At 44.2% G+C, this 72,089-nt stretch overlaps 2 protein-coding genes across 2 annotated transcripts; one reads left to right on the top strand and one right to left on the bottom strand.

Annotated features, from left to right (window-relative positions):
* Window positions 1–28,586: 28,586 nt before the first annotated feature.
* On the top strand, window positions 28,587–47,635 carry LOC139326242 (vomeronasal type-2 receptor 26-like; the record flags this gene model as incomplete). The annotated part of the gene is made up of 4 exons (XM_070956399.1): window positions 28,587–28,810; window positions 29,639–29,927; window positions 45,602–45,728; window positions 46,770–47,635. Coding segments are annotated over exons 1-4 (1,506 nt in total), but the record flags the coding sequence as incomplete, so codon positions are not given.
* A 1,045-nt stretch (window positions 47,636–48,680) lies between these two features.
* Window positions 48,681–55,608, bottom strand: LOC139326226 (vomeronasal type-2 receptor 26-like; the record flags this gene model as incomplete). The annotated part of the gene is made up of 2 exons (XM_070956381.1): window positions 48,681–49,546; window positions 55,491–55,608. Coding segments are annotated over 2 exons (984 nt in total), but the record flags the coding sequence as incomplete, so codon positions are not given.
* Window positions 55,609–72,089: the final 16,481 nt, after the last annotated feature.

Here is a 72,089-nt window from a genome sequence, read left to right as displayed (position 1 = left end):
TTAAATTTAAAAATTTAAAAAGATTAAAAATTATTTGAGTATCTCTTTGAAGACAGTTTTTATCCACTTAGTTATCATACCATCCGCCCCTCAGTTTTCTAATCACATCACACAATTGTTTGTGAGTCCATTACTGAAATCCAGTGATATCACCAGAGTTCCCATCATCTATTTAGGAAGTACAATGATGTGTGAGAGTGACTTTTGGGATGAGGAGAAGAGAGGCTGCCTAGGGAAGGATCAGAGAAGAGGGGAGAATCCAGGGGTGAAATTCACTTACCTTCCCTACCGGTTCGCAAATGTGTGTGCATTACCACAGAGCCCTCATCAGAGCCTCCCCAGACTCCAGGATTGGCCCATGTCCCTCCCCAACCTCCTCACTGTCCGAATCTGCTGCCAGCTCCACTGGCCACTGGTGGGCCACAACAGCTATACGGATTCTTCCTTCGACTTCTGTCAATCCTGTCTCCAGGCGCAGAAGTGCATTTGAGACACAACGTGGCATCTGGAGAATTGATCTGGTGAATTTGGATTGAACTACTTCTAATGATGTAAAACATGAAGCTGACGGTCCCAGCAACGTCCCATAAAGGAGCTGTGCTAGCGACTTGGGCACAAAAAGCTTAAGAGCAGCAGGGACATAGTAGCCTCCCTTTGTGCGGAAACAATGAAGAATGGTGCTCGCTGATCTTTGGCCCAGGGCAGCTGCATGTTTCTTGAACCCTTGGCCTGAATGGCCACCCTCAGGGATTTGAAGGGGCTTCCCTGCTCTATTTTGTGGCCATTTAGATACCATGAATAAAGTTTTGGCCTTTTTGATCTTTGTTTTCTCATCATTTATGCCCAGTTTATTGTAATTGCAGTGCTGGAGAAGGGCTTGCAAGGCTCTTTTAAGGCCTACTGGTGTCCTGGAGAGGATCACAGAGGCATCTGCATAGAGCAGGAGGGCGATGCTTCGGTCACCTATTTTTTTTGGGGGGGGTTGATTTGGTTTGTTTAGCCATTTGACCATGCCAGTTGTGTAAAAGTTGAAAAGCAGGGGGGCCAAAATGCCCCCGTTTAACCCCCTTTTGAGTTTTAACTGACTTTGAGAGGGACCCCTGCATATCACACCTCACCTTGAGGGATGTTTTAGTATGTAGGGCAGGTAAGAGATGAAGAAGCCTGTGGTCAATTGAGGCAGCTTCCAGCTTCTCCCATAGCTTAGTCCTGGGAACCGTATCAAAGGCTGCCTTGAGATCTATAAAGCAGGCGTAGAATGATGCAGGTCTATTTGATACGTATTTTTCCATCAGTTGATGAAGAACTAAGCACTGATCGGTAGTGCCTCTCCCCTCTCTAAACTCGGCTCCCTCTTCAGCGATCAAATTCTCCAGAGCCAGCCACTCTACATCTGGAGGTGCTTTCCATCAGGATGACCAGGGAGAAGATTAGCCTGACAACTTTCTTCTTGATCAACCCATGCTTTCTGGGAATCAACCTCTTGTTTTCAAAGAGTTTATGAATCATCTTTTTTCCCCTCTGTTCATTTTATTTGTCATCTGCTCTAGAATGTTCCCTATAATTGACGAATTGTATCAATGATATTTTCTCTATGCTTTTTCAGTATATGATGGACAAATTTTTCTCAAACTTTCTCATTCACTTATGAAGATAATGGCCGTATTTGTATCCTATTTACCCATATTTGGAGATGAGACAATTGTAGAACAAAGATTCAATGTGGGATAAGAAACAAAGTTCTCTGTTTTTCAAATTCCTGGATGTTCCCATTCTAGTTTCATCCCTTTCTGGAGAAGAATGAATTTTGGAATATTTCTGACTTTAAACTGTATTTGGACCAAAATGGAGAGATAACAGCAGAACTGGGCATTTGGGGCTTCTTGGTTCTCCCCAAGGAGGATCCCAGGAGAGAGACTCTGGTGTATTTTGAAAGACAGAGACTTTCTATCGACCAAGATGCTCTTTCACTGCTAAAGTTGCTCAATAAGGTGGGAGAAATTTTGGTGTCATTTTTCTGTTTTCCAAAGCCTGAGGTCCCATTTCAAGTGGGGAAAGCAGGGGTGAAATGCTACCGGTTCACTCTGATTTAGGCAAACTGGTAGTAAAAAATACTTTTAAAAGGTTAAAAAAGGTTCCAACGATCGCACAGCACAGCTGTGATCATCGGAACCTTTCTTTAAGAAACTTTTTAAAGCATTTTCTTTACTACCTACTCGCCCGAACCGGTAGTAAAAAAAAATGCTTTAAAAAAGTAAAAAAAAAATGTTGGCCAAGCCCACCCAGTCACATGACCCCACCAAACCACGACCACCAAGCCACGCCCACAGAACCGGTAAGAACAAATTTTACATTTCACCACTGGGGCAAAGCCTGGAGTCTCCAGGGTGGTTGGCCTCCCATGCCAGGTGGTGTCATCTCATGGAAGCTCTTCAAGAGACGGGACCTAAGTGGAGTGGCTTTGCCATGTTTTACGGAAACCTTTCAAGATCTTACTGGTCAGAGGTTTCTTCATCACAGTTTAATTTCATATTAAAAAGTCTAATGGAATAAAAGTTTCCTAAATCTTTTACAGTAAACTTTGTTCTCAGTTTTAAGATGAATATATCATCATATTTAAATCTTTTTTATATTTATATTTATATTTATTGAATTTATATACCGCCCTTCTCCCCGAAGGGACTCAGGGTGGTGAACAGCCGAAAATTAAAATAATATACAATATAAAAGTTAAGATAACTAAAAATAAATTAAATTAATCGGCCTCCCAATTTAAAACCCCAAGCTATACAATTAAAAACTAACCCATAAAACCTATTCAGGCCAGGCCGGCTTGCTGAAATAAAAATGTCTTCAGGGCCTTACGGAAAGTGCGGAGGTAGTTCGTTCCAGATTCCATCCCTCTAGAGACTTTATTAAATGGAAAAGTACTTTATTGTAATGTTTAATTCCAAAAGCAAAAGGGAAGAACTAAAGGAAGAATCTGCCAGTTGTTTTACCTCTTGCATCTGTTTAGGAGTAGTCAGAGGTTTCATATTTACCTCAATGAAGACCAGAGGCTACTTGTCTCCATCCATTTCTACCTCCATTTTCCATGGACGGAGAGTCTTAACATATTTTCTTTGGCATTCCTTTTCTTCTGCTCAGTCCCTGCCTCAGTCCAAATGTGTGGAAAGTTGTCATCCTGGATTTGTCAAGAGGGCTCGAGAAGGAGAGCCAGTTTGCTGCTATGACTGCCTTCCTTGTCCGGAGGGGACCTTCTCCACTCAGGAAGGTGGGTCACACTGAGGAAAATGGGAGGCTTTGTCCAAACTGGGTCCAAATTAAAAAATAGATTGAAGCTCACCTGTTTTTTTTATTTTTAACCTGCACAATTTCTTATATAAACGGATGTAAATCAAGAAGACTTGGAAGGAGGGGCTGGGAAAGAGATGGGAGGAGGGGGTGGCAGACTGGGAAAGCTTTACTAACAGCAGAGGAAATATCTCTTCTGCTTTTTAGTTTGGATGTGTGCTGCTAAGTTTACCTTTCTAGGAACATCTGAGATCTTTGAAACTTGATGAATTATTTTAGGTCCACCTTCTGAAAGACTTTTCAATCCACTGTATATTGAATCCTCCCCTTGAGGATCACTGAGAAGATGTCATTGGTCCATAATCTGATGCTGTGGATAGTTGTGGTGGGAACTCATTACACAAATATTCTGCCAGTCATGTAGATTAATCAATCAATCAAACAAACAAACAAACAAACAAACAATCAGAATCCAGCTGGAAGGAACCTTGGAGGTCTTTTAGTCCTACCCTGTGCTCAAGCAGGAGACCTTATGCCATTTCTAAGGAGAGACTGTTTAATGAAATTGTTAAGAAATACTTCTTGGTAAATGCCTGTGGTATCAGCTGTTATCCAAAGAAGGTATTTTCTGGAAGATAAAAGGACAGAATGTTAAAGATCTATTGCTTTTTTTGCTTTCTCAGATACCGAAAAATGCACCAAGTGTCCAGATGATAAATACCCAAATGAGGCCAGAGTCCAATGTATCCCCAAAGTTATAACCTTCCTGTCTTATGAAGAACATCTGGGCATCATCCTGGTATCTTTTGCCCTACTCTTCTTCCTAACTACAGGCCTTGTTTTAGTCACCTTCACTAAATACAGAGAAACTCCCTTTGTCAAAGCCAACAACCGGGACCTCTCCTACATCCTCCTGGTCTCCCTCCTGCTTTGCTTCTTGTCTCCTTCTCTCTTCATTGGTCAACCAAGGAAAGCCACCTGCCTTCTCCGACAAACAGTTTTCAGCCTCATCTTCTCAGTGGCCATTTCTTCTCTCTTGGCCAAAACCATCACGGTGGTGCTGGCCTTCCTGGCCACAAAACCAGGAAACCGAGTGAAGAGATGGTTGGGGAAGAGCTTGGCCAACTCCATCATCCTTTGTTGTTCTGCAGTCCAAATTATCATCTCCTTCACCTGGTTGGGAGTTTCTCCCCCCTTCCCTGACTCTGACCTCCACTCCCAGCCTGGAGAGATCATCCTGCAATGCAACGAAGGGGCCGTTGTCATGTTCTACGTCACCCTCAGCTACATGGGCTTCCTGGCTGCCATCTGCTTCACGGTGGCTTTCCTGGCCAGGAACCTGCCTGGGGCCTTCAATGAAGCCAAGCTGATCACCTTCAGCATGCTGGTCTTCTGCAGTGTCTGGGTGACTTTTGTGCCCACCTACCTGAGCACCAAAGGGAAATTCATGGTGGCTGTGCAGGTCTTCTCCATCCTGGCCTCCAGTGCTGGTCTGCTGGGCTGCATCTTCATCCCCAAGTGCTACATTATCCTTCTGAGGCCAGACCTCAACACAAAAGAGCAGCTCACATGCAGAATAAATGTAAAAATATGAGATATAACACAAATATGATATTGAAAGAATTGTTAAAATTTCTTTTGTTTGAAAGGAGATATTCTTTCCATTTAGATAGTATGCAGGAATCAAATAAAAGGATATCTATATCAGGGGTGGGTTCTATTTACCTTTACTATCGTTTCGCATTGTGCTTGCTCTTCTGTGTATGCGCTTATCGCTTTTGATGACGTCTGGATCAGTGGGCGGAGCCTTACCCTGGTTTTACTACTGGTTCTATAGAACTGGTCCAAACGGGGGGCAACCCACCACTGATCTATATGTTTCATAATTGGAAATTATTGAATGACTGGAATTCTTGCATCTCCCTTTCCTTTCAGCTCAATAAATCTTGCTAAAGAGAACTTTGTAGAAGTCATTTAGAGGAATTTGCTTTTCAGAAACAGCTACTGAATGTGACACCTTATAGAAAATAATTCGGGCACTTCTTCCTAGAGCTAAAAGTGTGTGTGTGAGAGAGACTGAGGAGGAAAAGAGGCCAGGAGGAAGCTGTGGGAACCAGCCTGGTTGCCTGATCCTCTCCGTGAAAATGCCGGAATGATGTGAAATGCCATGTTTGACTGGCTCTCAGCTGGGGAGGGAAATCTTCATCACTCTTATATAATTCTTTCTTGATTTCCTCATAAAAACCTCCTTTGCAGAAAGAGTTCAGCAGAACAGCCCTCTGGGATTTCAGTTTGGGATTGTTTTTATTTTGGTGTGTACTTTACAAAATAAAAAAACTAAAGTGTGTAACGAAATTTCCACTGTATATATTTTTTTTCATCAACCAGAGAAATAAAATAGCAGTTTTCAGACTCTTTAATTTTCCACTTTACAATTTGTACGTAAAGCATTTTCTCTGCTCCTCTTCCAAGCTTGTATTGTCTGTGAAGGGCTGGAGAAGATGCCCAGAGAAAGGGGAGCTGGAGACTCTCCCCAGGAGGAGGTTGAGGGGATCCTGTCTAAAGGCAGCCGCATCACTGACCAGGTCACAAACCTTCAATGCTGCATAATATACATCCAGGTCCAAGAAGGGGGTGAATAGAGAGGGGGAGACTTCCAGGTTTCTAGGAAGAGGCACCCATGGAAGCTGTTCTGATCTCCAACCACACAGATTGCTGATCAATTGGGAATCAATGTTTAGCTTTCAGAATGGCTCCTAATTGTGAATAATTTGCAAAGTCCATTTTAAGGAGATAAGACCAAAGTCAGTCTAAGATTCAGAGTGACCACACAAATCCCTCTGGTTCTCCCACAAGCAGAAGGCAGAGAGACTTATGGCTTTGCCCAACATGGAACTGGTCTTTTCCCACAATTTCACTTTCCTCCATCACACCACACAATGTTGGACACTCGGCCATCTCACACTCTAGGAATCCCCAATTTTGGTCTCCCACATCAATCTGAGAAAATATTTTCCATGTTTCACACCCGCAATCAAAAAGCACTAAGGCGGGACTAAAACTCAAGAGTCTCCTGGGGATTGGCCCAAAGTCACTCAGGAAGATTTCATGCCTGTGGGAAGATTAGAACTCAGAGCCTCCTGGACCTTGGCCCAAACTCCCCCAACTGGCTTTCATGCCTAAGGCAGAGCTAGAACTCACAATCTCCCCATGATTGTCTCAAAGGCGCCCATTTGGCTTTTATTTTAAAGCTGCTTTGAAAACTGTAGTGAGGGGAGAAAAGTCCCTTGGCTGGCTTTGGTTCTCTGCACCCTCCCCGGGCACTCCTGGCCCCCCTTCTCCCCCCCCAGCACCCAAGGCTCCTCCTGCAGCTGCGCCTCCTTTCTCCCCTCCTCCCTCCCCTGAATAGACAGCTGTCACTCAAGCCTCCTGTCCCGCTCCCTCGCGCCCAGGTCGGGCAGGACCACCCCCAGCAAGGGTTTGCCTGAGGCCCTCCCCTCCCCTCCCCACCCCACCCTTCCCGCCGTCTCAGCCCCGCAGGAGCCACTTCGGGGCTGGCCGGGAGCCTCGTCAGTGAGCCAGTCAGAGCGCAGTGGGCGAGCGAGTGCCTGGACCGGCTTCTTCCCTCCTGGGCCATGTCGGGGCTCTGGCTCCAGAGGCTGCGGTGGCCCCACCGAGGAGAACGGCCAGAGGACCCGGGGGAGGCAAGCGTGGCCCCCGGATCTGGGAGCGGGAGAAGCCCGGGGGGGGGAGGGCAAGCAGGCGGCCTCTGGGGCTCTGAACCGAGGAGGGACCCCCGGGGGCTGCAGGGGGGAAGCCTCTCTGCCTCTCCCCACAGACGCTGCAAGGCAGGCGGGCAAGGCGGGCGCTGCGGAGGGGGGCGGCGGCGGGGAAGCCAGGCTTGGGAGGAGCGGATCGGCCCTCACCGGGCTCCCTGGAAGGTTTCGCTCCCTCTGAGGTTGCAGCCGTCGGGCGGGGAGGGAGGGAGGCCGCCCGGCTCCACGCAGAGGCAGGAGGGGCAAAGTTGGAGGCTCTTGGAAGGAGGGAAGCGGCTCTTTTTGGGGCTGTGGCTGTGTCAGAATCGCCCCTGTTAGATATCAAGTAACAGTTCAAATAAGCCAATCAGGAATTAGTCCTGAGAGCGGGAAATTTGGAGGCACGTGAGTGGCTGCAGCCGGGGACAGCTCCTTCTTATATACAGGGCTGCCCAGGCTAGAATAGCCATTGCTGTTTCTGGAGTTAAATAAAAGAGTTACAGTTACATTGTGTCGAGTCGTCCTTCAATCGCCCACGATTTAACATTGGCGACGAAGGTGGGATCTGAAGGAACAGGACTGCACATCAATCTCCAAGCAATCATCAGCCACCCATCCGATCCACTGCATAATACTGGTCAGATCATCGGCTATCGTGATGTCTGCAATCACACCGCCCGCTCCATTCAACCCAACCGGGGAAGATTGGGAAGCTTACATGGAGCGATTCTATATGTTCATGGAGGCGAACGATCTGCTGAGCTTATCAGAGCAGAGAAAGAGGGCCCTTTTTCTCACCCATTGCAGCCCGGCAGTGTTTAAAATGGCAAAGGCACTTGCCGCCCCAGCCGATCTGAAGACCATGACCTGGACAACGCTGCAAGAAATACTCAAGGCACACTACGCACCGCAAGCATCATCCCTGGTAAGAAGGCATGAGTTTTATCGGAGGGACCAAAGAGAGGGAGAGACGATCAGTGCGTTCATGGCGACTGTTAGGTTTAGCTTGCAGCTTACTCCTAACTTGTTGGTCAGGCAATATATCTGTTTCTTTAAGAAACAACTGAGCCACGTAATCAGGGTTTGCTGAACCCTGTAATTAGGCTACAGTGCATAAATAAGCAGCACAGAGAAGCGTTCCTTTTTCCTGGTTCTTCCTGCTTCTTCTGGATTGATACCTAATTGTATCCTGTTGCCTATTGTGTCTATTATATGGTACTGTATACCAAGAGTTACTAAAGTCTGTTTGCTTTGGTAAGGGAAGATACTTACTGGACTGATATTACTGTTTATGACCTTGGACTGTTTTACTTACACCGAGACTGCTTATTCTCTTTTTATCTATAAAGTATTATTCTCACACGAGCTGGACGTTTATCTCCTTCCCTGTGTGTTTCTGCTCTGCTCGTTGCACAAGCAACAAATACTTTTTACACACACCCTAACATTGGTTATGGGCCCAGAACGTTCCAGGGCTCTTTAATTTGTTTTTGTGGAAGTGAGAAGTGCAGGCAGTGGGTGTAGTAGTCAAGATGATGGCTTTTGAGCAAGGTACATGTTATTCTACCATAACCTGGTTGGATGGAACAAACTATGTTACCTGGTCCACAAAATGCTGTCTACTTTTGCGAAAAGAAGGACTGTGGGACATGGTTAATAATCCACCGGTCATAACTGCACTGAATGCTGCTGACGAAGAAGATGCCAAAAAGATAGCGAAGTTTCACAGGGACAATGAGCGTGCTTTATGCATCATTGGCCTGACACTGGGAGACCAGCAACTTGTCCATTTCCAGGGCGAAGAGTCTGCTGCGAGGTGCTGGACAAAGCTAAAGAAGCTCTACGTTCGTGACTCTGTGGGTGTCCATATCTACTTGACACGGCAATTATTTCGCTTACATCTTCAGAAAGGAGGAGACATGATGGCTCACCTGGACTCCATGACAGGGCTTTTCCAGGAGCTACATGAGAAATACCTTGTGTTTACTGAACTGCAGCAAGTTTATATTATTCTTTCATCATTGGATGACAGTTATGACTCTTTTGTTTCATCATTAGAAGTATTGTCTAGAGATGAACTAACATTGGCCAGTATAACTGGTAGGTTACTGGATGAGGCCAAACGTAGGCAAGAACGAGACCAGTTAAGGATGCATCAGCAACCAAAAGTGGAAGCTGTATATGAGAATGTCAATATTGTTAAACGCTGTTATGCATGTGGGGCTAAGGGGCACATTGCAAAATATTGTAAAAATAGGAAAGTGTCTGCTAGAAACTCTGCTAAACCCAGGAAAGGGTGTAATTTAGCAACCAGTTCATCTAATAATATAAAAGATGATTGGTGGGTGATTGATAGTGGTGCCTCTCAATCAATAACAAAAAACAGAAAACTGTTTCTAAATATGAAGAAAAGTACTAAAAAGGTCAAATTAGCTAATGGCTGGAATGTGACTGTAGCTGGGGAGGGACTTGTTCAATGTTCTATTAGTAAGCACCCTTTACCCATGCTTTATATCCCTAGTTTGAAATATAACCTTTTATCTGTAAAGTCATTACTACATTCTGGGTTTACAGTAACTTTTAAAAACAACAAATGTTTGCTGGAATGTGAAGGCACTGTAGTTACTGCAGAATTAGATAACGACTTATTTGTCATTAGGGATAAGTCATTACTGTTAGTTCAGTCAAAAGCTAAATTTGGAAATGTAAAGCCGCATGATGAATGTGTACATTTACTACATAGAAGACTTGGTCATCTGAATTTCAGGTTGTTGAATTTGACTGTTAAGCAGTCTAAAGGCATAAAATTAAGGGCTTGCAGCAAATACCTGAACTGTAATACTTGTAACCAGCATAAAAGTAAAGTTACACCTGCAAACCGCTGCAATGGGTTTAAAACAACTAAACCTTTGGAGGTAGTCTTTTTAGACTTAATAGGGCCAAAGAAACCCAGTTTAGGGGGAGCATGCTATATTTTAAGTATAGTTGATCACTTTACCAGATATGGTTTTTGCTACCTTATGAAGTCCAAAAGTGATACGTTCCAATGTATCACAAATTGGCTTCGTTTTGTTGAAAGGAAGCAGAGGTTTAAGGTGAAATGCATTGTTACTGACAATGGAACTGAGTTTACTAACCATCAGTTGGCTAAGTTTTTGAAGGATGCTGGGATACAGCATAAACGTTCTGCCCCTTTTCGGCCAGAACATAATGCATATATTGAACGAAGAGGCCAGACCCTACAAGCTATGACTAGGACTATGCTGGCTGATGCTTGTTTACCTGATAAATTGTGGGGAGAAGCAATACTATGTGCCAATCATATTTTAAATAATGTGGTGCACTCCTCTACAGGAAAAATTCCTTTTACTTTATGGCACGGGAGGAAGCCTGATTTAAGTTATATACATACTTTTGGTGCACCAGCCTGGGTGCATATACCGGTTAGTCAGAGAAGGAAGGACCAACAGAGAGCTAAGAAAATGATTTTTGTTGGCTATGAGGCTAACCATAGGTCCTATAGGTTCTGGGAAAAAGGAACAACAAAAGTTTTGTGTAGCACTAATGCTAAATTCCTAGAACATGAAGGCTGGGACAGGTTAGAAAAAGCAGACTATGGTTTTACAGATGTAGATGTTAAGATAGACCATATTCCTGATGATAGTTCATCTGAGATGGATGATAAACCATCTATTAAGGTGGAAGAACAGGAACAGGAATTAGGGTTAGGGGAGGATGAACCCAATATACCTGATGTTAGTCCTGTTATGCCTAGACGATCTTCCAGGGACCGGCATCCACCAGATCGCTATAAAGCCACAGTGGTTTGCCAAGTAGATATCGAACCATCCAGTTATCATGATATAAGATTATATCCAGAAAAGGAGCAAAAAGCCTGGCAAGAGGCAATGGATAGAGAAATTGATTCTTTGAAGAGGCTTAGTGTCTATGAAGTTGTTAGAATACCACCATATGAGAAACTTATAGGCTGTAGGTGGGTCTATAAGGTAAAGAAAAGTGTAGATGGGGTAGTAACCCATAAAGCTCGGCTTGTTGCACAAGGGTTCTCACAGACAGATAGAGACTATGATGAGGTTTTTGCTCCAAGTCTACGAGCGAGCACTTTGAGAACGATGCTAGTTTGGGCAGCTAGAAATAAATGCTCAATTACTCATATAGATGTCGAGACAGCTTACTTGAACGCTCCGTTGAGGCATACAATATATATGAAGAAACCTCCTGGTTATGATACACAGGATAGAACTGAGTGTTGGAAGCTACAAAAAAGCCTATATGGTTTAAGGCAATCAGGTTACGAGTGGAACCAATGTATAGTGCAGGAATTACATAACATTGGGTTCTATGAGGGCGTAGCAGATAAATGTCTGTTTAAAAAAGAACAGGATGGATGTGTTTCATTCTTGTTACTCTTTACAGACGACATTGCCATAGCGCAAGGTGCCATTAAACACACCAATTGTTGTGAAAGATTTGGATTAAGAATCTGAAATGTAACTGATACCACTGTACAATGTATGATTTGGATGTGTATTTTTGTTTCTGTATCTATTGTGTATATTGTCCTGCCCAATGGGGAGAATGTTAGGTTCAGCTTGCAGCTTACTCCTAACTTGTTGGTCAGGCAATATCTGTTTCTTTAAGAAACAACTGAGCCATGTAATCAGGGTTTGCTGAACCCTGTAATTAGGCTACAGTGCATAAATAAGCAGCACAGAGAAGCGTTCCTTCTTCCTGGTTCTTCCTGCTTCTTCCGGATTGATACCTGATTGTATCCTGTTGCTTACTGAGTCTACTATATGGTACTGTATACCAATAGTTACTAAAGTCTGTTTGCTTTGGTAAGGGAAGATACTTACTGGACTGATATTACTGTTTATGACCTTGGACTGTTTTACTTACACCGAGACTGTTATCTATAAAGTATTATTCTCACAAGAGCTGGACGTTTATCTCCTTCCCTGTGTGTTTCTGCTCTGCTCGTTGCACAAGCAACAAATACTTTTTACACACACCCTAACAGAAACAACCCACATGGCTATCATAAACATCCCTCCACGTTAAGAGGATCTCAGGGCTCTTTGGCACCAGGATATAGGTTGTAAAATATCTGTTGACACAGGCATTGCTAGTAAATTGAATCCAAGTCTCCCCCTTCTCCCAATTGATTGGCAGTATCACTTTTAGGGATCTGACAGGTGGTTTAAATTGATTGGTTCACACTACAGAAATTCAAGAGATCTCAGCAGCTGAGCTGTCAGACAGCTCCCTTCAAAAGAGGGAGCTGCGGGACAGTCACTCACTCACTTCTTCTACCAGTCTACCAAATAAACGAGCTGTTGTCTTAGCTGAGAGTCCTGCCTCTTCACTCGACCCACACTTAACACTTTCCACACTCCGTGCATGGATCTGGTTTCCTCCTGAGGGGATCCTTTGATGGGAAGGGAGGGATGTCCTCTTCCTCTTCCAACCCTTCAAGGGTTGAAATGGTTTCTCCTCTTGGCTCTCTGGCTGCTTTTCCTCTGGCCTTTTGAGGTCCTCATTGAGATGGAGGGGACTCTCCTCCCGGGTTACGTCCAGTTCCTTGCAAGATTTGGCTCCTCCACTCCTAGACACAAATAAAGAAACTCCCATTAAAATACAAGAACAAGAGATCCATCTACCTACTTTGTGTGTCTTCTTTTACCACCACCAATATATTTTTCCCTGAGGTTTTTTTCCTTCTGACTCCGTCCCAGACAATTTAAGGCCTCCTTGCTCGGCCTTTCCTGTCGGTCACAAGAGAAACTGATTTGTCTCTATTCCTAAGTGGGTCCCACTTCCGTTAGACTCAGAGAATGAGGGAGTGGCATGAAAGACCGGACTAAAGAGGAAAAAGTCATCTCTAAGAAACCATAAACCTTTTTTTACATCTCCTGCAGAGGGGAGTGAAATGTGGCCTGAAGGAGCTTTTCCTCCAGGAGCCCCTCCTGCTTCTAAAAAGCCCCCTCCTCCCTGAGCTGGTGGCCTCAGCCTTGTTTCTGCTCCTCCACAAGGGGAAACTTTGCTTCTTGGAGCACCCACAACTTTCCTTTCCTCTCTTTGGGAAGACAAAGGGGTCCCGGGAAGAGAGACCAGGGTCCTTCTCCAGGTGCCTGAAGGTCCCAGCACTTTGGATGGGGGACAAAACCTTCAGCTGAACCTGGCAGGAGTGAAGGGGGCTCCTGAGTTGTTTTCTCCTTTTGGTTCTGGGATTTATCTTTTTTTTTTTTTTAAATACTTTATTGAATTTTCCAATTTTTAAAAAGACAATATACAATCACAGTCTTAATCCGAGGTGCAATGTTACACATTTCATTAGATCAAACAATAAATGAAATCCATCCATAGCTATACAATATACAGTTCTATACAGTTCTCTACATTTCTATACAATTAAGTCCATTTCGGGTGTCTAACAGATCGTAGCCTATTATCATATTTTTATTCTATTCTTTAACCAGTTATACCAAATTCCCCATACTTCGTAGTACTTAAAGTTCTCTTCGTTTTTTAGCTCGCTCGTCAATTTGGCCATCTCTGCGCACTCTAGAATTTTATTTATTAATGTTTCTTCAGAGGGGGTAGAGTTGGATTTCCAGAGTTTCGCAAAGGCTAATCTAGCCGCAGTAATAATTTGAATTGCCAGTTGGGTTTTATTGTTGTCGAGACCATCTTCAATCATACCTAAGAGGAAGTATTCCGGGGCCAGGGCTATCTCTTGTCCCATTATTTCCGAGAGCCAGAGTCGGATCTTTAACCAAAACTTTTTGGTCTCAGGGCAAGTCCACCACAGATGATAAAAGGTGCCGACCATCTTTCCACATTTCCAACATAAAGCAGAAGAATTTGGAAATATTTTGGCCAGCCTGTCCGGGGCTAGGTACCACCTATGCAACATTTTGTAGTGATTTTCCCTGAATGTTACGGATTTCGTTATTTTAAGATTTCTGTTCCAAGCTATCTCCCAATCATTGAAATTAAGGCCATATCCTAAATTTTTCTCCCAAATGCTTAGCTGATTTTTAGCTATCTTCTCGGCTCTATCCTCATTTAATATAAAGTTATAGATTTTCGATAGCATTTTCTTATCTGGTCCCCAAATAATTTTGTCAAAATATCCATATTTCATTTCAATACCACATTTATCTCTATCTTCTTGAAATCTAGACTTAATCTGAAGATATTTCCACCAATCCAGAATATACCCCTGGTCCCTCAGCACTTCCAAGGGTTTGAGCTTCCCTCCTTCATCCAAGATATCCTTATATGTACCCATTTTATAATTCCCTCTTCTATTTGGGGCCACTAGAGCATCCATAATCGACAACCAGCTAGGAACCTTGGTATATATCTTCTGTCTAATTTCCAGCCACGTACGAATCAATGTCTCTCTAATTTTATGTTTATGGAAATGAGTTTTCTTCCTATCCTTTATGTCCCAGAGGTAGGCGTGCCATCCTTCAAGGAGATCGTGTCCTTCTAGTGTCAAAAGTCTACCTTCTTGTAATTTGATCCACTCCTTTATCCAGATTATTTTTGCCGCCTTTTGATATAATTCCCAGTCAGGGAGCCCGAACCCTCCCAAATTTCTTTTCCCTTGAAGTGTCTTGAGAGAAATCCTCGATTTCTTACCCTCCCACAAAAAATTCCTGATATGTTTATTCAAATCCGAAAAAAAATTTTTATCTAGTGATATCGGTATATTTTGAAATAGAAATAAAAATTTCGGTAAAATATTCATTTTGATCGCCGCAATTTTACCGGTCAGGGACAATTTAAGCCTCCTCCACCTATCAAGGTCTTGATTAGTTTTCTGCAATAAAGGGATATAGTTATCATCTTTTAATGAAGAGAGTCTCGCCGTAATCCATATTCCCAGATATTTTATCTTCTTAACTACCTGGAGGCCTAATATATCTTCTAATTCTTTCGTTTGTAGATTTGTCATATTTTTCACAATTATTTTGGTTTTGTTCTTATTAAGTTTAAGGCCCGCGACTTCTCCATAATTCTGAACTTCCTGCATTAATTTTGAGCCAGTATCTAATGGGTCTTCTAATATGAAGGCAACATCGTCCGCGAAAGCCTGCGTTTTAAATATTTCCTTCCTAATCTTCAAGCCTTTGATACTTTCATTAGTTCTAATCCTTCTGAGTAAGACCTCTAATGCTAGGATGTAAAGTAAGGGGGATAGGGGACATCCCTGCCTGACTCCTCTTTGGATCTGAAATGTCTGGGTTCTGCCTCCGTTAACTAATATATTTGCCCTCTGATTTTGGTAAATATTCTCTATCATCCTCCTAAAGTTAGTCCCGAATCCCATTAGATCTATTTGGTTTATCATGAAGGTCCAATTCAGATTGTCGAATGCCTTTTGGGCATCGACAAACATTAAAGCCATCTGTTTTCCAGGGTGTTGTTCATAATATTCAATGGTATTTAAGACTGTTCTCAAATTGTCTCTAATCTGTCTCCCTGGGAGAAAACCATTTTGAACCTTATGTATCCATCGGTTTAAAATTTTCTTGAATCTCTCCGCTATTATAGTCATAAATATTTTGTAGTCTGCGTTAAGCAGTGAGATAGGTCTATAGTTGGAGATCTGTTTCGGGTCGGCACCTTCTTTCAGAATGATCGTCAGGTACGCTTCCCTCCAGGAGTCTGGGATTGTTATGCCAGCAATAGCATCATTTAGAATTTCTAGCAATTCCAGTTTCAGAGCATCATCAAATTTTTGATATAATTCTCCGGGGAGGCCATCCGGGCCTGGGGTTTTATTCTTCTTTATTTTGGATAAGGCGGTTCTTAACTCCCCTATGGTGATCTTTTCATTTAACATTTCCTTTTCTTCTTCCGGAATTTGAGGAAGGTTGGCTTCCAACAAATACTGTTCTACCTTGTTTATCTCAATTCCTTCATTTTTGTACAGACATTCATAAAATTTTCTTATGCTTTCTAATTTGTCTTCTTCTTTCGTCAACAGGGTGCCCTGAGGATCTTCTAAAGCTAGTATTTGGTTTTTTTCCTTCTCTTTTTTTAATTTATATGCCAGCCATCTCCCCGACTTGTTAGCGTTCTCGAAACAATAGTGCTTAGATCTTCTTATTTTTTGAGCTATCTCCTCCTGGTCCAATAGATTCAGTCTATGCCTCGTCATCAACCACTGTTGTTTCGTCACCTCATCTCCCGGTCGTTGCTGTAATTCAGCCTCAGTTTGTAATAATTTTTGAGTAAGTTCTTCTCTACTCTTTCTTTTTTCCTTATTTTTAAAGGCAGTATATGAGATGGCTACTCCTCTGACATAGGCCTTCATAGTGTCCCACACAATTTCTTTGGCTGTCCCTCAATTTCCATTTTCTAAGAAGAAGCGTTTGATTTCTTCATTCAATTTGAGTGTGAACTCTTTTTCATTTAGGAGATTGGTCCTTAAGCTCCATCTCTGTTGTATTTTCTTCATACCATGGGACCAACTGATTTCAAGGAGCTTATGATCTGCCCAAGTATTGATGCCCATGTTAACTTTCTTAATTTCTAATGCCAATTTTCTAGTAACCCAAACCATATCAATTCTGGACCAGGAGTTCTGTGGGATGGAGTAAAATGTATATTGTCTGTCCTGGGGGTGTAAGGTACGCCACATGTCAATTAAATTTATCTCATCCACCAAATCAAAAAAAACCTTTGGTAAGGGGGATCTTTTATTCTTTTTGGTTATATCGCACTTATAATCAAGCTTTGGATCTACAATTCCATTAAAATCCCCTAGCATACATATTTCAAGATGTGCCCAATTTGCCAACTGCTCCTGCAGTTTCCTATAGAATTTCCCTTGTTTTTTATTCGGTGCATTATTCGGTTCTGGGATTTATCATCTCTGAGGATGGATGGGGGGGGCACCAGCCCAGACCCCCCCCAGGGCCTGATCTGGGGGTCCTTCTGGAGCCACAACTCCTGCCTGAGGATCAGGGGGCAGCCGTAGTTAGGAGGGGCCATGGCAGAGTTTTGGGTTTTGCCCCAGTCGCTCCCTTTCCTGGGCCACCTGGCTCCCTTCACGGCCACTCATGCCCTGCTCGCCCCCAGGATGGACTACTGCAGAGCTCTCTCTGTGGGGCTGCCCTTGGAGAGCATCCGGGGACTCCGACTGAGGCAGAAGGCAGCTGCGAGGACAGTTGTGTCTCTGCTGAAACAGCGGTGGACAAAGAACAATGGGACCTCGATTTACAACGGTTCTTTTAGTGACGGTTCAAAGTTACGAGGACACTAAAAAAGGACTTATGACCCTTTTTCACGCTTACAATTATTGCAGTATCCCCAAGGTCACGGGATCAAAACTCAGATGCTTGGTAACTGTCTCAAATTTATGACGGTCGTAGTGTCTCGGACTCAGGTGATGGCATTTAGAGACCTTCTGGCAAGCAAAGTCAATGGGAAGCCAGATTTGCTTAACGACCGTGTTGCTAACTTAACAACTGCGGTGATTCACTTAACAACAGTGGCAAGAAAGGTTGTAAAATGGGGCAAAACTCATTTAATGACTGCCTTATTTAGCAACATAAAATTCTGGGCTCCATTGTGGTCATAAGTCGAGGACCGTCTATAGACTTATTTGGAAGCTTCCTTCCCAAATGGTGAAGTGACATTTGACACAAAGACACACAGTCGCGCACAAAGGGCCAGAGTGTGACTGTGACAGAAGGGGATGAATGGGGGCAGGTGGGAAGTCCTGGGACTTTGCTGCCTTCAGACGGAGCCCTTCCTCCCCTGGGATGAGCCCCGAGTTAGATTCCCCAGGGACCACACACACACACACACACACACACACACACACACAGTGTGTGGGTGTTGGGGGGGGCTGTGGAGGTTCCCTCTTGCCTGGGAGGGGTCTCCTCCCTGACAGCCTCTTCACCTGGAAGCCAAGAAAAGGGGGAGTCAAAGGTAGCAGTTAAGAAGGGCTGAATTCGAACTCTCTGCTGACATTTTGCCAGCTCTGAGCCAGCCGGGAGAAGGGAAACAATCCGGGCAAAGCAAAGGGGAAGAGAGATTTTTTCTTTCCAGCCTCCGTCCCAGAAAAGACCAGCAGGGAGGCATGGAAGATGCAGGAAAACGGATCAGCTCTTCTCCCCTGTTGGGAATCCTCCCCCTGCGGCTCCTCCTCCTCTTCCGGGCTGAGGAAGAAGCCTTCTGCTGGGGAAAGGTCTCTCCTCCCCCGTCCCAAATCCAGCTCTGGTCTCCAGGGACAGGATGGCCAGAGCTGCTCCAGGACCCCCAGGTGCCCCATCTGAGCTTCTGGGGTCTTCCTGCTTCAGCCACACAGGATGGTGGAGGCAGCCACTGTTTTCCCAGGGCCCCTCCGGATAACACAACACTTGAAGTGGGAATGTTGTAGACCAAAACTTGTGTGGTTCCTTCCTGCGGGTTGTTTGTCCTGAGGCTTGGCCAGAATTTTCCCTGAGGCCCAGGACCTTCCCCACCTCTGCTGCCCTGCAAACCCCCCTTTTCCATGGGGCTGACATGGAACCTCCTGGACCTGCCAAGAGGAAAGTGGTTTCTGGAGACCAAGAATTCCCTCGGCCTGTTCCAGGAGCTCTTTACCCCCTCCAGACAGGGAGAAGCTTTCCTTGTCACAGGAGATCCTTTCCTCTCTCCAACCAATCCCACTGATCACCTCCAGAGGAAAGAGTATTTTGGGGGTGCAATCCGATGGGATGCAGCTGCCCCTCTTCCCCCCAAATAACCAGCATTCCCCCCAACACAGTCCTGGCTAGGCTGTTTTCTCCTTTGGCTTTGCAAAGGGGGATTTTTCTGATTTCTCTTGATCTGAAAGGATTCGGGGCAGCCAGCAGCACATTCTGGGGCCTCTGCCCACCTGCTCCAGGCACAGAATTCGCCTCCATTCCTTTGGGCCAGCACCGGCGGTTCTTCCAGGGTCTCTGGTTGAGAAGAGCATCCAAAGTGCCTGGGATCTCTGGACCCTCCAGGCTGGCTCTTCAGGACCAGGCAAGCATCCCTCTCTGGGGTTCCAAGTGGGTCCCCTAAGTGGATGGAGGGAGTCTGCCCAGGGCTCCCTTCCTTGGAGTTGGGCAGAAACGTCCCTTCCCAACCTTCTCCCTCCCTTTTGGCCTCCCATTTGCGGAGGGGAGGGGGATCCAGCCAGGCTGAGTCTTGGATGGGATTAGCCCTCCAAACTCACAGTCCATCTGAGGCACCATAAAGGGCCAGGCAGGCAGACTGATTGACAGATGTAACAGTGGGGGGGGGGCTCAGATCCCACTCCCTCCCACGAGGGTCCCCCAACCTCCCCCACCCGAGTCTTGGAGAGGATTGACCCACCCAACTTTCTGCTGGAGTGCCATAAGGGCCCCAGACAGACACACAGACACAGACACAGAGGGAGGGGAAGGCTTGTCTCTCTCTCTCCCTCCCAGGAGGGGTTCCAAAACGCCCCCCTCCCAGCCTCCTTCAGGGAACCCCCAGCAACGCTGCCAGCAGCTCCTTTCCTGCAGGGAAATCCTGGATTGTCCGTGGGGGGGGGCAGTGGGGGGGGGGAAAGTGGCCAGCCACCCTTTGCTTGGCAGTGCTGGGGAGACCTCCGAAGGATGGTAGGGATTCCTTCTTGGGGCTCCCAAAGAGCGTCCAAACTTTCCTGGCATGGAGAGATAAAGAAGCCTAAAAGGAGAGAAATTCCTGCGTTGGCTGCGATTGTGGCTGGAAGGAGATAGGAAACCCCCCTCCTTGCAAGACCCCCTCCCCCCCACTGCAGCCTTCCCTCTGGTGGGACTCCCTTCCTGGGGATGCTCCTCCTGGCCCCTCCCTCCCTGCCAGGCCCCCTTGCAGCCTCTTGGCCCCGGAGGAAGGGCTGGGGGGCGTCTGGGTACAAAGGGCAGGGGTGAGGTGACCCCATGTCTTTCCATCAGGTGGGGAACTGAGAGAAGCAGAGATGGGCAAAAGGCAGAGGCACATGCTCAGTTCCCTTCTGAGGCTCGCAGGCTGCCAGGACTTTGATGCCTGCGGAGGGAGCCCCTGGTGGTCCCCGCCAGCCACAGCAGCTCCCCTTGTGAGAGATGCGCCTGTGTCTCCTTTGCACCACCATCCAAGTGGGGTTGAGATCTGATTGGTGGGGGGAGTGGATGACAGGACACAGAGGAGAGAAACGCTCAACACCAACTGACCACCTGTAGTTCGCGTACATAGGCTGCCTCATCTACGCCGGTCTGACTGAGGCACAGTGCAAGGGTTAAGGCCAGAGAGATGTTGAGTCCTAGAGCGGAAAGGAGTTCCAACTTCCTTGCAAAAGTTCCTCCTACGAGGAATTCTCCCCGCTCCCATTGGGAGCCACTGTGGGCAACGTTCTCTCGCACATGCTCTGTTTGTCCTCTGAAGCTGCCGAGGCCGCTTCTTCCAGGAGTTCTGCACACAAGGCTTGGAGGCTTCCCCTCCCGCAGGGAGGCAGGGCCAGGGGGACAGCCCCTCCCCTTTCCCTGCATTGAATTGCTCGGATGGGCACTGGTGGGGCTTGGCGTGCAGGTGGCGCCAGGGATTTTTTGGTGGGGGGACTGCAGGGGGGGCTACAAGAGGCCTTTCTGGGTCCCTGCGGGGGGGAGGGACTCTTGGCGGGCACTGCTAGAAGGGCCTAGGTGCCCCTCCCCATAGGAAAGGAGCGATGGATTCTCCCAGGGGGAGGGGGGAGAAGTCTGGTATTATGAGGGAATTATGGGTTCTGTGGTCCAGGATATCTGTTGGAGGGTGGAGTTCTGGGGTTGTTCTAGTGTTTCTTTCTCTTTCCCCCTCCCCCCCTCACACACACACAAACTATCACAAATCTCAGAGTAGAATATTGATAACTACCCAGCCCAGCAAAGTGACATCTCTCCTCCACATCTGGAGGAGCCCCAAAGGTCCCATTCCCAGCCAACTCCCCAGTGGAAGAGGGAGAAAGTTCTTACCCCACCACATCTGGAAGGCCCAGGACCCCCAACCCTTCTACATGATAAAGAGGGGCTTGCAGGTGGGCAGTGAAGGGGGACAATACAAGGGACTCAAGAAGAAACTTGCACCCTTTGGAAGAAAGCAGAGCTCTCATTTGGGAAGATGGAAAAGGGGGGTCTTTTGGGGGATGATCCTGGGTGGCAGAAAGAGGGCTCCCTTTGCCCTCAGCTCTTCTTTTCCCCAGAGTAGCCCCCTTTGATGGGAAGGGATCCAGGCAGCCCTGATCTTCAGTGGGGAGGGAAGTCCAGAGTCTGAAATTGTTCAGTGAAACTTTTTGCCTGAAGCCAAGTTCTCTGGCAGGAAAGTTTTCCATTCGGGGCCTTTGGGGCCAGGGGGAGAAGAGAGAAGCTGCCCCCGACTCCCTGGGTCTCTCCCCAAAGTCTCCCGGGAGGATTCGGCCAAACAGCAGAGAAGAAACTCGGAGGATAATAATTCTCCCTCTCAGGAGGGATCCCTGGATAATTCAAATAGTTCTTGAACTCCGAGATTGTTGGGCATTTCTCTGGAGGGAAGTGAGAGGGAAATAATCCCCATGTGGTTCATAATGGTAGAGCAGAGATGGAATTAAATCTGTCAGCTAGAATTGAGAGCTTTGGGATGTACAGCCTTGAAATTGGCCCCAGAGGGAATACACGGCACCTGTGGCTGAAGATAAAAAGAAATGTGACATTTGTTGGCATAGCAATTAGAGAAAAAACCTCGGGGGATAGTTAATGCCCGAGCATGTCACGGATCTGCTTGTTGAGTTGGAGCCAAACTTTACTTTACTTTGAAAGCTGATGCTCAATGACAAAAGGGCTGATGTAATAGTGTGGCCTGACTCCAAGAACTAAATGAAAAAATAGTGAAAAACTACTTATCATAACTTTGCATAGTTGGGAAAAAAACCCCATATGCAGAGTCAAACAGAGAGAGGGAGAAGTGAGAGAAAACCAAGTGAAAAGAGATGGAGAAATAAAGGAAGCAACTCACCCCTGGAAGGGAGGGAGGGAGGGATATGGAAAACTGCTATGCAAAATCCCCTTCAAACTTCCATTCTCTGAGACCAGGGAATGAGGCAGGGGAACATGGGAATGTCCCATGTTCCCCTGCCTCCCTTTCCCATGCCCAGGCCAGGCAAGGGGGCTCTTGCAGGGGTGCCAGACAGGACTCTGCCTGGATGAGTGGGAGCCCCTCTTGGGAGGAGGAAGCTGGGGAGCCTCGTGTTGGGGAAGGAAAGCAGAGCAAAATCTCCCTCCAGGTTCCATCTTCTGAGTCCTGGAAATGGGGGAGACCATATCCCATGTTCCACTGCTACTCCTTTCCATGTATGAGGCACTCGGGGGAAAGCAAAGCCCAGACCCAAAGAGAAGGCCCAGGATGGCCAGGAAGGAGGAGGGGATCTGGGGCAGCTCCCCACCCTCCACCCCCCATTCCTGGTGTTGGAAGGGAAAATCCATCTGGTTCAGTTCCAATCCGGAGAAAGACGCTGGAAATAAAATGGAGGCTCCTTGGGAAGAAGGTCCATTGATTGATGAAGTAGAACCACCAGGGCTCTGGACCAGCTGAACAACTAGCTGGACGAAGGCCAGGATTTTATGCAGGTCCTGAAATGCTGCTGGGGGGGGAGGAGGGGTTGGGCAATGCCTGAAATGCATTGAAATTGTGCCATGTAGTGAGCTCTGTGTCTTCTGCTAAATGGTGGTGGGTGAATTCTAAAGACCGAGTCTGCTTTCTGTCTTTAAAAACCTCTTTCTCCATTTCTCCTTCAGGGAAATATAATATTCTGCCTTTTTCATATTTCCCAAAATATTTCATTCTTCTAGGAGTGGGGGGGGGCTTCCCACACTGGGAAGAGACTAACCTGGTTTATGGGTCCCAGGGTTGAATGTTGGGGGGGACGCAGCTGGGGTTTCCCCAGCCTCCCTTGGGCTCCGTGTCTTTCCAGGAGAGGCTCCTGTGGGGGAGAAGCCATGCAGGGCTGGGTCTTCCAAGGGGGATCCGGGTTTGCCCAGAAGAGAGAGAGAAAAAAAAAATTGTGTCTGGCTTATTGAGCAACGTGTGAGTTAGCCAATTCTTGGTGCAGGGCTTTAACTCCTTATAGAAGGGAGGAATGTAGAGCTGCATTTTTCAAACTTGGAATTTTACGATGAATGGATTTTTAATTCCCAGAATCTCCTGGCCAGCATGATGAAGTCCCTGCATTGTTGGGTGGGGAATTCTGGGGGTTGAAGTCCATTCATCTTAAAGTTTGAAAAAGACCAATGCAGACCAACAACTCTCCACATGTTGCCTCCATTTTGGAAAACAACAAGCACGCCTGAAGAGACCACCAGTGATTGCATAATGCAGAAACCATGATTTGTTATGGCCATCAGAAGTGCCACAATTAATTGGACTGACTTATAATTCTAAGACCCTGATCCTGGTTTGGAAGCCATCCTGGTTGGTTCTTAGAACTCTCTAAGCCAACATTGAGCAAAGGACTTGGAAAAAGCCTCGTGAAAGCAGCAGCCTCCATTCTTCCTCCCAACGTCTGGCAGGAGAGAGAGAGAGAGAGAGAGAGAGAGAAGGGAACCCAGGGAGGGTCACAGCCACATTCTCCCTTCTTCAGTTTGATGGGATATCACTCCCAGCCTTTCTGCTCTGGGGAGCAGCCCCAGTATCCTGAGCCATGGCCTCATTGGGAATACTGGAAACCAGCATCCAAAGCCATCTCTGGGGCTCCAAGTGGGAGGAGGGGAATCAAAGTGTCAGGCCTGCCTCCGTTCAAAACCCGAGAAAGAAGCCCCCCTCCCTGAGTCCATTGAAGTAGAGAAGAGGTCCTTTTTCTGAGTTTGAGATGGTAGCGGCAAAAGCAAGGCAAGATCTGATTCAAAAGGCATGAAAGTTACAGGTTGAAAAGTTTCCCCAAATCCTTCCCCACCCCCACCAGGGACCCAGGCTGAAAGTCCAATCCCTGTCCCACATAGTGTCGTGTGGGGCACATCTTCAGGTGTTTTCGTCCACCTGGAGTCCTAGGACGGTTGGCCTTGACTGGGTGTAAACAACTCCCCAAGGAAGGACGGAAGGAGGGAGGGAGGGCGGGAAGGATGGAGGGAGGGAAGGAGAGAGGGAGGGAGGGGGGGAGGGACGGAAGGAAGGAAGGAGGGAGGGAAAGAGGGAGGGAGGGAGGGAAAGAGGGAAGGAGGGAAGGAGAGTGGGAAGGAGGGAGGGAGTGAGGGAAGGAAGGAGGGAGGAAGGGAGGGAGGGAAGGAAGGAGGGAGGGGGGAAGGAGGGAAGGAGGGAGGGAAAGAGGGAGGGAGGGAAGGAGGGAGGAAGGGAAGGAAGGAGGGAGGGAGGGAAGGAGGGAGGGAGGGAAAGAGGGAAGGAAAGAGGGAAGGAGGGAAGAAGGGAGGGAGGGAAGGAAGGAGGGAGGGAGGGAGAGAAGGAGGGAAGGAAAGAGGGAAGGAGGGAAGGAGGGAGGGAGGGAAAGAGGGAGGGAAGGAGGGGAGGACGGGGGAGGGAGGGAAGGAGGGAGGGAAGGAGAGTGGGAAGGAGGGAGGGAGGGAAGGAGGGAGGGAGAGAAGGAGGGAAGGAAAGAGGGAAGGAGGGAGGGAGGGAAGGAGGGGAGGGAGGGAAAGAGGGAGGGAAAGAGGGAAGGAGGGAAGGAGGGAAGGAGGGAAGGAAGGAGAGTGGGAAGGAGGAAGGGAAGGAGGGAGGGAGGGAAGGAAGGAGGAAGGGGGAAGGAGGGAAGGAGGGAGGGAAAGAGGGAGGGAAGGAAGGAGGGAGGGATTGAAAGAGGGAGGGAAAGAGGGAAGGAGGGAAGGAGGGAGGGAAGGAGAGTGGGAAGAAGGGAGGGAGGGAAGGAAGGAGGGAGGGAAGGAAGGAGGGAGGGAAGGAGAGTGGGAAGGAGGGAGGGAGGGAAGGAGGGAGGGAGAGAAGGAGGGAAGGAAAGAGGGAAGGAGGGAGGGAGGGAAGGAGGGAGGGAGGGAAAGAGGGAAGGAGGGAAGGAGGGAGGGAAGGAGGGAAGGAGGGAAGGAGGGAAGGAAGGAGAGTGGGAAGGAGGGAGGGAAGGAGGGAGGGAGGGAAGGAAGGAGGGAGGGGGGAAGGAGGGAAGGAGGGAGGGAAAGAGGGAGGGAGGGAAGGGGGGAAGGAGGGAAAGAGGGAGGGAAAGAGGGAAGGAGGGAAGGAGGGAGGGAAGGAGGGAAGGAGGGAAGGAAGGAGAGTGGGAAGGAGGGAGGGAAGGAGGGAGGGAGGGAAGGAAGGAGGGAGGGGGGAAGGAGGGAAGGAGGGAGGGAAAGAGGGAGGGAGGGAAGGGGGGAAGGAGGGAAAGAGGGAGGGAAAGAGGGAAGGAGGGAAGGAGGGAGGGAAGGAGAGTGGGAAGGAGGGAGGGAGGGAGGGAAGGAGGGAGGGAGGGAAGGAAGGAGGGAGGGAAGGAAGGAGGGAGGGGGGAAGGAGCGAAGGAGGGAGGGAAAGAGGGAGGGAGGGAAGGAGGGAGGGAGGGAAGGAAGGAGAGTGGGAAGGAGGGAGGGAAGGAGGGAGGGAGGGAAGGAAGGAGGGAGGGGGGAAGGAGGGAAGGAGGGAGGGAAAGAGGGAGGGAGGGAAGGGGGGAAGGAGGGAAAGAGGGAGGGAAAGAGGGAAGGAGGGAAGGAGGGAGGGAAGGAGAGTGGGAAGGAGGGAGGGAGGGAGGGAAGGAGGGAGGGAGGGAAGGAAGGAGGGAGGGAAGGAAGGAGGGAGGGGGGAAGGAGCGAAGGAGGGAGGGAAAGAGGGAGGGAGGGAAGGAGGGAGGGAGGGAAGGAAGGAGGGAGGGAGGGAAGGAGGGAGGGAAGGAGGGAGGGAGGGAAGGAGGGAGGGAAGGCAGGGGGGAAGGAAGGAAGGAAGGTATAAAGTGGGTGACAGGGTTTATCTTTCCACCAAATACTTACAGACTTCACAAAAATCAAAAAAAGCTTGGACCCAAGTATGTGGGTCCTTTCCTGGTCACTAGACTTATTAATCCAGTAACAGTTGAATTGGAGTTGCCAAAAACTTTGAGACGAATCCACCCGGTGTTTCATGTTAGCTTGTTGAAACCAGAACACTCGTCCCCTTTACGACCGGACCAAGATTCCCCTCCGGTCCCCATACTGATAGAAGGGGAACAACATTTTGAAGTCAAAGAAATTTTAGACTCTAGGAAGCACCACGGTAAGGTGCAATATTTGGTGGCTTGGAAACATTTTCCTCTGTCTCAAGCTGAGTGGGTGAACAAACGTGATGTCTGGGCACTAAAGAAAGTACAGTTGTTTCATACCAAATATCCTGATAAACCTTAATGCCTGTATTGCAATTTTTCTTTTCTTCCTTTTCTTTTCCCTGTTTAGGACTAACGTCTTTTCTCTGGAGGGGCCGAATGTCAGCCTCTGACTTTACTGCTTTGGCTGCCATAAGAAATGGGTGGGAGAGAATTGGAGAGCGTGTGGGGGGGGAAGCGTGCTGGAGGATTTTGAAGAAATGAAACCTAATCTCCGAAGTGGCTATCGGGTCAACTGTCATCGCGTTCCTGATTGATGACGATGCCAGACGTGCTTCCACCTGACCTCTGGGAGACCTTTGGATTGGGTGATTGATGATGGACAGTGGGAGGGGATGCTTTCTACATGCAACTTTCGCGCCTATTGCTTTAGTTTCAGCTTTCCTTTGGTTGTGTTCACTTCATTTTCTAGTAAAAGTACATTACTCTATAAAATATGGAGTTTGGCTCATTCTTTCCTGGACTTTGAAGGAAGCACACCTGACAAATAGGTTGACTCCATTTCACACATTTGGGTGCCTGGGAACCTTCCCCCACATGTCCATGTGTGAAGCAGGTCATTATGCTAACCTGGCATCTGATTTATGCATTCTGCCATGGCCCATTATGCCAACGTAGCAGTTCTCCTTCATGAACCTGGATTAAGGGTGTTGTATGAACTCCCCTAGATTCACCAGCAACCAGCTATGGGATGATGGCCAACGCAGTCAGGCCAGACTGCAGACAGGATGGAAAACGTTTTATAGGTTCTGCTTTTGGCTTTGGGGTTTTCCACAACCCACTGCAATACATTGTTTAGCACATTGTGTGAACCAATTCCAGGTTTGGCATTCAGGCAATAGAGTTGGGCTAATGGGGGAGAGGCAGAAATGAATCTTTGTGGCTGGAGGGGGTCCGTGATTTCCCACAATGTCCGGACAAAGCTTGGCAGAGGCTTGCAGAGATCTCTCCATGGGTGTTCAGAGCAGGGGTGAAATCTACTTACCTTCCCTACCAGTTCGGAAGCGAGCGCTCTGAGCACGCATGCATCACGTGTATGCTTGGTCCCTCTGCACATGCGCAAAGCCTCCTGCGCATGCACAGAGGGTCAAAAACAGGTTAAAACCAGGAAGTAACGACATCCGGGTGGGTGGGCAAAGCCTCGTGCTGCCGCCATTACCGCATCTCCGAACCACACGCCGCCACCGCTACCATTTCAGCCGAACCGGTCCGAACCAGTAGCATTTCACCCCTGGTTCAGAAGATTAACTGGTGACTTTGATGCTCTTTCTCCTGCTTGGAGCCTCACAGATTATTTGGATGCTGGTTTCCAGAATTCCCAGTTAGGCCAGGCCTAAGAATACTGGAGTTGCTGGGTTTGTATGAAGCCAAATTTAAAAGGGGAATGTGGTTATTACCCTCACTGGGTTGGCTTCAGCTCTCTCTCCTGCCAAGCGTTGGGAGAAATCATGGGCGCTGCTTGCTTTAAAGAGTCTTTTTCCAAGTCCAAGTTCCAGGTTTCCCATAATCCTCAGCCACAGTTATGCAGTTAGCAGAGACAGTTAGATTTGTTTAACTCTGCAAAGTTCAAAGAACTAGTTTTTCATTAAAGTTGATTTTGTTCTTGGAGTCTGGCCACACTATTGCATCAGCCCTTTTGGGCAATGCCCTTGAGCATTAGCTTTCAAAATCAAGTAAATTTTGGCTCCAACTCAGCTGGCAGCTATTTCAGATCTGTGATATACTCTGGAATTAACCGGTCCCTGGAGTTTTGTCTTTAATCACGATGCAAACAAATATCAGATTTATTTCTTTCTTCAGCCACAGGTGCCGTGTATTTTCCCCAGGGCCACTTTCAAGCATGGAGACCCCAAACCTCTCAATTCTAGATGACTGATTTAATTCAATCTCTGCCCCTGTTATTATGAATCACATGGGGATTATTTCCCTTTCATTTCCCTCCAGAGAATTTCCCAACAACCTTTGAATCCAAGAACTAGCTGAATTATCCAGGGATCCCTCCTGAGAGGGAGAATTATGATAAAAGTTTCAGCTCTGATGTTGGGCCGAATCCTCCAGGGGAGACTTTGGGCAGAGTTTTGGGACAGGCAGGGTCTGTGCTCTTGAATCTATGTCTCTCTCCTTTCCAGATGAAGCTGAGTGTTTCTCTTTGCTTGAATTAGGAAAGCAACTGGAGATTCCACCTTGAGAGAGTCCTTTGCTTCTTCCAATTCTTCTTTAGAAACAGGAAAGGGATTGATTGATTCATCCCATGAATGATGGACCTCCTGCTTCTGCTTCTGATGCTGCTTTTGTCCCATTCAGTCTCTGGGAAGTTGAGAATGAAATGCCCGCTGAGTTTGGAGAACCAGGATGGGAAACCATGGAGCTTCTACAGACCAGGAGACCATCTCATTGGTATAGTCATTACTGGATATGAAAGATTGCATACAAAGTTGCTTTTCAATGTGGCTCCTTCTCTTCAGTTTGATTTCCATGATCCGTAAGTCATTCAGGGTGATGGAGTTGCACTCCCTCCATTCTAACACTCTCCTTTTCTGTTTTTTCTGTTTCATTTATTCCTATATTGGGGAATATGTCTAATTTCCTGAATGATTTTGATTTCCATGGCTTCTCTCTTTGGTCTGATTTTGTGAAAAAGACTCACATCTAAAAATGGGTCTTGTGCGGTTACAGATAGTGAGTTGTGATGAGTTAGTTACCTTAAGGATTAAGAGCTGTCCCCTTAAGAGATTGCATTATGGGAAATGTAGTCCAGGACAAGTGACCATATCTGTGTGGCTGATTGGCCACTGAGGCTTTCTGCCTGGGTTTCAGAACAAAGACTGGGCCATTTGGAATTAGCGCAGAAGAAAGAAAGATGCTTTCTGAATAGGGGGTCAGAACTACCATCCCTTTACACTAGGAAATGGGAGAGATTATGCAAGAAGGATGCATCTCAACATGACTCACCATGATTCACCTTGACCCTAATAAACGATCTGTATGTAACCCGTTTGCTAGAGTTTATCTGCCTGTTCCCAGAGGAGCCAGATGCCTGGGGAACAGAAAAGGTCTGGAAAAAAGCTGAAAGGACTCCAGATTATTTTCCTCTCTCACTTCAATCCTTAATTTATCACTTAAATAATGAATTTAAAGTAGTGGTGGAATCAGTTGTAGTTGCTGTACCTCAGCCCGTTTCCATATTTGTGTAATTGATCATTGCTTTTGGATCAATGTTGGCTTAAGGCTCAGTAGGCTTCTGCAGGATTATATATTAAAAGAAGTATTTGTTGTTGCTGTTGATTATAACAACATGTTTTAACAATAGGAAACTTTATGGTTTTTTATATGGCTTACAATTCATTTTCGCCATTCAAACGGTCAACAAGAATTCTCAGCTCCTTTACAATCTCACACTGGGCTACAACATCCATGACAACTATCTGAATACTTTACGCACTGCAGATGCCTTGCTGGACATGCTCTCCACTGGAGAAGCCAATGTCCCCAACTACGGCTGTGGAAGGAAGGAGAACCTCCTGGCTCTTCTTGATGGAGCTAGCAGAGAGATCTCCATCCAGATGTCAACATTAGCAGCACCTTATAAAGTCCCACAGGTTTGTGTGTATTTTTCTCCATCTGGTAAAGTGAGGGGTGGCTGGTGGTGGGTGAGCAATAGATGCAATCATATCTTCTCCATGAAATTCAAGAGCTGCTTTTCTCCATATTCTCCATATTTTACCCCAATATGTTCATGTTGAGATTAATCATAAAAGGCCGGAAATGCAAGCAATACATTCCCTGGAGAAGACATTCTACCAACTATTAAACGGATCAAAAAATATCCCTGGTTGTTGGGGCCTCTATTGGCATCTTCATTTTCACAGATAAATAATGCCTGCCATATCCACTGCGATAGAAGTTGGCAATAGTAGCATTTTATCCATCTAAAAAGTGGAATAAAAATTACTCTAGCAATTATAGACCAAATAGACTAGCAGATATTGTGGCTAACATTTATGCCATGATCCTCTTAGTTAAACTTGAGAAAAATGCATTCTTTGGAGAAGAACCAGAAGGTTTTAGGTAGAGTTAAATGCTGTATAGATTTTATAAGAAATAATGGATAAGTTAATAATCTAATATTGGCAACAAATTTGTCTTGAAATATCTCATCTATATCAGTGAGGTAAAACAAGGTTTGCTGCTTTCTAGATGTTAATGCAGCATTTGACTCAATAAACAAAGAAATATGATGGAGAAAATGGATGACCCTCAAAATGGAGCTCAGCCTGTTGGCCCTGATCCAAGCCCTTGTTTGAGAGGGAGGTTTGGGCTCAATGGAGCCATGAGAAGAAGGATCTAGGCTTAGCAAGGGGGAAGGGAAAGATGCATATTTGAACCTTTGTTCTTCAGTCTAGATATGAATGACTTACTAGGACTAATGCAGGGTCTAAAAACAGATCATAAATAAAGGTTATTTCATTCTTTGACAAAAATGACTAAATTAGTGGACCAATGAAATGCAGGGCATGTAGTATACAGTACTTGGATTGCAGAAAGGCTTTGACAAAGTAAACCACAACCTATTTGTCGGGAACCTGAAAATATGTGGGATAGACAGCATCACCCCCAGATGGGCTCAGCCTGTGGTCCTCAAAGGAACTATGTCTGCATGGAGGGAAAGAAGCAGTGGGGGACCCCAAGGTTCCATTTTAGGCCCAGTTCTCTTCAACATCTTCATGAATGATTTGGATGAGGGGAGAAATGGGGAAATCATCAAATTTGCACATGACACTAAAGTGGCAGGAATAGCCAACACCCCAGAAGAGAGGCTGAAGATCCAGATAGAACTAGATAGACTTGAATCCTGGGTTTATTTAACTAAATGAAATTCATTGTAGAGAAAAGTAATGTTTTACACTTAGGCTAGAAAAACCAAATGTACACTTACAGATTAGGTGAAACCTGGCTCCATAGCAGTAACTGTGAGAGGGATCTTGGAGTCCTAGTGGACAATCCCTTAAATATGAGCCAGCAATATGTGGCTGTAGAAAATGACCACCACATATGATAGTATGATCCCGGCAAATGCAAACATTTCCAACATTTGGCTGATTTATCCTTAAACATCTTTGCTAATCTTTCTGCTGGCATATGCCACCTATAAAACAGATTTTCTTTATATGTAATTGCCATTGTCAATTTATAATTCCTTTCCCATAGTTGTTGCCATTTCTCTAATTCTATTGCATATCCAAAATTTTTCGCCCGTGTTATCATTGTCTCTTTTATCTCATCATCTTCCAATCTAATTTGCAACAAATAATTATACAGTCTTTTAATCGTTTTTTCATCCTTTCCAATCATTATCTGATCCAACTCTGATTCCCCCAAATTAAAACCATATTGTTTCAAGTCTTTATCATATCTTGATTGTATCTGCAGCCGTGTATACCAGTCAGTCTCAATCCCCTTTTTTCCTAAGTCTTGTTTCTGTTTTAATTCTCCCTTCTCTGTTAAAATGTCTTTATATCTTACAATCTTGTCCATGTTAATCGTATTTGGATGTGTCAACATTTCTATTTGTCAGCCTCAGCTTTGCCTGCTTCAGCTGCCATAAGAAACGGGGGGAGGGATTAGTTATGGGGCAAAGGGTGGGAAGATGCAGGAGGAGGTTTTTTTTTCCTTGTAGGACGTGTCTTCATAAGAAACGAAAGTGGATCTTCAAAGGGGACGGCTGACCAACTGCCCTACATTCCTGATGAATGACGCTGCCAGACGTGTTGCCACCTGACCTTAGGAAGACCTTTGGATTGGCTGATGATTGATGGACACGGGGGGGGGGAGAAGCTTAGTAGATGCATTTCGCGTGTTTTGCTCACTTCCAGCTTTACCTGGGTTGCGATCTTTTCATATTCAGTAAAAGTACTATTCTCTTCTAAATTATTGAGTTTGGGTTTTCGTTTCCTGAATACTGAAGGAAGCATACCTGACATTAAGCTGGAAGTGAGCAAAACGCGTGAAATGCATCTACTAAGCTTCTCCCCCCCCCCCCGTGTCCATCAATCATCAGCCAATCCGAAGGTCTTCCTAAGGTCAGGTGGCAACACGTCTGGCACTATTGTTGAAAGCCACATTGGTACTTCCATATAATGTTTTTCTTTCATTCTTTCCCAAACTACCAACAAGCCATTCCTTACACAATGTCTCTGGAAATATCCATGAATCCAATTTTTTCCATACCATAAGAAAGCATGCCATCCTAGTTGTAGGTCACGTCCTTCCAAAGTCAATAGTTTTGTATTTCTCAATAAGATCCATTCTTTAATCCATGTTAATATCGCCGCTTGATGATACAATTCCGAGTTTGGTAGACCAAATCCTCCTCTAAACCTGGAGTCTTGAAGCAATTTAAGGTTAATTCTCGCTTTTTTCCCTTGCCATATGTATTTACATCATTTTATTCAAACTTTCAAAGTATTTTTTCTCCAACTTTATCGGAATTGTTTGAAAAAGAAACAACAATCTTGGCAATACATTCATTTTGATTAACACTATTCTCCCCATTAAAGATAATTGTAAATTTTTTCATTTTTCCAAATCTGTTTCAATTTGATTTCTTAATTTATAATATAACCGATGTGATTTCTAACCAAAAGTTGAGGGTCTGCCACAAAGAAGAAGAGGTCAACCAATTTTCCAAAGTACTAGAAAGCAAGACAACAAACAATGGAAGGAAACTAATCAAGGAGAGAAACAACCTAGAACTAAGGAGAAATTTCCTAATGGTGAGGAATGGAACATCTACACTTCAGAAATTGTGGGTGGTCCATCACTGGAGGCTTCTAAGAAGAGACTGGACAGCCACTTGTCTGGAATAGTATAGATAGATACAGATTAAGAGAGTTGGAAGGGACCTTGTAGGTCATCTAGTCCAAGCAGACCCTACACCATTTCTGACAGATGACGGTCCAGTCTCTTCTTGAAAGCTTCCAGTGATGAAGCTCCCACAACTTCTGAAGGCAACTTTATCTCTTTATTTCCAGGTTGAATCTCTCCTTGTTCAGTTTCCATCCATTATTCCTTGGAAATAGCTTGACCCCCTCCTCTCTGTGGCAGCCCCTGAAATATTGGAAGACTGCTATCATGTCTCCCCTGGTCCTTCTCTTCACTAGACCAGCCATGCCCAGTTCCTGCAACCGTTCATTGTATGTTTTAGCCTCCAGTCCCCTCATCCTCTTGGTTGCTCTTCTCTGCACTTTTTCTAGAGTCTCAACATCTTTTTTATAGTGTGGTGACCAAAACTGGATGCCGGAATCTAGGTGTGGTCTTACTAAGGCTTTATAGGGTGGTATTAGTACCTCTCTTGATCTTGATTGTATCCCTCTGTTAATGCAATTTAGGATTGCATTGACTTTTTTGGCTGCCGCTGCACACTCTTCACTCATATTTAAGTGGTTGTCCATTAAGACTCCAGGATTCCTCTCACAGTTACTGCTATTATGCCTGGTTTACTGCTTGAACAGGGGGGTTGGACTAGAAGACCTCCAAGGTCCCTTCCAACCCTTTTATTTTGTTATAAGTTCTGCTTTAGGTACACATGTTTAGCCTGCTAAATTCCTTTTGGAATACACTGATTTATACAGATAATGTGATATTATCATTCTTGCACATTGGATTGTTTTGTCTTAATAATTATCTGATAATTTATAAAGCAAGTTTAAAAGTTATGGTCTTTGTGAAATGACATCATAGCCATAAATGGTCAGCCATTAGAGTAATGTGGGAAAGTAACAAATAAAGTAATAAATAAAGTAAAAGCAGGTCCAACTAGATGATCACTGAAGGGCCCTCTTTGTTCTTAATATTGTAAAAGAGAAAATGCTTTAATTGTATCCAGCACGTAGGCAGGCACATTCCTTCCAAGTAGGATTTCTACTTCAAGGCCTCTCAGTTGTCACAGATAAGGACAGTCTAGGTGATTTACATTTTAAGGTCAGAGAGAGGAGATGACCATATTATGCTTCAGTAACTTCTTAGAAGAATTATAACTGTTTTGCAAAGATAGTAACAAACTCAGTAATTAGGAAATGTCAATTAAAAATGACAAATGTATATGACCATATGAATTGCTGACTTCACAGAATCCTTTGTTTGAAACTGTATAAATGCTTTGAGCTGAAAATCATACTTCGTCAGACCTCCATTTTTATGGTAGCGATGCCAAGGTTTGATCCTTTATTGCAATAAATAAATAAACTGATTCTGTCTGCCCTGAAGGGATGGTTCTTTAATTCCCTATTTCCACAACAAGAGCAAGTAACACCTTTCCTTACCTGGGGTTGTTTTCTCTGAGCCTGAATCTTGGCTCCCTCATCCTCAAAGGAGCTCCGTTAGAGAAAGGGCAGGAGTGAAAGTGGTGCTTAAATGAAAACCTCATAGCTCTCCAGCTTCCTCAGCCCCAGTTATTAAAGTATCGGAGGCCCAGTTTTCCCCCATGTTCTTCCATCAATCTGATGTTTGGGACTTCAGAGAGAAACCACCAGCAGAACCAACCCAATCTCAGCCTCTGAGGAGGATCTTGGGGTACTCAAGGACTCCAGCTGCTGCCCTCAGAGCTGATTTGGGAATTTACCCAATTTCTGCTTTGTCTAAATTCAGGAAATATGGGCATTGGCATAAAATTTAATCTATAGAAAGTGACAGACTCTGAAAATTGTGGCTGTTGGAACAGACAAAACTTCAATTAAGGACCAAACTTGGATTATGCAACTGACAAATCTTATTAGGCTTTGAGGTCTGCCTTTTTCTTGTATGACTGGAGAAAGAAGTTAAAAAAATTTCCTCCAGAAAGAATCTGGGATAGAGAAGCAAAAAAAGATGCAGCAATCCTCGAAAATTATAATAGGCCCTTTATTGGAATAGAATACTCCAGTTGGCATTTGCACGTGTTAATCTAATTGTGATCAATTATAGGGGTGGGTTACAGTAATATGATTTACATTCTTATTGTTTTTTAATTTGCTTATTATTTTCCATTATTATGATACAATCTTGCTAATATTCTGTCTTTCATATTTTAAACAATGTCTGATTAACAAACTATTCTAATACATTCATGAGAACCAGGTTGGATTTATTAAAATTTAATATTTTGGACTTGATCTGACCCCAAATATAACACAGCATTCTTCATTGCTTTTTCAGATCAGTCATGAATTTGCTTCAGAGGCTCTGAGTGATAAAAGTCAATTCCCCTTTTTCCACCAGATGTTCCCCAAAGAAGGGATCCAATACCTAGCAATTGTCCACCTGCTCCTCCATTTCAGATGGACCCTGATTGGCCTCTTTGCTTCAGACACAGAGAAGGGAGAGAATTTCATGAGGATTTTTCCTCCTGTGCTTGTCAGGAGTGGAATTTGTGTGGTTATATCACAACTGTTCTCAACAACTGGATACACAACAGCCCTCAGGGATTCCCTCTCTAAGTGGAGACAAGTCAACGTCTTTGTTCACTTCATGGAATTTGAGTCCATTTGGGAGAGAATTCTTCCTTTCCATTTAACATTTATGCGTCTGCCAGAACCCATTGAAGGGAAAGTCTGGATCCTCACAACTTTTCTATGGTATCCAATGAAGAAGCGCAGACTTCTCAAATACATCCATAGTATTTTGACGTTTGCTTCTCTGGGAAAAGAAAGGCCAAAGGATTCTGCCTTTGAACCCTATTTCTTTGTGGAAGAAAAGTTTCAAAATCATTATTTTCGCTGTTCTCTTTCAAAGAATGTCTTTTCTGTCAAAGGCCGCAGAAGATGCACCCAGAAAGCCCCACTGGAGACCCAGGAGAAAAGGAACAGGATTCAGATCCCAAATCAATACCATGCTTACAGTTTCATGAAGTCTCTGTCCCAGGCCTTGAATGCCGCTTATTCCTCCAGATCGAGATGGGGAAGGAAGGAGGGAGAAAAAACTTTGGGGTCTCCAAGGCTGCAGCCGTGGCAGGTATGGGGGTCTCAATATGGATCCATTAATCTTAGATCCTTTGGAGGAGGAATCCAGAGGAGAAAGAGGGGAACCATCTTAACAGATCTGTCCAATTCAATTACTCAGGGAATAATGAGCAATAATAAGGGTATCCAAAGAGTAGATACCATGGCATTTTAATATTACACACTGCTCATTTGAAAATGCTGTATTCTTTCTTAAATGAATTATTGTATTTGTGGGTGTGTGATTAGGATGGTGGAATTTCCCCTTTGTTCCGTCCCCACTGCAGGTGGTTCTGTATGCAGCTCAACAGGCAGCTAAACCCCCCTCTTCTCCTCCAGTGAAAGGGAGCCTGGGGTGGATCTGGGTGTTTCATTGGGAGAAAAGGGCACGGAGAAACTGAGGAAATGCAAAAAGTGAGAATCAAATATAAATAGTAGAAAGGCAGCATTAACTAACAGCCAACAAAGAAGCAGCTGGAACCTCTCCAGGGAGGCTCCGTGTGAGGGACGGAGGCCTCCGGATGACCAGGTGTCTCGGTCAAACCGGCTGCTTCCGTCTCCTCCAAAGGCTGAGAGAAAAGGGAGTCTGGCTTCAGACCATACAGTTAGGCTTATCTGCCCCCGGCCACTAGGTGGGGCTAGAGAAACAACAGCACAATAGATACATGTTGTGGCATGACACAATTTATAAATTTGGAGGAGACCCTGAGACCATCTAGCCCAACCCCTCCTCTCTGCAGGAGTCCCAGTTAAAGCTTCTCTGACTGATGGCTGCTCAGTCTTTGCATTCAGACAATCCATGAAGAGGAGACTGAACTTCTCTGCTTTACTGGCTCAGCTCTAAAACAGCTCAAACTTTTATCATATTTTTTTCTCTCCTTCAGCTAAATTCTCCTCTCTTGTAACTGAATTCATTTTTCTGTGTCTGACAGTCTGGAATAATAGTGAGCAGATCTTACACTCGTGTGTAACCTGTGTCAGTGATTGGAAGAGGGCTGCATCCTCCCTTCTCCAACCGAGAGATTGTGTCAGTTGGAAAAAGGCAGTGGTGGGATTCAATTTTTTAAACAACTGGTTCTGTCGGCGTGGCTTATTTGGATGGGCGTGGCTTGGAGGTCATGTGACCGGGTGGCCACGGCTATGTGTATAGGGACTACTCAGAGGGCTGAAAAAAGTCATTTCTGACCGGCACTCACACTTTTGACTGGTCCTCACACTTACGACTATCCTCACATTTATGCCCATTTCAGCATTCTTAGCAACCATGTCACTCATTTCACAACTGCTTCTCTTCACCATGGTGACAAGATAGGGCAAAACACGTAAAATTTGAGGACAGTCATAAGTGCGAGGACTGGTCAAAAGTGTGAAAACTGGTCAAAAATAACTTTTTCAGCCCTCTGAGTAGTCCATATGCAGATAGGGACTACCCATAGGGCTGAAAAAAGTGATTTCTGACAGTTCCTGGCACTTTTGACCGTTCCTCGCACTTATGACTGGTCATCATTTATGCCCATTGCAGCATTCTTAACAACCGTGTCACTCATTTCACAACTGTGATGCTTCATGTGACCAGGTGGGTGTGGCCAAGTGGTCATGTGGCATCGCTTCTTTGCCCTAATGACACTTTGCTGCAATGGACATAAGTGTGAAAAACGGCCATAAGTCACTTTTTCCAGTGCCATTGTAACTGTTGTAAGTCAAGGATTACCTGTACAAGAAGCTTCTTTGCTTGCAAAAAGCTGCCCTAAATACCAATCATTAGATTAGAAATACCTGCAAACTGGAGTTACAAATCAGGCAGGGTGCCAGAGCACCTTGAGGAATTAAAATAGTTAAAATGCAGTGATAACTATCAGCAGCCAACTCTTGCTCATAAAGTGAAACCCTTTAGCAGAGGTCATTTAAGCTCTCCAGAATGAAGCCAAGGAGCAAACAGAGGATCTGTTGCTTGTTAAACCAATGACCAGAACAAATAGAAACAGAACCAGTCAGATTTCCAAAGCTGCTTCTTTTCAGGAACAGAGATTAACATTTTTCCTTCCAAACAAAGCTGACTAGGGAAAATTATCTCATCACTAAACACAGAATTAAACTTCACCAAAACCAGTTTTAGACCAAAAGTCAGAAACTCACGTTTGAATATCAATCATTCTAGCTAGCCAAGAAGCCTTGCTGATTGTCACTCATCTTGGTTCCTTGTCATTAAAAGCTTCTGCTTCGTTATTCAATTATTTCTTTAAAGTGCTGATCATTGCACCCTGGCTGGAAGAACTCCAACAGGGGAGTATTTCCTCCCAACAGCCGTATAAAAATCTTAAAACAACCCTTCCCCTTTAAGAAAGTCAAGCAAAAAACAAAAAAAAAAATCCTCCGAGAACCTCCGGAACCGGAAGCAACAGTAAGTCTAGGCATACTGCCGGAGAGGCAGTTTCTGTAAGCAGGGCAATAAACATTAGGCTAGGAGACAACACCGAATGTTGTAATTCTTTACAGGATTAACCCTGTAAAGTAGAAAAAAAATAAAAGGAGATTTCTTTTAACAACCAGTTCTCCAAACTGCTTAACTATTTAAAACTACTTAACTACTTAACAACCGATTCTACTGAACCGGTGCGAACCGGTAGAATCTCACCACTGGAAAAGGGGCTCCCAGACTCCTCCTGATCTTCAGCTCTTCTTCTTGTTCTCCAGTCCATTCCCCAATCTCCCTCAATCTTCTTGAAAGAATCCATTTCTTCAGTCATCCGTTCTGTCCACTTTGAGTCTTCAGGGTCCATGGCCTCTCCAGCCATCTCCAAGCAGCCTGCCTTCAAACCAGACTCCTCCTTCAGGGATGCCAGCAGCAAATTCAGTTCCAGTCCATCCATCCAATTCATCCAATTCAACAATAGTTGCTTGCTTCTGATTATCATCTTTAAATTGATTTAAAACCATTGTTATTTTATCAAACTTTTTAAATGCAGTTTCAAATAAGGTTTCTAAGTAGAAAAACTTTATATTCTTTAAATTAAATCACATCAAATTAGCTTTCTCTAGGATCTACATCTTAGATCAAATCTTGCATGAAGGGGATTTATCAACTTGACCGTATTAATGACAACATAGAAAAATTCATGTTCAATAGCGAAAAGTTATCCCTAACCTTCAATCCCTGGCCCATTAATTGAAGTATATAAAGGTTCCCCCTATGCTCTTGTATGGAGCAGAAGTTTGGGATTTCTACTCAACCACAGTACGAGAACAAACACAGTCCCAGCACCTGAGCTGTATTGTGGGGGTAGATCTAAGGACATCTGCTGCAGCAGATAGAGCTGGATTGGGAATGTATACAATTCATCCACTGTCCAAGATCAAAGATAACCACTGGCACAAAGTCAATGAAATGGAGACTGATAGACTCCCCAAGTTATGCTTACTAGAGCAGATAAACTCACAATCACAAACCTCTTGGATCACTAAACTGATTAATTTTGGAAGTAGTTGTGGCCTTCCTGTCTCTTGCGTAACAGGAGAACAATTCAAAAAAACAGCTGCCCAAAGAATTAAAGATAGAGAAGCACAAAATGACATGGCTATTCTTAGTAAGGTGGGTAAGTTGAAATGGCTGAGCAAATACAAACCTACCTTTCAACTAGACAACTATTTAAAGTTACAACTGCCAAAACATCTTAGGGAGAGATTTACGCGAGTGAGATTCAAACAACTTGACACAATGGTCAGATATGGGAGATTCCACTCTAGACCTTATAATGGACGTCTCTGCATTTTCAGAGTGGCAGAGGCAGAAGACCTGGCTCACATCCTATTTGATTGCTGCCTGCATAAGAGGGTGAGAGGCAGGTACCTTGGTCCATAGACCAAACGAAGGACCCATCGGGAATCCCATATCAAAACAACTCACCTTATCTGCAGCCAGAATTTGAAACAACATTTAATACAGCTCAGTACTTGAGCAAAATGGCTCGGTTGAGATCGGCATATGTGGGACTGATTGGGGTAGACTGAAAGGGTGATATTGAAATATAATTTTATCCTATTTTATTTATTTAGAATATTATTGTATTCTATTCCAATCTCATTTTAAATTGTATTTTATCCAAATTCCATTTTAAATTATTTTTATCGGATTTTAGTAATAATTTGTGTTTGGAACTCTGCACTTTGATTTGGCCCATGGACTAATCAATCAAGTAAAGAAACATAACCTTCAGGTGTCGTAGGAAAAATTTAAAAACATTAAAAATTATTTGAGTATCATTTTGAAGACAGTTTTTATCCACTTAGTTATCATACCATCCGCCCCTCAGTTTTCTAATCACATCACACAATTGTTTGTGAGTCCATTACTGAAATCCAGTTATGTCACCAGAGTTCCCATCATCTATTTAGGAAGTGCAATGATGTGTGAGAATGACTTTTGGGATGAGGGGAAGAGAGGCTGCCTAGGGAAGGATCAGAGAAGAGGGGAGAATCCAGGAGTGAAATTCACTTACCTTCCCTACCGGTTCACAAATGTGTGTGCACTACCACAGAGCCCTCATCAGAGCCTCCCCAGACTCCAGGACTGGCCCATCAGTAATGGGTTGCTCCCGGTTCGCACCGGTTTGCAAAAACCGGTAGTAAAAAAATTTAATAGTTCCGAGAACCAGTAATAAGATTGGCTGGGCACACCCCCGAACTGGTTCCCGGCCTGGTCAAGGTTCCCTTACCCCGCCCACTCCCAATCTATTGCTGCCTCCTGAGTCCCAGCTGATGGCTAGAGGGAAAAAAACTGTTTAATTTCTTGCTGCGGGGCTTCAAAGGGCCGCCCTACAGCTAATCAGTGTTAAAAGAAAACATATGAGTAGACCGGTGCCTGCAAAAATAGAAAAAACAGCCCCTTTCAGCTTCAGCATAGGTTAATTAGCGCAAGTTGATTAGATTGGCCTCCCGACTCTCAGCTGATTTGCTCTCAGCTGTTTTGTGCAGGGCTCTGTTGCTAGCTGCAAAGAGTGCTGGAGCAGATTTTTTTCCCCCTAGCTATGCTGAAAAAACAAAACTGAAAGTAAAGCAGGCTCTGCTGCAACGTGACAAAATGAGGTAGGGAGAGATTTCTTTTTCTTTTTCTTCACCAAAAAAGGTAGGTGCAAACAATGGGAAATTTAGGGCAAAAGAGGAGAGTTCAGGATTTTAAAACACAAAAGAAAAAAAAGCTCTATTTAACTAGGGAATTGTAATAATTGAGATACTATTAATTTTATATTGTGTTGAAAGCAGGAATGGTTAAGTTGTGGTTTGGAGGAATATATGGGGGAAATTATTTGGTTTATTATTATTGGTAAATATACTTAATTGATTTGTAAGAAATTGGATTGCATGGAAATAATTGGAATATTCATGTTCATATTGATTAATATACAAAAAAGATAGTTATATAACTAATTGATTTATATTAAAATGTTGAATTTGTATTAAAACAACTGTAATATTACATAATTAACCAATGTGAGGATGGATATAAAAATAGATGATAATGGGAAGGGGTATAATATAGAATAGAAGGGAAAAATTGAATTTGATTAAGATTAGAGATGAGGATGAAGGGTAATATTGGTTTTTTTTTAAAACATAGATGAGGAATAAATATGGTAAAAAGGAAATATAGAAATTGTAAATTTAATTGAAATGACTAAACACTGTTTAAATTTGTGAACCAGCCAAATATTCTGTTCAAAGAAAATACATTGTATGTTTGTATGTGTGTTTCTAATTATTGCTACTTATTCATATTTGTTCTCTTTTATTCTTTAAAGTTTAACAATTCATTCTTTATTTTAATATCTTTATATTTGTTTGGGGTTGCCTTTCTTCCCTTTCATCTTTTTTTTTGTACAGCAACCTTTCTCCTCAAACCTACCACCTCTCTCTTTTCTTTCCTTCTTACTTTCTCTTCCTCCCCCTCTTCTTCTCCTCTACTTCCTCTTCCTTTCTCCTTCTCCTCCTCTCTTCCTCCCTCTCTCACCTTCCCTCTCTCTTCTCCATCCCTCTCTATTGCTGTATCCTTTTGTGCATATGGACTACTCAGAGGGCTGAAAAAGTTATTTTTGACTGATCCTCGCATTTTTGACCAGTCCTCGAATTTACGACTGTCCTCACATTTTACGTTTTTTGCCCTATCTTATCACCATGGTGAAGAGAAGCAGTTGTGAAATGAGTGGCATGGTTGTTAAGAATGCTGCACGGGCATAAATGTAAAGATAGTCATAAGTGTGAGGACCAGTCAAAAGTGTGAGGACCTGTCAGAAATGACTTTTTTCAGCCCTCTGAGTAGTCCGTATAGACATAGCCATGGCCACCCAGTCACATGACCAGCTAGCCACGCCCACCCAGTTATATGACCTCCAAGCCACGCCCACAAAATAAGACACGCCCACAGAACAGGTAGTAAAAAATTTTAGAACCCCTGTGGCCCATGTCCCTCCCCAACCTCCTCACTGTCTGAATCTGCTGCCAGCTCCACTGGCCTCTGGTGGGCCACAACAGCTACACGGATTCTTGCTTCGACTTCTGTCAATCCTGTCTTCAGGCGCAGAAGTGCATTTGAGACACAATGTGGCACCTGGAGAATTGATCTGGTGAATTTGGATTGAACTACTTCTAATGATGTAAAACATGAAGCTGATGGTCCGAGCAACTTCCCATAAAGGAGCTGTGCTAGCGACTTGGGCACAAAAAGCTTAAGAGCAGCAGGGACATAGTAGCCTCCCTTTGTGCGGAAACAATGAAGAATGGTGCTGGCTGATCTTTGGCCCAGGGCAGCTGCATCTCTCTTGAACCCTTGGCCTGAATGGCCACCCCCAGGGATTTGAAGGGGCTTCCCTGCTCTATTTTGTGGCCATTTAGATACCATGAATAAAGTTTTGGCCTTTTTGATCTTTGTTTTCTCATCATTGATGCCCAGTTTATTGTAATTACAGTGCTGGAGAAGGGCTCGCAAGGCTCTTTTCAGGCCTTCTGGTGTCCTGGAGAGGATCACAGGGGCATCTGCATAGAGCAGGGGGGGCGATGCTTTGGTCACCTATTTTTTTTTGGGGGGGGGGTGATTTGGTTTGTTTAGCCATTTTACCATGCCAGTTATGTAAAAGTTGAAAAGCAGGGCGGCCAAAATGCCCCCGTTTAACCCCCTTTTGAGTTTTAACTGACTTTGAGAGGGACCCCTGCATATCACACCTCACCTTGAGGGATGTTTTAGTATGTAGGGCACGTAATAGATGAAGAAGCCTGTGGTCAATTGAGGCAGCTTCCATCTTCTCCCATAGCTTAGTCCTGGGAACCGTATCAAAGGCTGCCCTGAGATGTATAAAGCAGGCGTAGAATGATGCAGGTCTATTTGATATGTATTTTTCCATCAGTTGATGAAGAACTAAGCCCTGATCGGTAGTTCCTCTCCCCTCTCTAAACCCGGCTCCCTCTTCAGCGATCAAATTCTCAAGAGCCAGCCACTCTCCATCTGGAGGTGTTTTCCATCAGGATGACCAGGGAGAAGATTAGCCTGACTACTTTCTTCTTGATCAACCCATGCTTTCTGGGAATCAACCTCTTGTTTTCCAAGAGTTTGTGAATCATCTTTTTTCCCCTTTTTATTTGTCATCTGCTCTAGAAGGTTTCCTATAACTGATCAATTGTGTCAATGATATTTTCTCTATGCTTTGTCAGTATATGAGGGACAAATTTTTCTCAAACTTTTTAATTCACTTATGAAGATAATGGCAGTATTTGTATCCTATTTAACCATATTTGGAGATTAGACAATTGTGGAAGAAAGATTCAACGTGGGATTAAAAAACAAAGTTTTCTATTTTTCAAATTCCTGGATGTTCCCATTCTAGTTTCATCCCTTTCTGGAGAAGAATGAATTTTGGAATATTTCTAAGAGGAAACTGTACTTGGACCAAAATGGAGAGATAACAGCAGATCTGGGCATCAAAATCTTCTTGATTCTCCCCAAGGAGGATGTCAGAAGAGGGGTTCTGGCGTATTTTGAAAGACAGAGACTTACTATCGACCAAGATGCTCTTTCATGGCTAAAGTTGCTCAATAAGGTGGGAGAAATTTTGGTGTCATTTCTCTGTTTTCCAAAGCCTGAGGTCCCATTTCTACATGGGGCTCCCCTTGGGGTACACCCGGAGGCTGCAGTTGGTCCAGAACGCGGCCGCGCGGGGGATTATGGGAGCGATGGGGCGCTGACATATAACACCTCTCCTGCGCGAGCTGCACTGGCTTCCTGTGGTCTTCCGGGCGCGCTTCAAGGTGTTGGTGACCACCTTTAAAGTGCTCCATGGCTTAGGGCTGGGGTATTTGCGAGACCGCCTTCTGCTGCCAATAGCCTCCCACCGACCGGTTCGCTCTCACAGAGAGGGCCTCCTCAGGGTGCCGTCGGCCAGACAGTGTGGGCTGGCGACCCCCAGGGGGAGAGCCTTCTCTGTGGCAGCACCCGCCCTCTGGAATGACCTGCCCCCTGAGATACGCACGATATCAGACCTCAGTCTTCGGGCCCTGAAGACACACCTGTTCCATCTAGCTGGGCTGGCTTGATCCCATCCTCTCAGTTTTTAATCGAATTTCGGTTTTAATTGGGTTGTTTTAAATTCGGGCGAAAATTATTTAATTGTTTTTTAAAAATGTTTTTAAATTTTATACGCTATGTTTTATTCTGGCTGTACACCGCCCTGAGTCCCACAGGAGAAGGGCGGTATAGAAATATAATAAAATAAATAAATAAATAAAATAAGTGGGCAAAGCCTAGAGTCTCCAGAGTGGTTGGCCTTCCATGCCAGGTGGTGTCATCTCATGGAAGCTCTTCAAGAGACGGGACCTAAGTGGAGTGGCTTTGCCACGTTTTATGGAAACCTTTCAAGATCTTACTGGTCAGAGGGTTTTTTCTCCATCACAGTTTTTACTCTACATTAAAAAATCTAATGGAATAAAAGCTTCCTAAAATTTTTACAGTAAACTTTGTTCTCAGTTTTAATAAGAATATATCATCATACTTTAAAAAAATCAATTCCATCTCTCTAGACTGTATTGAATAGAAAATTACTTTATTGTAATATTAAATTCTGAAAGCAAAAGGGAGGAACTAAAGGAAGAATCTGCCAATAGTTTTACCTCCTGCATCTGTTTAGAAGTAGTCAGAGGTTTCCTATTTACTCCAATGAAGACCAGAGGCTGCTTGTCTCCATCCAATTCTCCCTCCATTTTCCATGGATGGAGAGTCCTAACACATTTTCTTTGTCATTCCTTGTTTTTCTGCTCAGTCCTTGCCTCAATCCAAATGTGTGGAAAGTTGTCGTCCTGGATTTGTCAAGAGGGGTCAAGAAGGAGAGCCAGTTTGCTGCTACGACTGTGTTCCTTGTCCGGAGGGGACCTTCTCCACTCAGGAAGGTGGGTCACACAGAGGAAAATGGGAGGCTTTGTGGAACTGGATCCATCCAGAACCTTTTCATGAAAGTGCAAGTTAAAAGATAGATTGAAGCTCACCTGGTTTTTTTATTTTTAACCTGCACAATTTCTTATCTAAACGGAAGTAAATAAAAAAGACTTGGAAGGAGGGGCTGGGAAAGAAATGGGAGGAGAGGGTGGCAGACTGGGCAAGCTTTACTAATAGCAGAGGAAACATCTGTTCTGCTTTTTAGTTTGGATATGTGCTGCTAAGTTTACCTTTCTAGGAACATCTGAGATCTTTGAAACTTGATGAATTGTTTCAGGTCCACCTTCTGAAAGACCTTGCAATCCACTGTATATTGGATCCTCCCCTTGAGGATCACTGAGAAGGTGTCACTGGGCCATAATCTGGTGCTGTGGATAGTTATGGGGGGAACTCATTACACAAACAGTCTGCCAGTCATGTAGATCAATCAATCAATCAGAATAGAATAGAGCTGGAAGGGACCTTGGAGGTTTTCTAGTCCTACCCCCAGTTCAAGCAGGAGACCCTAGACCATTTAAGACAAGTGACTGTCCAGTCTCTTCTTTAAAACCTTCAATGTTGAAGAACCCAAAACTCTGGAGGCCAGTTCTTTCCACTGGTTAATTGCTCTCACTGTTAGTTTCTCCTTAATTCCAGGTTGCTTCTCGGTGTTACAAGATGCTATAGGTATCCTCCAAGTCCAGGATATTAACTGTCAGGTGGACTCAGAATGTTTGCCTAAAATGGTTATATAATTCATTATTAACCTCTAATAGTGTAGGTTCCTATGAAGATTCTACACATTAAACTGGAAATAATTAACACCCTAAAATTTCGCTCAATTTAATATATCTGGCTATGTTTCTTAAACAAATCCTTCTTATACTCTTTTTAATGAAATCTTTAATAAATACTTCTTGGAAAATGCTGCTGGTATCGGCTGTTATCCAAAGAAGGCATTTCTTGTAAGATAAAAGGACAGAATATTAATGAAAGTTGCTTTTTTGTTTTCTCAGATACGAAAAAATGCACCAAGTGCCCAGATGATAAATATCCAAATGTGGACAGAGTCCAATGTATCCCCAAAGTTATAATCTTCCTGTCTTATGAAGAACATCTGGGCATCATCCTGGTCTCTTTTGCCCTTCTCTTCTTCCTAACAACAGGCCTTGTTTTAATCATCTTCATTAAATACCGAGAAACTCCCATTGTCAAAGCCAACAACCGGGACCTCTCCTACATCCTCCTGGTCTCCCTCCTGCTTTGCTTCTTGTCTCCTTCTCTCTTCATTGGTCAACCAAGGAAAGCCACCTGCCTTCTCCGACAGATGGTCTTCAGCATCATCTTCTCAGTGGCCGTTTCTTCTCTCTTGGCCAAAACCATCACGGTGGTGCTGGCCTTCCTGGCCACAAAACCAGGAAACCGAGTGAACAGATGGTTGGGAAAGAGCTTGGCCAACTCCATCATCCTTTCTTGTTCTGCTGTCCAAATTATCATCTGCTCCATCTGGCTGGGAGTTTCTGCCCCCTTCCCTGACTCTGACCTCCACTCCCAGCCTGGAGAGATCATCCTGCAATGCAACGAAGGGGCCGTTGTCATGTTCTACGTCACCCTCAGCTACATGGGCTTCCTGGCTGCCATCTGCTTCACGGTGGCTTTCCTGGCCAGGAACCTGCCTGGGGCCTTCAACGAAGCCAAGCTGATCACCTTCAGCATGCTGGTCTTCTGCAGTGTCTGGGTGACTTTTGTGCCCACCTACCTGAGCACCAAAGGGAAATCCATGGTGGCTGTGCAGGTCTTCTCCATCCTGGCCTCCAGTGCTGGTCTGCTGGGCTGCATCTTCATCCCCAAGTGCTACATTATCCTTCTGAGGCCAGACCTCAACACAAAGGAGCAGCTCACAGCCAGAACAAATGTAAAAACATGAGATATAACACCATTATGATACTGGAAGAATTGTTAAAGGTTTATTTTATTTGAAAGGAGATATTCTTTCCATTTAGATAGTATGCAGCAATCAAAGAAAACCATATTTATGTGTTTCAGAATGGGAAACTGTTGAATGACTGGAATTCTTGTAGTTCCCTTTCTTTCCAGCTCACTAAATCAGCAAGGACATCCGCCCTGATTGGCTGCTAGCCATCGGGCGGGAAATTTGAATCCCTGTCAAGGGGCGGTGCATCTGCCGGAGCGAATATAAGGAGAGCTCCGGCAGCGCGCCAGCAGTCTTGTCTTATACTTTTGTAACAAATAAAGTTACTAAATGTATCAAGCTGGTCACGTCTTCATTTCCTGCGCCTGATCTAACAACTTCATTTATTTATTATTATTTTGGTGTGAAATACAAACCAAAATAAAAACAATCCTAAACTGCAATCGCAGACAGCTGTTATGCTGAACACTTTCTGCAAAGGACGTTTTTATGAGGAAATCAAGAAAGAATTATATAAGAGTGATGAAGATTTGCCTCCCCAGCTGAGAGCCAGTCAAACATGGCATTTCACATCATTCCGGCATTCTGACGGAGGAGATCAGGCAACCAGGCTGGTTCCCACAGCTTCCTCCTGGCCTCTTTTCCTGCTCTCTCTCTCTCACGCACACACTTTTAGCAGCTGTCAGTAGGAACAACTGCTCACATTTTTTATAAGGTGTCATATTTAGTAGCTGTTGCTGAACAGCAAATTCCTCTGAATGACTTTCACATAGTTCTCTTTAGTAAAATTTATTGAGCTGAAAAGAGAGCTACAAGAATTCCAATCATTCAACAGTTTCCCATTTTTAAACAGATATTTTTTTCTTTTCCTGCATACGATCTAAATGGAAAGAATTAATATCTCCTTTCAAATAAAAGAAAGCTTCCAATATCACAATGGTGTTATATCTCATGTTTTTAGATTTGTTCTGGCTGTGAGCTGCTCCTTTGTGTTGAGGTCTGGCCTCAGAAGGATAATGTAGCACTTGGGGATGAAGATGCAGCCCAGCAGACCAGCACTGGAGGCCAGGATGGAGAAGACCTGCACAGCCACCATGGATTTCCCTTTGGTGCTCAGGTAGGTGGGCACAAAAGTCACCCAGACACTGCAGAAGACCAGCATGCTGAAGGTGATCAGCTTGGCTTCGTTGAAGGCCCCAGGCAGGTTCCTGGCCAGGAAAGCCACCGTGAAGCAGATGGCAGCCAGGAAGCCCATGTAGCTGAGGGTGACGTAGAACATGACAACGGCCCCTTCGTTGCATTGCAGGATGATCTCTCCAGGCTGGGAGTGGAGGTCAGAGTCAGGGAAGGGGGCAGAAACTCCCAGCCAGATGGAGCAGATGATAATTTGGACTGCAGAAGAAGAAAGGATGATGGAGTTGGCCAAGCTCTTCCCCAACCATCTCTTCACTCGGTTTCCTGGTTTTGTGGCCAGGAAAGCCAGAACCACCGTGATGGTTTTGGCCAAGAGAGAAGAAACGGCAACTGAGAAGATGATGCTGAAGACTGTCTGTCGGAGAAGGCAGGTGGCTTTCCTTGGTTGACCAATGAAGAGAGAAGGAGACAAGAAGCAAAGCAGGAGGGAGACCAGGAGGATGTAGGAGAGGTCCCGATTGTTGGCTTTGACAATGGGAGTTTCTCGATATCTAATAAAGATGATTAAAACAAGGCCTGAGTTTAGGAACAAGAATAGGGCAAAAGAGACCAGGATGATGCCCAGATGTTCTTCATAAGACAGGAAGGTTATAACTTTGGGGATACATTGATCTCGGTCCTCATTTGGGTAGTTATAATCTGGGCACTTGGTGCATTTTTTGGTATCTGAGAAAGCAAAAAAGCAATATTTCTTTAATATTCTGTCCTTTTATCTTACAGAAAATATCTTCTTTGGATAACAGCTGATACCACAGGCATTTTCCAAGAAGTATTTCTTAACAATTTCATTAAACAGTCACTCCTTAGAAATGCTATAGGGTCTCCTGCTTGAGGAGGGAGTAGGACTAAAAGACCTTCAAGGTTCCTTCCAGCTCTATTCTGATTGATTGATTGATCTACATGACTGGCAGAATATTTATCTAATGAGTTCCCCCCATAACTATCCACAGCACCACATTATGGACCAGTGACACCTTCTCAGTGATCCTCAAGGGGAGGATCCAATATACAGTGGATTGCAAGGTCTTTCAGAAGGTGGACCTGAAACAATTCATCTAGTTTCAAAGATCTCAGGTGTTCCTAGAAAGGTAAATTTAGCAGCACATATCCTAACTAAAAAGCAGAAGAGATATTTCCTCTGCTGTTAGTAGAGCTTGCCCAGTCTGCCACCCCCTCCTCCCATCTCCTCGCAATCCCTCCAGAGTGGAGATGGTCCCCTCCACTCTGGAAGAAGAAATTAAATCAATATCTTTAAATGTAAATGGATTGAATGCCGCGATAAAAAGAAGTAAAACATTTACTAAATTAAATAGTTTGAAGATGGACATTATATGTCTACAAGAGGTACATATCAGAAAACAACATTTAAAATTACTACAATATCCAAAGCTAGGAGTTTTATTTACATCATTAATACAACAAAGAAAAAGAGGAGTGGTGTTGTATATTAAAGAAAAATTAGAACCTAAATTACTCTTTGAAGATGAAGGAGGCAGGATTCTGATGGTGGAAGTAAAAATGAATTTTAAACAAATACTTCTGATAGCATTGTATGCACCAAATGAAAAACAAGAAGAATTTTATCGGAGATTACACAGGAAAATGATAGAACTGGACTATGAAAATGTATGTAAAATGGGTGATTTTAATGCTGTAATAGATGTGGATTTGGACTACAAAACAGTGAAGACAAATAAAAAGTCCAGAAGAACATTGCCAAAATCTTTTTTTACCATGATAGAAGAACTGAGTATTCAAGATACTTGGAGACAAAAACATTTGAAAGAGAGCCAATATACTTTTTATTCAAATAGACATTTATCATGGTCAAGGATAGATATGATATGGATGTCAACAGAACTTATAGATACTGTACAAGAAGTAAACATTGGCTCAAATATTTGGGCGGATCATATCCCAATGACAATAGTATGGAAAGGACAAAAGAAAAGGACAAGATGGACTTTGAATGCAACAATGTTAAATGAAAAAGATTTTCAGAAGTTTATGGGAAAAGAATTGGAATTCTTCTTTAAAATAAATAAAAAAGAGGATACATCACTCCACAATGTATGGGACACAATGAAAGCATATGTTAGAGGTCTGGCAATAACGTATTTGGGAAAAAAGAAGAAAAAGAAAAGGCAGAAACAGACAAGATTGGAAGAGGACTATAAGAACCTAGAGAAAGAGTTTCGGAAAGACACTCAAAATAAAAAAAAATAAAAAAATGATGGAATTGAAAAAACATGAAATAAATTTAAATGAACAGGAATCATTAGTAAATAAATTGAGAGCAACTAAGCAATTTTTTTTTGAAAATGCAAATAAACCAGGAAGGTGGTTAGCATATAAACCAGGTATCCTCAAACTACGGCCCGCGGGACAGTTCTGGCCCGCCAAAGCCATTAATCCGGCCCGTGCAGGACCACGAGGCTGCCCCGCCCACATCGCCACACCCACCTGCCGGCCCCCACCCTTCAGCCACGGGAAGGGCTTAGGTTTGCGAGGGCCGGCAGAGTGCTTTGGGGGGGGGCAGGGAAGGCCAAAAACGGGGCGGGGGAGGCTCCTTGCACCTTTACGACCGATGGACTCCAACTCTCAGAATTTTCAGGGCTGTGAAAGAATGAGGGCTGAAGCCACACGGGGGGGGGGGGGCAGGGGGGGGAGATATAAGAAGAAACATTCCGTCAGAATGTTCAAATGCACAATAATCCACTTGTAACAGCTGAATTTCTTCGCTCTTTTATCTTTGGCTGTTCCGCCCTGCTGCCCCCTCAAATCTCTCATTATGACTATAGGAGCCACCGGGGTAGCGCTACCAGTGGACGCAAATTCAAATATCCCCCCTCCCTCCCCCTCCGTATTAAGGTGAACCTTCTTTTGCATAGTCTCACCCCACCCCACCCCCGCTGATAAAAAGCGGGACTCGTTGGCCTTTGTTCTAATGACCGGGGGAGGATGCGAGGCTGAGGCTTCAGGAGGTCCTGGAGGGCGGATTCCAAGGAGGATGGAAGAAGTTGGGGCCCGCACATCCCCCTCCCCTCCCCTCCCTTAGATAAAATGGACTTTCACTCATAAACTCATCCTTCATTCCAGAGTTATCCAGATAGGAGATGTGGAGTTAGTTAAATGGGGGCAGGGTGGGGGGTATTCAAAGAATCCCACGTTGCGCAGATCCACAGAGAGGAGGGAGGTTCACCTGATGCCTGATTGACTCTCATTCCAAGCCCAAAATCTCTCCCAAACTCACATTGCCTTACCGTTGCCAGAGAAAATGGACCTTCCCTACAAGCAAAGATTCCCTCCTTGATCCCTGAGGAGATGTTTGTGACAGCTGGACCTCTCCCCCACCCCCCAGTTTGAGCAAAGCTGCCACCACGAAGCATCGTGCGCTGTCAGCGAAGGGGCATTACTCACGTTGGGACAACCAGAGGTGAGCCCAGCCCCACTGCCCAGGGCAGCTCCTTCCACAGGTGGATTGTTTTCTTTTTTCTTTTTGACGGACCGGATCTCCCCCCTCCCCCCGCTTAAATCTACTGTATTTCCTTTGTGGAATTTAGCTACCACACATAGATATCAGTCCTGGCGGTGGCCAGTGAGGCAGCCTGCCCCTGGAGAGGGAGGCAGGAAGGGCAGGCAATGGAATAGAAATAGGAGAGAATGAAATGGGAATAGGAATAGGATGGGATGGGATGGAATAACAATAGCAATAGCAATAGGATGAAGTGGGAATGGGAATGGGATGGAAATGGAAAGGAATTGAATTCAATGAGGTATCCCAGTGCACTGCCAGGATTGAAGGGGATCCTGCAGAAGATGCCCCAGGAGAGAGAGAGAGAGAGAGAGAGAGAGAGAGAGAGAGAGAGAGAGAGAGAGAGAGAGAGAGAGAGAGAGAGATGGAAAGAGAGAGAGGGGGGAGGGTAGATATAAAGATGAGAGAGAGGCTTGTTGATTGTAAGATCTTTGGGGCTGAGAAGAATTGTTGCAAAATTGAGTATTCTGAAGTGGACCACTAAACAACTTAAAAAACTATCTAGTAAAAAGAAAAGCCAACCAAAAGAGCAACATGCAAACAAAAGCAAATAAAACACTCCCAGGAGCAAAATAAATGAAAGTTTCATGTGTTTAATGGATTGCTAAATTGGACACGCCCACCCAGTCACAAGACCACCTAGCCACGCCCCCCCAGCCGGTCCGCCCCCCACCCCCAACAGTCTGAGGGACTGTGAATTAGCCCTCTGTTTAAAAAGTTTGAGGACCCCTGATATAAACTAAGAAAAGAGAAGGAGAAGCTTTGACTATGAGAGTTTCTCTGTATTTAATGAAGATGATTAAAACAAGGCCTGTGGTTAGGAACAAGAGTACAGCAAAAGAGACCAGGATGATGCCCAGATGTTCTTCATAAGAAAGGAAGGTTATAACTTTGGGGATACATTGGACTCTGTCCTCATTTGGATATTTATCATCTGGACATTCAGTGCGTTTTTCTCTATCTGAGAATGCCAAAAAACAATATTTCTTTAATATACTGGTTTTTTTTACATTTCAAGAAATACTCTTTTTGGATGACAGCTGTTACCATGGGCATTTTCCAAGAGGTATTTCTTAGCTATTTCATTAAAAAGAGCATAAGAAGGATTTTTTTTTATTATTAAAAAAGGTAGCTAGGTATATGAAGTTGAGGGAGATTCTAGGACAGTGATGGCTAACCTTTTTGCCACCGTGTGCCAGGAAGGGGGGGCGGGGGGGTCACACGCATTGCGTGCCCATACCCATAATTCTATGCGACCCACCCACCCCCCACTTACCCTGCTCCTGGCACGCAATAGTCCAGAAGGCCCATTTTTCTTTCTCACCTGACTCCAGGACCTCTCTAGGCGTCTGGGGAGGGCGAAAACAGCCTTCCCCACCCCTCCGGAGGCCAAAAATGGCCCATTTGACAACTTCCAGTCCCATCAGAACCTGAGCTCATGTGCCCACTGATATGGTTACGCGTGCCACCTGTGGCACACATGCCATAGGTTCGCCATTACGGTTCTAGGATGTTAATTATTTCCGGTGTAATGTGTAGTATCTTCATAGGAACCTACATTCTTAGAGGTTAATAATGAATCATATAAACTTTTTAGGTAAACATCCTGAGTCCTGCCACATGGCAGTTAATATACTGGACTTAGAAGATACCTACAGTATCCTGTAACATCTGGAAGCAACCTGGAATTAAGGAGAAATGTCCTATCAGTGAGAGCAATTAGCCAGTGGAACAGCTGGCCACCAGAAGTTGTGGGTGCTTCAACATTGGAGGTTTTTAAGTAGAGACTGGACAGTCACTTGTCTGAAATGGTCTAGGGCAGTGATGGCTCACCTTTTCCAGACTGAGTGCCCAAAGTGTGTGCGTGCACGAATGTGTGTGCGTTTGCCCGAACCCCCAAAGTGCAATGCACACACACACACACACACACCCTCACGCATGTGCATGCAACCTTGCACATGCCCTATCCTCCACGCTTGAGTGGCAGAGACCCAAAGACCAGCTGGCCAGCGGGAGGCACAGGCGCATGCGTGGCAGAGCTGAACTGGGGCGACGGCTCGCGTGCCATCAGAGAAAGCGCAGTGTGCCACTTCTGGCACGCATGCCATAGGTTCGCCATCATGGGTTTAGGGTATAGGGGGTGGACTAAGAAACGTCTAAGGTCCCTTCCAGCTCTATTCTATTCTGATTGATTGATTGATTGATTGATTGATTGATCTACATGACTGGCAGACTATTTGTGTAATGAGTTCCCCCCATTAACTATCCAAAGCACCAATTATGGCCCAGTGACACCTTCTCAGTGATCCTCAAGGGAGGCTAATATACAGTGGATTGCAAGGTCTTTCAGAAGGTGGACCTGAAACAATTCATCTAGTTTCAAAGAACTCAGATGTTTCTAGAAAGGTAAACTTAGAAATAAGAATACTTAATTCTACATATACTTACTGTAGCAAGAATCACATTCGCGCAATATTGGAAAGAACACAACCTACCACCAGATGGATTGATTATTCAAAAAGTATTCGAATGTGCTGAAATGAACAGATTAACTTTAGAATTAAGAGAAAAAGATAATTCAGAATACTATGCGGTGTGGGAAAAATGGTATAGGTGGATAGACAACAGAAATAAAAATAGATAATTTATATGGAAGTTGAAGAGGTATTTATAGGTATATGGATATAGAGTGGTGTTTATATGAACTGTTAATCCAATTTCTATAATTAACGACACTGTCTGACCACATATTAGTCTTTTGGAAAAGAAAAAATTACAATAAAAAAATATTTTAAAAAAGAAGAAGAAAGGAGCAGCACATATCCAAACTAAAAAGCAGAAGAGATATTTCCTCTGCGTTAGTAAAGCTTGCTCAGTCTGCCACCCCCTCCTCCCATCTCTTCCCAGCCCCTCCTTCCAAGTCTTTTTGATTTAATTCCATTTATATAAGAAATTGTGCAGGTTAAAAAAAACAACAACAGGTGAGCTTCAATCTGTCTTTTAACTGCACTTTTATGAAAATGTTCTGGATGGATCCAGTTCCACAAACTTCCCATGTTCCTCAGTGTCACTGACCTTCCTGAATGGAGAAGGTCCCCTCCGGACAAGGAATGCAGTCATAGCAGCAAACTGGCTCTCCTTCTCGAGCCCTCTTGACAAATCCAGGATGACAATTTTCCACACATTTGGACTGAGGCAGAGACTAAGCAGAAAAACAAGGAATGCCAAAGAAAAGGTGTTAGGACTCTCCGTCCATGGAAAATGGAGGGAGGAATGGATGGAGTAAGTAGCCTCTGGTCTTCACTGAGGTAAATAGGAAACCTCTGACTACTTCTAAACAGATGCAGAAGGTAAAACAAGTGGCTTATTCTTCCTTTAGTTTCTCCCTTTTGCTTTCAGAATTTAACACTGCTATAAAGGACTGTTCTATTTAATGTAGTCTAGAGGGATGGAACTGAAAAAAGATTTATATATGATGATATATTCTTATTAAAACTGATAATAAAGTTTACTGTAAAAGATTGAGGAAACTTTTATTCCATTAGATTTTTTAATGTAGAGTAAAACTATGATGAAGAAAGAAAGCTCAGACCAGTAAGATCTTGAAAGGTTTCCATAAAACATGACAAAGCCACTCCACTTAGGTCCCGTCTCTTGAAGAGCTTCCATGAGATGACACCACCTGGCATGGGAGGCCAACTACCCTGGAGACTCTAGGCTTTGCCCACTTGAAATGGGACCTCAGGCTTTGGAAAAGAGAGAAAAGACACCAACATTTCTCCCACCTTATTGAGCAACTTTAGCCGTGAAAGAGCATCTTGGTCGATAGAAAGTCTCTGTCTTTCAAAATACGCCAGAGTCTCTTCCATGACATCTTCCTTGGGGAGAACCAAGAAACTGTCAATGCTCAGATCTGCTGTTATCTCTCCATTTTGGTCCAAGTACTGTTTAAAGTGGCAAATATTGAAAAATTCATTCTTCTCCAGAAAGGGATGAAACTAGAATAGGAACATCCAGGAATTTGAAAAACAGAGAACTTTGTTTTTTATCCCACATTGAATCTTTCTTCTACAATTGTCTGATCTCCAAATATGCTTAATTAGGATACAAATACTGTCATCATCTTCATAAGTGAACAAGAAAGTTTGAGAAAAACGGATTCTTACTAACACGACAATTAAGAGACAATATGAGAGTTATGTTAAATGTACTGGAATACTATGAAGAACACCCTGGCAAACAGGTTTATTTTATTTTATTTTATTTTTGAATTTGTATACCGCCCTTCTCCCTGAGGACTCAGGGCGGTGAACAGCCAGATAAAAACATCCGATACAAATATTAAAACACATTTAAAAATATATATAGATTTGGCCCCATTAATTAAAACGATAAGCAAAACAGAACAATTAAAAAAAACCCTTAAAAAGAAATTAAGCCAGCCCGGCTTGTTGAAAAAAGAAAGTTTTAAGGGCACGGCAGAAGGCACTGAGGTCATGGATTCTCCTTATCTCAGGGGGCAACTGATTCTAGAGGGTAGGTGCCCCCACAGAGAAGGCCCTCCCCCTGGGGGTCACCAGCCTGCATTGTTTGGCTGATGGCACCCCGAGGAGGCCCTCTCTGTGGGAGCGCACGGGTCGGTGGGAGGTCGTCGGTGGCAGTAGGCGGTCTCGAAGATAGCTAGGCCCTATGCCATGGAGCGCTTTAAAGGTGATAACCAACACCTTGAAGCGCACCCGGAAGACCACCGGGAGCCAGTGCAGTTCACGCAGGAGCGGTGTTACATGGGAGCGCCACGCTGCTCCCGTCACTACCCGCGCTGCTGCGTTCTGGACCAGTTGGAGCCTCCGGGTGCTCCTCAAGGGGAGCCCCATGTAGAGAGCATTGCAGTAATCAAGGCGAGAGGTTACGAGGGCATGAGTGACTGTGCACAAGGAATCCCGATCAAGAAAGGGCCGCAACTGGCGGATCAGGCGAACCTGATAAAAGGTCCCCCTGGTTACAGCCGTCAGATGTTCCTCCAAGGACAGCTGCGTATCCAGGAGGACTCCCAGATTGCGAGCCCTCTCTGTGGGGGCCAAAGACTCGCCCCCAATAGTCAGTGATGGAGTCAACTGACTATATCGGGATGCCGGGAACCACAGCCACTCAGTCTTGGAAGGGTTGAGCTTGAGCCTGTTCCTCCCCATCCAGATCCGTACAGCCTCCAGGCACTGGGACATCACTTCAAGGGCATCGTTGGGGTGGCCTGGGGTGGAGATGTACAGCTGAGTATCATCAGCGTACTGATGGTATCTCACCCCAAAGCCACGGATGATCTCGCCCAGCGGCTTCACATAAATGTTGAACAGGAGGGGCGAGAGGACCGACCCCTGAGGCACTCCACATATAAGAGGCCTCGAGGTCGACCTCTGCCCCCCTGCCAACACGAACTGCGACCGGTCGGAGAGAAAGGAGGAGAACCACCATAACACGGTGCCCCCCATCCCCAACTCTTCCAACCAGTGCAGCATGATACCATGGTCGATGGTATCAAAAGCCGCTGAGAGGTCTAACAGGACCAGAACAGAGGAGCAACCCCTGTCCCGAGCCCTCCAGAGATCATCAACCAATGCGACCAATGCCGTTTCCGTGCTGTGCCCAGGCCTGAAACCAGACTGGAACGGATCCAGATAGGATGTTTCCTCCAGGAATTGCGGGAACTGTCGCGCGACCACACTCTCAACAACCTTCGCCAGGAAGCGAAGGTTGGAGACAGGACGGTAGTTGGCCAATATTGCTGGATCCAGGGACGGCTTCTTGAGGAGAGGCCTCACCACCGCCTCCTTCAAGGCCGCGGGGAAGTAACCCTCACTCAACGAAGCGTTGATAACACCCTGGAGCCAGCCTCGTGTAACCTCCCGGGAGGCCAGTACCAACCAGGAGGGACACGGGTCCAGTAAACATGTGGCCGCACTAAGTCTCCCCAAGATCCTGTCCACATCATCGGGAGTCACAGCATCAAACTCCTCCCAGATAACATTCTCAAGACTATTCCTCGTCACCCTGCCCTGATCTACCCAGTCAGAGTCCAAGTCCCCCCGGATCTGAGCGATTTTGTCATGCAGGTATTGTCCGAAATCCTCCGCCCTGCCTTCCAAGGGATCCTCCCACGCTCCCAGATGGAGCAGGGAGCGGGTTACCCTGAACAGGGCGGCCGGACGATTCCCTGATGACGCAATAGAGGCGGAAAAGGTTGCTTTAGTCTTTATAGATGCCCAGAAGGCATTTGATAGAGTTAATTGGGACTACATATTATTACAACTAGAATATATGGGCTTTGGGCAGAGGTTTATAAATGCGATTAAAGCTATCTATACTAAACAAAGGGCCAGATTATTAATAAATGGGGACTTGACAGAAGAATTTTCTATTGAAAAAGGCACAAGACAAGGATGTCCTCTGTCCCCCTTACTTTTTTATTCTATCATTAGAAACACTACTACGTAAAATAAGGAATGAGGAAAAAATTAAAGGCCTTGCAATTGGACAACAGATATATAAACCCAAGCTTTTGCTGATGATATGGTTTTCATTTTGGAAGAACCTGTAGAATCTTGTTTAAATTTATTAGAGACAATTGAAAAATTTGGAGTTGTAGCAGGGCTATCAATAAATAAAAAGAAAACAAATATATTAACTAAGAACATTTTAGAAGAATCAAAAGGAGATCTGCAGAAGACGACTGGATTAAATGTAGTGAATAAAGTTAAATACTTGGGAGTGTGGCTTACCAATAGGTGTTCGAGTCTACAGGAGGACAATTATAACAAACTACTAGCCCAAACCAAAAGAGATCTAGAAAAATGGGGAAAAATACAACTCTCATTACTAGGACGAGTAACAACAGTAAAATCTTACCTTTTACCGAAGTTCAATTTCTTATTCCAAACTGCCCCAGTGAACCTATCTAAAAAATTTTTAGGGAGCTAAACCAATTAACAACTAAATATGTTTGGCAGGGGAAGAAACCGCGGATCAAAAGAAAATGATGCAAGAATTAAGAGAAAGAGGAGGTTTAGGATTACCTAGTTGGGAGAATTATTATTCGGCTGCATTATTAACTTGGGTAAAAGAATGGATTACCTTAGGTAATAGTCATCTCCTTAAATTAGAAGGGTTTGACCTTCAACAAGAGTGGCATAAGGCACTTTGGCGTGAGAATACCCCACAAAGTAAATGGTTTACCCGACACTACTTAAGAAATATCTTAATTCGAAATTGGGAAAAAGTTAGTAGAAAATATTACACTAAAACACCTTGCTAGTTAGCACCTCTAGAAGCAGTGACATATCCCAACCTTTACAATGTGGCCAAAAAATTAACATATAAGGAGTTGATGAACATACAAGGGAGATTAAAATCTAGACAGGAACTAAACTCCAAAGGGGTGCAAATAGATTGGTGGAGTTACTTGCAGATCCAATCTAAATTTCAAAAGGATAAAGATGGGAAAGGCATTAATGGGGACACACAAGAGCTAGATAAAATTCTGATGGGCCAAGAAAAAGGCATGACCTCAAAAACTTATAAATTGCTTATGAAAATGGAGATAGGTGAGGAAACAGTTAAGGACACCATCATCGCTTGGGGAAAAAATTTTGGATACCCATTATATTTAGACAAATGGCAAGGGATTTGGTGGGATAATATGAAATTAGTTGTATCTACGGCGTATAAGGAAAACATCTATAAGATGATATATAGATGGCATCTACCCTCTGATAGATTAGCAAAAATGTTCCCGGGGCTTACGGCAGAATGTTGGAAATGCGGGTGGGAACATGGCACTTATTATCATCGGTGGTGGACATGTCCGAAAGCAACAGAATTTTGGGGGAAAATAAAAAAATGGCTCAATGAGATTTTAATGGTAAAAATAGATTGGAGACCAGAGGCATGCCTGCTCGGGTCCAAGCCGGAAAATATAAAAAAGGATTTGTGGTATTTGGCTTTACATATCATCACAGCGGCGAGGTTGACATACGCCCAACTCTGGAAAAACCAGAATATCCCAACAGAAGAGGCTATTATTAAAAAAATCTTAGACTGTGCGGAAGCGGATACATTAACCCAAAAATTAAAGGAGAGAGAGCAATTACAGGGAGGTTTAGTATGGGATAAATTTTATAAATGGCTAGAAAAGAGGAAAGTAAATCCCATTTTAGAGGAGGAATGATATCTGTTGAGAAACCTATCCTATATAAGATAAGTGAGGTCGGACAGACCTAATTGATATATTAAGGCATGTAAGTTGTTTTGTCTTCCCCGGATTATAATGTAGAGATACAGTACCGAACATTTATGTATTAAGGTACTGCAAAGAAGCAAGGAAATATGTATGTTTATTGTTGTTTTGTTGTTTTGTGTGTTATCTTTTTATGATGTGTTGTTTCTATGTTTTTTAAAGAAAAATGTAAATAAAGATTATTTAAAAAAGAAAAAGAATGTTTGAGAAAAAGTTGTCAATCATGTACTGACAAAATATAGAAAAAGTATATAATTGATACAATTGGTCAAATATAGGGAACATTCTAGAGCAGATGACAAATAAAATGAACAGAGAAAAAAAAAGATGATTCATAAACTCTTTGAAAACAAGAGGTTGATTCCCAGAAAGCATGGGTTGATCAAGAAGAAAGTTGTCAGGCTAATCTTCTCCCTGGTCAGCCTGATGGGAAACACATCCAGATGTGCTAATTCTAATTAATTGTAATGCAACATTAACAAAATGTTGCAGATCTGAAAGAACAAATCTCCCACCAACTCTTTTCTCAGCCTGAAAAGTTAGCCAGGATCCTTTCTGAGTTTCTTTCTCTCCCATTATGCAGCTGCAGGATTCTCCCCTCTTCTCTGATCCTTCTCTAGGCAGCCTCTCTTCCCCTCATCCCAAAAGTCATTCTCACGCATCATTATGTTATGGGGGAATTTAACCTGCCATCCGCTGGTGAGATGTCGGAGATGGCTCGGGAGTTCATGGCTTCCATGACGGCCATGGACCTGACCCAGGTAGTTCAAGGCCCCACCCACTTGGGGAATCACACTCTGGACTTGATTTTTGTCTCTGATCAGTGGCTGAATGATCTAAGAATAGGGGATATAGACATCAAGCCCTTGTCATGGTCTGATCATTCTCTCCTTCACATGGACTTTCAAGTCACTTCCACCCACCGCAGGGAGACGGAACCAACCAAATGGTTCCGTCCCAGGCGCCTGATGGACCCCAAAAGGTTCCTGATGGAGCTTGGGCCATTTCCTGAGACTCTGGCTCACAACTCGACTGAGAACCTGGTGGTCGCCTGGGACAGGGCGGCTACTGGGGCCTTGGACCGCGTTGTGCCTTTGCGGCCTCTGACCCGATGCCGATCTCGTCTAGCTCCTTGGTTTTCCGAGGAGCTGAGAGAGATGAAGCGTCAGAAAAGACACCTGGAGAGCGATTGGAGGACAAGCCGATCTGAATCTGACCGAACACAGGTGAGATCTTATATTAAGACTTACCTAGTGGCGATAAGAGTGGCGAAGTCTAGCTACTTCTCCGCTCTTATTGCATCTGCAGAGAACCGCCCAGCCGCGCTGTTTAGGGTGACCCGCTCCCTACTTCAGGTGGGGGTACGGGAAGATCCCTTAAAGGGTCGAGCTGAGGATTTTGTACAATTCCTGCATGATAAAGTCGCTCAGATTTGGGAAGGCCTGGACTCCGATTGGGTAGATCCAGGGGAGGAGACAGGGGCAGGTCTTGAGAGCGTTATCTGGGAAGAGTTTGACTCTGTGGCTCCTGAGGACGTGGACAGGATTCTGAGCAAGCTTAACGCTGCCACATGTTTATTGGACCCGTGTCCCTCCTGGTTGGTACTGGCCTCCCGGGAGATTACATGAGGCTGGCTCCAGGGGATTATAAATGCTTCTCTGAGTGAGGGTGTCTTTCCCGCCGCCTTGAAAGAGGCGGTTGTGAAGCCCCTCCTCAAGAAGCCTTCCCTGGACCCGGCTATATTATCAAATTATTGTCCAGTCTCCAATCTTCGCTTTGTTGCGAAGGTTGTTGAGAGTGTGGTGGCACGACAACTACCTCGATACCTGGATGAAGTTGTCTATCTGGATCCATTCCAGTCGGGCTTCAGGTCACGATACAGCACGGAAACGGCATTGGTCGCATTGGTGGATGATCTCTGGAGGGCTCGGGACAGAGGTTGCTCCTCTATCCTGGTCCTATTAGCTCTCTCAGCGGCTTTTGATACCATCAACCATGGTATCTTACTGCACCGGCTGGAGGGGTTAGGAATAGGGGGCACCGTGCTTCGGTGATTCTCCTCCTTCCTCTCTGACCGTTCGCAGTTTGTGTTGGCAGGGGGACAGAGGTCGACCTCGAGGCACCTTATTTGTGGGGTGCCGCAAGGGTCAATCCTCTCACCCCTTCTGTTCAACATTTATGTAAAACCGCTAGGCGAGATCATCCGTGGTTTTGGGGTGAGTGTTCATCAGTATGCTGATGACACACAGCTATACATCTCCACCCCAGACCACCCCAATGATGCCCTTGCTGTGATGTCCCATTGCCTGGAGGCCGTGTGGATCTGGATGGGGAGAAACAAGCTCAGACTCAACCCCTCCAGGACCGAGTGGCTTTGGCTTCCGGCATCCCGGTATAGTCAGCTGGTACCATCACTGACAATAGGGGATGAGATCTTGCTCCCCACAGAGAGGGCCTGCAACTTGGGTGTCCTCCTGGATTCACGGCTATCTTTAGAAGATCATTTGACGGCCGTGGCCAGGGGTGCCTTTTATCAGGTTTGCCTGATCCGCCAGTTGCGTCCCTTTCTGGATCGGGATGCCTTGCGCATGGTCACTCATGCCCTAGTTACCTCCCATATGGACTACTGTAATGCTCTCTACATGGGGCTCCCCTTGAAAAGCACCAAGAGGCTCCAACTGGTCCAGAACGTAGCCACATGGGTGATTATGGGCGCAGCTCGTTACGCCCATGTAACACCTCTCCTACGTGAGCTGCACTGGCTCCCGGTGGTCTTCCGGGTGCGATTCAAGATGTTAGTTATCACCTTTAAAGCGCTCCATGGCTTAGGACCTGGGTACCTACGAGACCGTCTTTTGCCACCAATAGCCTCCCACCGACCAGTTCGTTCTCACAGGGAGGGACTACTCAGGGTACCGTCAGTCAAATTATGCCGACTGGCGACTCCCAGGGGGAGGGCCTTCTCTCTGGGGGCTCCAACCCTTTGGAATGAACTGCCCCCGGAGATACGGAATATCCCTGATCTCCGTGCTTTCCGCCGTGCCCTCAAGACCCTGATGTTCCAACAGGCGGGGCTAAACATACGAAAATGTGAATGATTTTTTAAATGTTATCTAATTCTGGGTTTTATTTAATTGACCAAACTAAGTAATAATTTTAATTAGCAATTTTATGATGTTTGTGTGTCTATATTTTTCTTGACTGTACACCGCCTTGAGTCCTACGGGAGAAAGGCGGTATAGAAATATAATAAATAAATAAATAAATAAATAAATAAATAAATAAATAAATAAATAAATAAATAATTACACTTCCTAAATAGATTATGGGAACTCTGGTGACATAACTGGATTTCAGTAAAGGACTCACAAACAATTTTGTGGTATGATTAGAAAACTGAGGGGCGGATGGTATGATAACAAGTGGATAAAAACTGTCTTCAAAATGATACTCAAATAATTTTTAATCTTTTTAATTTTTTCCTACGACACTTGAAGGTTATGTTTGTTTACTTGATTGATTAGTCCATGGGCCAAATCAAAGTGCAGAGTCCTAAACACAAATTATTACTAAAATCTGATAAAAACAACTTAAAATGAGATTGGAATAGAATACAATAATATACGGATAAATAAAATATGATAAAATCATATTTCAATATCACCCCTTCAGTCTACCCCAATCAGTCCCACAAATGCCGAACTCAACCGAGCCATTTTGCTCAAGTTCTGAGCTGTATTAAATGTTGTTTTCAAATTCTGGCTGCAGATAAGGTGAGTCGTTTTGATATGGGATTCCCGATGGGTCCTTCGTTTGTTCTATGGACCAAGGTACCTGCCTCTCACCCTCTTATGCAGGCAGCAATCAAATAGGATGTGAGCCAGGTCTTCTGCCTCTGCCACTCTGCAAATGCAGAGACGTCCATTATAAGGTCTAGAGTGGAATCTTCCATATCTGACCATTGTGTCCAGCTGTTTGAATCTCGCTCGCGTAAATCTCTCCCTAAGATGTTTTGGCAGTTTTAACTTTAAATAGTTGTCTAGTTGAAAAGTAGGTTTGTATTTGCTCAGCCATTTCAACTTACCCACCTTACTAAGAATAGCCATGTCATTTTGAGCTTCTATATCCTTAATTCTTTGGGCAGCTGTTTTTTTGAATTGTTCTCCTGTTACGCAAGAGACAGGAAGGCCACAGCTACTTTCAAAATTAATCAGTTTAGTGATCCAAGAGGTTTGTGATTGTGAGTTTATCTGCTCTAGTAAGCATAACTTGGGGAGTCTATCAGTCTCCATTTCATTGACTTTGTGCCAGTGGTTATATGCTTTGATCTTGGATAGTGGATGAATTGTATACATTCCCAATTCAGCTCTAACTGCTGCAGCAGAGATCCTTAGATCTACACCCACAATACAGCTCAGGTGCTGGGACTGTGTTTGCTCTAGTACTGTGGTTGAGTAGAAATCCCAAACTTCTGCTCCATACAAGAGCATAGGGGGAACCTTTATATACTTTAATTAATGGGCCAGGGATTGAAGGTTAGGGATAACTTTTTGCTATTGGACATCAATTTTTCTATGTTATCATTAATACAGTCAAGCTGATAAATCCCCTTCATGCAAGATTTGATCTAAGATGCAGATCCTAGGGTAAGCTAATTTTATGTCATTTAATTTAAAGAATATAAAGTTTTTCTACTTAAAAAACCTTATTTGAAACTTTATTTAAAAAGTTTGATAAAATAACAATAGTTCAACAATTGTTGAATAAGCTGAATTGGATGGATGGACTGGAACTTAATTTCCTGCTGGCATCCCTGAAGAAAGAGTCTGTTTTGAAGGCAGGCTGCTTGGAGATGGCTGGAGAGGCCATGGACCCTGAAGACTCAAAGTGGACAGAACGGATGGCTGAAGAAATGGATTCTTTCAAGAAGTTTGATGGAGATTGGAGAATGGACTTTTCATACTTAACAGGAAAACAAGTTTTGAGAGTTGTTTCAATTTACAGGAGGTCCTATGACTTTGAGGAATGGAAAGCAGTTGCTGGGAAAGATCCTAATTAAAGTTTAAAGGAAATGTATTATTAAGCATCAAACAAAGATATTGAATCATGAACGGATTCAGGATGGATCAGAGATAATGATTGTGGTGGTCTGTGGTATATAATAAGCTCCTGCAAATTGTCTGAGAGTTAAATATAACAGACAGTTTTGAAATTTTGAAATTTAATTTTTTTTTATTGTTAACTACTTTTTTTTTATACAGCAGACAGATGACAAGTCAAGTGGTTGCAAATATATCGGTAGAAGATTATAATTGTGGACCTATTTTGCAAGGGGGAGAAATGTACATCTGTCAGTATTCAACTGGGGAACAATATATGCGTATGTGGTTTTATCTGTTTTTAATGCACATTTTTTTAAAAAAATGTTTCATCTAATTTTGTTTTGACTTTGTAATAGTTTTATTTTTTGAAGTTTGTATTTTACCTTTTTGAATAAAATAAAATTTAATGAGAGGAATATCAAGTTTCCAGAAACAATATTTATCATCAGCACACACAGAAGGGTGCATTTGTAAAAAGCAGTAGAAAAATATCTGATTTTTAGCAACTAGGACTTGACTAACAACAGAGTCTCATATAAGAACATGGATGATGGACTGGAAGAAGGATGAGGGACACCAAACTTCAAATGTATGTTTGTGAAAATGAGCTCAAAATCGTAGTTACCATATTTTTCGGAATGTAAGATGTGCCAGAGTATAAGACGCACCTACCTTTTTTGGTGAGGAAAAGAAGAAAAAGAAATCTCCCTCTGCCTCTGAGCAATTTTGCCTCCTTGCAGCAAACAGCCAGCTTTACTTTCATTTTCATTTTCAGCATAGCTTGATTAGCATAAGGGAAAAAAAATCTGCTCCAGCAATTTACCTCTTTGCAGCAACCAGCAGAGCCTTGCGCAAAACAGCTGAGAGCAAATCAGCAGAGAGTCGGGAGGCCGATCCAATCAACTTTTGCTAATAAGGCTGGGCTGAAGCTGAAAGGAGCTGTTTTTTCTTGCTGTTTCCAGAGACCAGTGGGTGGGCAGGGCTATATTCTGTGTATAAGACGCACTTAAATTTTCACCCCCTTTTAAGGGGGAAAATGGTGCGTCTTATACTCCGAAAAATAAGGTAAACAGAATCTGAGTCAGCAGGGAGATGTTCGTGGAAAGAAGGCAAATGCAGCCATAAGAATCTCAGGAAGTGAAAGTTCTGGTTTGGGGAGACCCCAACTCAAGGACCAGGTCCCCTTGCAGGCACCACTCTTGGAGGAGAATTTGCAAAAAATCTACATGGACTTCAGGGAAGGACAAGGAAGCCAAGGAACAGATCAAAGGAGCTGCTCTTAGCCTTGAGGAAAGAGAACAAGGAGAAGAGCTGAAGATCAGGAGGAGGCTGGGAGACCCTTTTCCAACAATTTGTATGCCGCCCTGAGTTTTTGGAGAGGGGTGGCATACAAATTGAATTAATAATAATAATAATAATAATAATAATAATAATAATAATAATAATAATAATAATAATAGTAATAATAAATAATAATAATAATAATAATAATAATAATAATAATAATAATAATAATAATAATAATAATAATAATAATAATAACTGGCACAATCTCTCAGTTGGAGAAGGGAGAATGCAGCCCTCTTCCAATCACTGACACAGGTTACACACGAGTGTAAGATCTGCTCACTATTATTCCAGAGTGTCAAACACGGAAAAATGAATTCAGTTACAAGAGAGGAGAATTTAGCTGAAGGAGAGAAAAAAATATGATAAAAGGATGAGCTGTTTTAGAGCTGAGCCAGTGAAGCAGAGAAGTTCAGTCTCCTCTTCATGGATTGTCTGAATGTAAAGACTGAAGAGCCATCAGTCAGAGAAGCTTTAACTGGGATTCGTGCAGAGAGGAGGGGTTGGGCTAGATGGTCTCAGGGTCTCCTCCAAATTTATAAAGGTTGTCATGCCACAACAAGTATCTATTGGGCAGTTGTTGCTCTGGCCCCACCTAGTGGCCGGGGGCAGATAAGCCTAACTGTATGGTCTGAAGCCAGACTCCCTTTTCTCTCAGCCTTTGGAGGAGACGGAAGCAGCCGGTTTGACCGAGACACATGGTCATCCACAGGCCTCCGTCCCTCACACGGAGCATCCCTGGAGAGGTTCCAGCTGCTTCTTTGTTGGCTGTTAGTTAATGCTGCCTATCTCCTATTTATATTTGATTCTCACTCTTTGCATTTCCTCAGTTTCTCCATGCCCTTTTCTCCCAATGAAACACCCAGGTCCACCCCAGGCTCCCTTTCACTGGAGGAGAAGAGGGGGGTTTAGCTGCCTGTTGAGCTGCACACAGACCCACCTGCAGTGGGGACGGAACAAAGGGGAAATTCCACCATGCTCATCACAAACCCACAAATACAGAAATTCATTTAAAAAAGAATACAGCATTTTCAAATGAGCAGGGTTTAATATTAAAATGCCATGGTATCTACTCTTTGGAACCATTATTCCCTGAGCAATTGAATTGGACAGATCTGTTGAGGTGATTCCCCTCCTTCTCCTCTGGATTCCTCCTCCAAAGGATCTAAGATGAATGGATGCATATTGGGACCCCATACCTGCCATGGCTGCAGCCTTGGAGACCCCAAACTCTTTTCTCCCTCCTTCCTTCCCCTCCTCCTCAATCTGGAGGAATAAGCGGCATTCAAGGCCTGGACCAGAGTCTTCATCATATTGTAATATTGATAGTCATTTTGGATCCAGATCCTGTTCCTTTTCTTCTGGGTCTCCAGTGGGGCTTTCTGGGTGCATCTTCTGCGGCCTTTGACAGAAAAGACATTCTTTGAAAGAGAACAGTGGAAATAATAATCTTGAAACTCTTCTTCCACAAAGAAATGGGGTTCAAAGGCAGAATCTCTTGGCCTTTCCTTTGGCAGATAACCAAAGTTCCAAATACTATGGATATATTTGAGAAGTCTGTGTTTGCTTATTTTATACCCTGCAAAATTTGTGAGGATCCAGACTTTCCCTTCAATGAGTCCTGGCAGACGCATAAATGTTAAATGGAAAGGAAGAATTCTCTCCCAAATGGATTCATATTCCATGAAGTGAACAAAGACGTTGACTTGTCTCCACTTAGAGAGGGAATCCCTGAGGGCTGTTGTGTATCCAGTTGTTGAGAATCGTTGTGATATAACCACACAAATTCCACTCCTGACAAGCATAGGAGGAAAAATCCTCATGAAATTCTCTCCCTTCTCTGTGTCTGAAGCAAAGAGGCCAATGAAGGTCCATCTGAAATGGAGGAGCAGCTGGACAATTGCTAGGTATTGGATCCCTTCTTTGGGGAACATCTGGTGAAAAAAGGGGAATTGACTTTTATCACTCAGAGCCTCTGAAACAATGTTATCACTGATCTGAAAAAGCAATGAAGAATGCTGTGTTACATTTGGGATCAGATCAAGTCCAAAATATTAGATTTTAATAAATCCAACCTGGTTCTTATGAACGTATTAGAATACTTTGTTAATCAGACATTGTTTAAAATATTAAAGACAGAATATTAGCAAGACTGTATCATAATAATGGAAAATAATAAGCAAATTAAAAAACAATAAAAATGTAAATCATATTACTGTATCCCACCCCTACAATTTATCACAATTAGATTAACACGTGCAAATGCCAACTGGAGTATTCTATTCCAATAAAGGGCTTATTATAATTTTCAAGGATTGCTGCATCTTTTTTTGCTTCTCTATCCCAGATTCTTTCTGGAGGAAATTTTTTAACTTCTTTCTCCAGTCATACAAGAAAAAGGCAGACCTCAAAGCCTAATAAGATTTGTCAGTTGCATAATCCAAGTTTGGTCCTTAATTGAAGTTTTGTCTGTTCCAGCAGCCACAATTTTCAGAGTCTGTCAGTTTCCATAGATTAAATTTTATGCCAATGCCCATATTTTCTGAATTTAGGCAAAGCAGAAATTGTGTAAATTCCCAAATCAGCTCTGAGGGCAGCAGCTGGAGTCCTTTTACCCACCCCAAGATCCTCCTCAGAGGCTGAGATTGGGTTGGTTCTGCTGGTGGTTTCTCTCTGAAGCCCCAAACATCAGATTGATGTAAGAACATGGGGGAAAACTGGGCCTCCGATACTTTAATCATTGGGGCTGAGGAAGCTGGAGAGCTATGAGATTTTCATTTAAGCACCACTTTCACTCCTGCCCTTTCTCTAACTGAGCTCCTTGGATGATGAGGGAGCCAAGATTCAGGCTCAGGGAAAACAACCCCAGGTAAGGAAAGGTGTTACTTGCTCTAATGGCTGACCATCTATGGCTAGGATGTCATTTCACAAAGACCATAACTTTTGAACTTGCTTTATAAATTATCACATAATTATTAAGACAAAATAATCCAAGTCTATACAATCCAATGTGTAAGTATGATAAAATCACATTATCTGTATAAATCAGTGTGTTCCAATAGAAATTTAGCAAGCTAAACATGTGTACCTATAACAGAATTTATAACAAAATAAAAGGGTTAGAAGGGACCTTGGAGGTCCTCTAGTCCACCCCCTGTTCAAGCAGTAAACCAGGCATAATAGCACTAACTGTGAGTGGGATCCTGGAATCTTAGTGGACAACCACTTAAATATGAGTCAAGAGTGTGCAGCGGCAGCCAAAAAAGCCAATGCAATCCTAAATCGCATTAACAGAGGGATACAATCAAGATCAAGAGAGGTACTAATACCACCCTATAAAGCCTTAGTAAGACCACACCTAGAATACTGCATCCAGTTTTGGTCACCACACTATAAAAAAGAGGTTGAGACTCTAGAAAAAGTGCAGAGAAGAGCAACCAAGAGGATTAGGGGACTGGAGGCTAAAACATACAATGAACGGTTGCAGGAACTGGGCATGGCTGGTCTAGTGAAGAGAAGGACCAGGGGAGACATGATAGCAGTCTTCCAGTATTTGAGGGGCTGCCACAGAGAGGAGGGGTTCAAGCTATTTTCCAAAGCACCCAAAGGCCGGACAAAGGCCGGACAAGGAATAATGGATGGAAACTGAACAAGGAGAGATTCAACCTGGAAATAAAGAGATAAAGTTGCCTTCAGAAGTTGTGGGACCTTCATCACTGGAAGCTTTCAAGAAGAGGCTGGACTGTCATCTGTCAGAAATGGTGTAGGACTAGATGACCTATAAGGTGCCTTCCAACTCTCTTAATCTGTATCTATCTATACTATTCCAGACAAGTGGCTGTCCAGTCTCTTCTTAAAATCCTCCAGTGATGGACCAGCCACAATTTCTGAAGGGGAGACGTTCCATTCCTCACCATTAGGAAATTTCTCCTTAGTTCTAGGTTGTTTCTCTCCTTGATTAGTTTCCATCCATTGTTTCTTGTCTTGCCTTCTAGTACTTTGGAAAACAGGTGGACCTCCTCTTCTTTGTGGCAGCCCCTCAAATATTGGTACATTGCTATGATGTCACCCCTCGTCCTTTTCACTAGACGAGACATACAGAATTCCTGCAACTGTTCCTCATATGTTTTAGTCTCCAGGCCCGTAATCATCTTTTCTGCACTTTTTCCAGAGTCTCTACATCTTTTTTATAATATGGAGACTAAAAGTGTGGTCTTGCCAAGGCATTATGAAGCAGTACTAATACTTCATGTGATCTTGATTTGATCCCTCTGTTAATGCAACCTAGGACTGAATTAGCTTTTTTAGCTGCGGCTGGCTCATATTTAAGTGATTGTCCACTAGGACTCCAAGATCCCTCTCACAGTTACACTTATTGAGCCAGGTTTCACCTCATCTGTAAGTGGACATTTAGTTTTTCTAGCCTAAGTATAAAACCTTACTTTTCTCTACATTAAATTTCATTTTGTTAGATAGGCCCAGGGCTCAAATTTATCTAGATCCATCTGGATCTTCAGCCTATCTCCTGGGGTGTTGGCTATTCCTGTCACTTTAGTGTTGTCTTCAAATTTGATGATTTCCCCATTTCTCCCCTCATCCAAATCATTCATGAAGATGTTGAAGAGAACTGGGCCTAAAATGGAACCTTGGGGTCCCCCACTGTTTATTTCCCTCCATGCAGACGTAGTTCCATTGAGGACCACAGGCTGACTCCATCTGGGGGTGATGCTGTCTCTCCCACATATTTTCAGCTTCCCGAGAAATAGGTTGTGGTTTACTTTGTCAAAGCCTTTCTGAAATTTAGGTACTGTATACTACATGCACTGCATTTTATTGGTCCACTGATTTAGTCATTTTTGTCAAAGAATGAAATAACATTTATTTATGACCTGTTTTTTGATCCTGCATTAGTCCTAGTAAGTCATTTCATATCTAGCC

This window comes from Pituophis catenifer, unplaced genomic scaffold (assembly GCF_029215685.1).
Source record: "Pituophis catenifer annectens isolate HBS135680 unplaced genomic scaffold, rPitCat1.0.hap2 SCAF_19, whole genome shotgun sequence".
Taxonomy (NCBI): Eukaryota; Metazoa; Chordata; class Lepidosauria; order Squamata; family Colubridae; genus Pituophis; species Pituophis catenifer.
The sequence above is the reverse complement of the archived record's forward strand: the minus strand, read 5'-3'. Positions and strand labels throughout refer to the sequence as shown.